At 45.1% G+C, this 72,089-nt stretch overlaps 1 protein-coding gene across 2 annotated transcripts; it reads left to right on the top strand.

The window, feature by feature from the left end:
* Positions 1-4,540: 4,540 nt before the first annotated feature.
* Positions 4,541-32,772, top strand: LOC141106090 (uncharacterized). Of its 2 annotated transcripts, XM_073596555.1 has the most exons (9): positions 4,541-4,677; positions 6,376-6,414; positions 19,231-19,275; positions 27,763-27,849; positions 28,265-28,481; positions 28,556-28,704; positions 29,919-30,032; positions 31,641-31,719; positions 32,676-32,772. In XM_073596555.1, the coding sequence occupies exons 1-9, from the start codon at positions 4,633-4,635 to the stop codon at positions 32,678-32,680; spliced, it is 780 nt and encodes a 259-aa protein (XP_073452656.1). In that variant the 5' UTR covers positions 4,541-4,632; the 3' UTR covers positions 32,681-32,772. The 2 variants fall into 2 exon arrangements, with proteins under 2 accessions (XP_073452656.1, XP_073452746.1); XM_073596645.1 differs by lacking the exon at positions 19,231-19,275.
* Positions 32,773-72,089: the final 39,317 nt, after the last annotated feature.

The raw sequence follows: 72,089 nt of genomic DNA on the forward strand, positions 1-72,089 counted from the left end.
CCAGCAGGCCAAGGGACCCAAGAAAATCCCTGCCCATTGACTGAGACACCTCATTCATTCCTAATCTGTCCTTGCAATGCCTTTGTCTTATCTAATGCCACCAGATACCCGGCCACCTAGTGACAGAAGATTATACACAGAGTTGGTTTACATTCTCAATGACAGTCATTCTGAGGTAACACGTGCCCACACGCACAGGGGCGGACTGACAACTCATGGAGCCCCCGAGCAATAGGGGATCATGGGGCCCCCTTTATCCCCACCCACCCACACACAAGCCACACCCTCACAAAGCCCCACATATATATTGCACTGCTACATTACATGCATTGGTCACAGAATTTCTCTACTGTATTTTCAAAATAAATGTTTAAAGAGTTAAGAAAATAAAGAAAAATAAACTCACATTAACCATGTACATTTACTGCGGGGCTGCGTGTCCTGTGAGCAGAATCACGTACAGGTACTTGATTCTGCACTTGCAGGTCTGCGTGCTGTTTGACCCACTGCCGCTGTGATTGGAGACACCGAGAGCTAATCAGCAGGTCTGGCGGACCCGATGTCTGCCGGGCCACGACGATCGTTTCCAACAGAGGCAGAACGGTGGTCTGCCGATGTAAATAAGTCCACAGAGAGCCTCCCCCCCTTACATCAGGGTCCCCAGAGAGCCTCCCCTTACATCAGGGTCCCTAGAGAACCTCCTTTTACATCAGGGCCCCAGAGAGCCCCCTCCTTACATCAGGGTCCCCAGAGAGCCCCCGACCCCCCTTACATCAGGGTCCCCAGAGAGCCCCCCCTTACATCAGGGTCCCCAGAGAGCCTCCCCTTACATCAGGGTCCCCAGAGAGCCCCCCTTACATCAAGGTCTCCAGAGAGCACCCCCATACATCAGGGTCTCCAGAGAGCCCCCCATACATCAGGGTCCCAAGAGATCCCCCATACATCAGGGTCCCACAGAGCTCCCCCATAGATCTGGGTCCCCAGAGAGCACTACATACATCAGGGTCCCCAGAGAGCCCCCCCATACATCAAGGTCCCCAGAGAGCCCCCCCATACATCAAGGTCCCCAGAGAGCCCCCCATACATCAGGGTCCCCAGAGAACCCCCCATACATCAGGGTCCCCAGAGAGCCCCCCCATACATCAGGGTCTCAGAGAGCCCCCCATACATCAGGGTCCCCAGAGAGCCCCCCCATACATCAGGGTCCCTAGAGAGCCCCCCATACATCAGGGTCCCCAGAGAGCCCCCCATACATCAGGGTCCCCAGAGAGCCCCCTCATACATCAGGGTCCCCAGAGAGCCCCGCCTTACATCAAGGTCTCCAGAGAGCCCCCATACATCAGGGTCCACTCCCCAGAGAGCCCCCCCATACATCAGGGTCCCCAGAGAGCCCCCCCATACATCAGAGTCCCCAGAGAGCCCCCCCATACAACAGGGTCCCCAGAGAGCCTCCCATACATAAGGGTCTCAGAAAGCCCCCCATAGATCAGGGTCCCCAGAGAACACCCCCATACATCAAGGTCCCCAGAGAGCCCCCCCATACATCAGGGTCTCCAGAGAACCCCCCATACATCAGGGTCCCCAGAGAGCCCCCCATACATCAGGGTCCCCAGAGAGCTCCCCCCATACATCAGGGTCCCCAGAGAGCCCCCCCATACATCAGGGTCCTCAGAGAGCCCCCCATACATCAGGGTCCCCAGAGAGCCCCCCATACATCAGGGTCCCTAGAGAGCCCCCCCATACATCAGGGTCCCCATAGAGCCCCCCATACATCAGGGTCCCCAGAGAGCCCCCCATACATCAGGGTCCCAAGAGAGCCCCCCCCATACATCAGGGTCCCCAGAGAGCCCCCCCATACATCAGGGTCCCCAGAGAGCCCCCCACACATCAGGGTCCCCAGAGAGCCCCCCCATACATCAGGGTTCCCAGACTTAAACCCCCCCGCAGAGGTTCCCCTGTACCTGGCTGTGCACCTCCAACCCCCAGCACAGGAGGTGGGAGGTGGCAATCGGCAGCTCTATGGTGCCTGTGGATCGCGGGATCTCCCTGGGGCTTGTAGTTCTCTTCCTGATTCTGTGCAGTAGAGAGGGGAGGGGCCTCTGACTCGGGCAGCAGTCGGCAGCAGTGTACAAGCAGAGCAAGTCACTTGTACACTGAAGAGTGAAACTTGTAGCTGTCTGGGTCAGAGGCCCCTCCCCTCTCCACTGTATACACTCTGAAGGAGAAATACAAGCCACAGGGAGATGCAGCGAGCACCATAGATCTGCCGATCGCCGCCTCCCACTCCCTCCCACTGCATCCCAAACTGAAAGCCAGAGGTGCAGGGGGGAGATGCTGTGTCTTGGGCTCCCCCACAGCGGCAGAACAGCTCCACCGCAGCACTGCCAGCAGCATACCCCTAGATCCGACGAGCATCTCTTAGGAGCTTCTCACGGGCCCCCTACTGCCCGCAGGCCCTCGGTCGGCGTCCGAATGCCCGAATGGTCAGTGCACCCCTGCACACGCACACAATCATAGTGCTCTGTGTGTGGTTTGCTTGAGCCGCCAAAGTTAACTTTTGAAAAATAATACAATATCTACAATATCTAAAATATATTATATTTTTTATATTGTTTTATATAATTTTTGTGTAGAGGGGGGCCCCTTCTGTCAGGGGGAGCCTGGGCTGATTTCCCCTTTTGGCCCTTATAAAGCCGGCCTTGGGTGATGCACAGATTGCACACCCCAAAGGCTGGCCCTGGTTCTAGATCTGAACTCAGGAAATGTTGAAGCCCCTTCACAAGAAAAAAGTAATGAACCCTGGGTGTCAGCCAAAGATTGCACAACCTAAAGCAGTGATGGCGAACCTTGGCACTACAGATGTTTTGGAACTACATTTCCCATGATGCTCATGCACTCTGCAGTGTAGTGTAGCATCATGGGAAATGTAGTTCCAAAACATCTGGCGTGCCAAGGTTTGCCATCACTGACCTAAAGGATGTCCTTGGTTCCTGGTCAGTAGCTCAGGAAATATTGAAGGCCCTTCACAAGACAGGGGTTATGAACCCCTGTGCGTCAGCCACAAGTCGCACACCTCAAACGCTGACCTTGGTTCTTGATCAGTAGCTCAGGAAATCCTGAAGCCAATGTATTACAGATAGATGAAATTCTGATCTGTGCATCAGAGCCACAGAGATGTACACTGTGGGATTCTGGAATGCACATGGGGGTCTATGCAGGTCAATGTAGTCACCTGTCTGTCTCGCCTGTCTGCATGCCTCTGCATGGATCATCCTGGGTGTCTGAAGATGTCCCTCAACATGGGTATACAGATCAGTACACAGGTGTGAATAAGGCCTAACATGACAACTGGAATAACTAGCATTTTTAGAAGGCCAAGCTAGCAATGGTAGACTACTTTTTTGACTTCAGAAACTCCCTTTAAAAATTTCTCCTTGTACCCAAAAAATGTATTTTTTTGGTCAATTCTCATATAAATAGGTGCCATCATTGCCTTTTTTCCGGGGACAGCCCTTGGTTCTGAGGATTTGTGTTTGGAGTTATTTTTTTCATGAAAATTTTACTTTTTTAAAATTCTAACCAATGAAACCATATCATTACTTATTTCTGACTTTTAAATTCATATTATATCATCATCAGTGGTAAAGCTGAGTATATCCTGAGCTGTCTTTCTGCTGGGCAGTATTTTTCAACAAAGTGGCCGTTGAAATTAATGTTGGTATTGAAAAATATTATAGACAACTACAGACAATTTTCCAAACATACAACAGTTCGGTCTTCAGAAATCTTTTTTTGTATTTACAAGATACATTTGCTTAAATATAGAGTGCAATGGCAGAAATAAATTAGAATTGTAGTAAAAGATAGAGGAACATTTTTACATACTTACCAACAGGTTCTTTTTATAAATCAGGAGTTTACTCAAGCCTACAAATTGGGACTTAGGGCCAGTTCACAATTTCTGCGTTCCGGATGCTTTTTGAAGCATTGCGTTTTGAAGCATCTGGATGCGTTTTTGAAGAGCATTGGTGCATTTTTTCCCCCCTCTTTTTTTTATTCATCATAATTCAGGACATGTGCATTCCAGTGCTTTTTTAATTTGTATTTTTTATGTGTTCCATGCAGAAAAAATGCAGAGTGTTCCAATTTTGCTGACTGTACTAGAATGCACTGCACTGGTGTGAACTTGGGCCATTGGAATACTTGTAAATATTGTGCATGCTTTTGCTTCAGATTTAAAATGCACTGGACTGCATCTGGTAGTAAGCCCTTAAGCTGTGTTTTCCAACCCTAGCTAAAGTCCCACCAATGATGCCTGTTTTGCAGGTAATCTGCTGTATGCACTGGTAATGTGATATTTATTTATCTATTTTTTAACTATGGGTGGATTTCCACAAAACAAGAACTAGGACTTCTATGTATAGGAGGCCTATAACTGATTCCACAAGCCATCATTTTTGAATTGATACCTCCAAAGAGTTAATGGGTGTAACATATAACGAGTATGAATTAACCACACATGTGGTGTCTCTCTCTAGTAGATATTTAGCTTATATTAAGTCTGCTTAGAGAAGGAAGAGGTATAAGACTTATAAGCAAGCCGTGGTTGGCTTTTGTGGAAGAGCAGAAACAATGGCTCAGAATGGTACCAGTCCCCAAAAGGATGTTGATGCCAAGGTAAGATACTGAGCCCAAACAGTCACAATGCCAGGGTTATGGCTTTATGTTTGATTAGACATAGAAAAGTGCAGTTTCCTCTTGTATATACTCTATAGTCTGACATAGAAGGTTGTGTTATGCACTTCTTGGTGTGTGGAGTTTCTGTGTATGGCTTAACTGCTATAGCTTTTACTAATAACCTATTTATGCTTTTATACAAACCTCAACCAACTTTTTGTGGGTAGTGTTCTAATATAGGAAGATTAAAAAAAAGCTTTGCTATTTAAATCAGTGTTTAAACTCAAAAGCAAGCCTTTTAATATATTGCAGCTTAACCATTCTTGTGATGGATGCATTTAGCTTTCTTTTTTCACCTGGGGATCCAGTAAGTCTGTTGTCTTTCAACAGCGCAAGTTGTACAGCAGATGTAGAAGTTTGAGACAAACCATTTGCTGACAAAGGTCAAACCATTTTATCCTTGGTAGTTTGAGCCAATCTAACTGGATTGAATAAAGTAAAACTAAGGGCCTCTTGTTTGGTTCATTTGTAATAACCCTTCTATTAGCTTATGTGTCCATGCACGTATGAGCATTTACAGTCTGAGAAAAAAAAAAATCAAAATCAGCTTCAGAAGAGGTTTTTGAACTGGGGGGTGGAGTGCCTAAGGCTTGCCATACATTATCCAACCTTGTGCAATTTACCTCTAGATTTACCAAAACCATATGAGTTCAAACCTAAACACTTTCAACACGTATGTGATCGGGCAGGCCCTTGTACTATATAGTTGAAGGTAAATCTAAAGGAAATTGAATAATTTTGGCATGTATTGCTTTAAATGCATTCCAATAGTCAGAATAAATTGATATTTTGGCCAATGGAATCTATTAATGCTAAACACATGTGTATGCAATACCTGGCTTTAGCTACTTTATTTTTCAGCCTTTCTCCTACCATGTGTTCTGGCATTCAGCGAAAAAATGCCATGTATGTTTCTCCTATAACAATAAAAAGGCCAGAAATGTTGGCTATGAGGTTTTAAAAAATTTGGTGGCATGATATACACAACAGGGCAAGGCCCTTCTGCATCCAGAGCAGAAACCCACCTTCTGCTTCTCAGCCTAGCCCTTTTACATAATGCTACAGTTGTGGTGGCCATTGGTTTGTGCTTAACTTTTTTGGGTTTGCAATAAGTTGAGGTCCCATTTACATTTTTGCTGTGTTGCTAATTGACCTCAATGGGCTGCTAATGTTTAATCCCTAGCGTCTAACAGTGTTTTGGTTGAGGTCCAAAATGACTGGAAACGCATGTAGCATGCACAGATGTAAATGGGACCTAATCCTGTAACCAATGTTGGTTACAGGATTAGGAGTGCAGTGCAATATTTAAACCTTGCAAAAATGATTCACTGACAATTGTAATTGCAGGCATGTGTGACCCCTCCCCCAGTGGCTGTTCTGCAATATACATTTTGTTCTTCTACAGTGCATATACATAGGAAATGCTTTAAAAGGATTGTAATGAGAAACCAGCTACAATTCCTCACACATTTAATTTTTTTTTTATTGGGTGGGGGAGGAGGCACAGAATCTGGCTGACATTTTTGGGTTACTTTGCCTAACTTTGTTTTTGTTTTAAATTGCTTAGTAGAATGGGAATATGTGCAGTGACTATTTTGCATTTAAAAACTTTTTTTTTTTTCTCTTGTAATTTAAAAGCCAGAAGAAACCACAGAGAAGGGTGTTGAAGACTCAAAGGTAAATATGGGAAAATCCTGTTTAGTACAACAGAAGCTTGCAAAAATACTTGGCACTGTATTTTAGAGAGATCCTCCTGTGTCTCTTCACAGTAAGATGTGCAATAGACTCCCTCAGTAGCTTGTTTATAAAGGCCTGGATTCTCTCCTAGATGCTCCTAAAATAGATACTTAGGCCTCTTTCACACGGATGATCCGTATGTCCGTTTTTCATCCATCCGTTTTCGGATGAAAAACGGACATACAGTCATCCCTATGGAGCGTCGGATGTCAGCGGTGACATGTCCGCTGACATCCGACCCGCTCCGATCCGAAAAGTGTAACGGAGGAAAAACCTACTTTTTCCTCCGTTTTCGGATCGGATCGGATGACGACGGACACTACGGACCGTCATCATCCGATCCCCCCATAGGGGAGAGCGGCGCTCTGACAGGTCCGTCGCTGCACAGTGTGCAGCGATGCACCTGTCATCTTCCTGCTCAGCGGGGATCGGCGGAGCTATCCCCGCTGAGCAAGCGGATGTTCACGGGGCGGATCATGACTGATCTGCCCCGTGTGAAAGAGGCCTAACATGGGTAAAGTTGATCCAGGGAATACCCGATTGCCTGTTGGATCAGGAACTTTATTTTTTTTATTTTCTCCCTTCGCCTTTCAGGACAGCACCTTGGAGAGAGCGCAGCTCCACCTCTTAGACAGGAAACACTGCGTGACAATGCCCCTTTAAAAAGCAGCTGCTTCCACCATGCTGTCAGTTTTAGTGTTTCCTCTTCCATGGTGGAAGCACTGTTTGGGGAACCAGAGGGGCTGCGCTCTCTCCAAGGAGAGGGTTTTGGCAGGACCTCCACGTTTGGGTACTCAGACCAGCCCAGCTCCTTCCCGCACGTGAGGGGGGTGCTCCGGTGTCCCTTCCTTCTCCGGCTCACAGGAGTAATGGTCTGCCGGAAGTTTTTCCACCCGGGGTGTTTGGGGGGCCGCGGTTGTGCTCAGTAAGAGCGTCCATGCCAGGCCTCTGCATGGCGGCGCCGAATCCCGGACAGCGGATGATGCCAGTTCCGGTGGGAGGAGACTTCCGGCGGGGCGTAGCAGCGATTGGTTCCTGCTGCTGGAACGCAGGAGGAAGGGGTGGGTCCTCTGGCCAGGACTTCCTTTTGTTTGGCACATGGAGCCTAGTACACAGTGCAGCAGCTGCGGATTGCACTATGGAGACAGCGGAATCGTCAGCAGCAATGGCGGATGAAGGTGCCCAGGTGCCAGGCCCAGGTAGGAGAGGTGCAGTGGCACCTCCTTTCCTTTTATATCACTGGGTGTTTTATCTTTTATGTGGTTATTCAAAACCTGCTGCTGTCTGCTATGGGGTAACAGTTTCCATTAGCAGTTCAGCAAAGGAGTGAGACTCTGGGCACTTGGGGTGTTGGCTGGAGGTACTACTTTTCTCTGAAGCCTTAGTTCTAAGGACCTGGCTTTTTCTTGTTTCTCTGTTTCAGAAAGCTACTGCCAAATCGGAGAGAACAGGGAGAAAGTGCCCCTCATGCAAAAATCCTTTAAGGGACTCTTGGCCCAAACCACTGTGCAAATCCTGCATTGTGGATTTAGTAAAAGAAGAATCCTCACAAGAGTGCAAAGAGCGCTTATCTTCTGTGAGGAAGGAATTAGCAGAGGCCCTAGGGACAGTGCGTTCCCTTGTGAAACGCGGCCAGAGTTCCAGCCAAGAACAGAGTTTTCACTCCAGTTTCCCTCAGTCCACTTCCAGACAGGTGGAAAGGGAAAGCATTCCACCCTCAGGCGGTGGATGAATTACTCAATGCAATTTTTACTACCCTGGAGATCCAGGAAGAAAAAGCTTAGCTGTCCGTGCATGACAAGATGTACCTGGGGCTGGAGGAAATTAAACACAGGGTGTTCCCTGTGCATAAAGTGTTAACGCACTATTAAAAAGGAATGGAAGGATCCAGAGAAAGGACTTTTTTTTTTTTTTTTTTTTTTTTTTTTTCTCTCTAAAGCCCTCAAAAGGTTTCTTTTTGAGGAGAATGAGGAACTGTTGTGGAATAAAAAAAACAGACGCTGCTTTTTCTCAAGTATCTAGGAAAACTGATTTAGCTTTTGAGGACATGGCAATGGCGGCTACAGTTGTGGCTAGGAATCTGGAGTGTTGGTTAGATCAACTTAAAAATCATGTTGTTGCAGGTACCTCCAGAAAAGACTTATTGGAGTCCTTCCCTACCCTGCTTAAGGCAGTAAAATAGATGGCAGATGCCTCTGCAGAATCTATCAGGATGTCAGCCAGGTCCTCTGCGCTTGTTAACTCAGCAAGAAGAGCACTCTGGTTAAAGACCTGGTCAGGGGATTCAGCTTCTAAAGTAAAACTGTGCGGAATTCCCTTTCCAGGAGACCTGATGTTTGGGACAGCAGATACGAAAGATGCAGTTGACCCTAAACACTTCAATCCAACGCAGAGATCTCTGTAAGACAAGCCATGTCCGCTCTGGGACTGTTGACAGCAGCAATTCCTTCGGTACAGTGGGCCAGGTTGCATGCCCGTCCTCTACAATCGGATATTCTGATGAATTGGTCATACCAGGAACCTCTGGAGAAGAAATTCAACATGGGGGCAAGAGCAAAAAGATCGCTCTGGTGGAGGAACCTAGGAAACATTTCAAAAGGGCTTCCTTGGGTCTTTCCGGTAACCAGAAGGCTGACTACAGATGCCAGAGCATGGGGGTGGGGAGCTCATCTGGAAGAAAAAATGATTCAGGGAGTTTGAACCAAACCAGAAGTGAGAAGATCTTCAAATTGGAGAGAGTTAAAGGCTGTTCACCTAAGCCTCCTCTCCCTCCGGGAATTTCTAGTGAATCATCATGTCCAAATATTGTCAGACAATATGACGACAGTATTATATTTAACAAAGCAAGGGGGCACAAAAAGCAAAACCCTAATGGGTCTAGTGCATCAGATCCTAAGATGGGCAGAGAACAATGTGGCCTCTCTATCAGCAGTCCATCTGAAGGGGACGGCAAACACCTTGGCAGATCTCCTCAGCAGGAAAGAAATAAGGGAAGCAGAGTGGTCTCTCAATCAGGAATTATTCGAAACAATTTCCAAGAGTTGGGGTTATCCCCAAGTGGACCTCTTTGCAAAACAGGAAAATGCAAAAATACCAGCCTTCTTCTCTCTTCAGAGACAGGATCAAGCTCTCGGAGTAGATGCGTTAGCTCACAAGTGGGATTTCCATCTGTCCTACACTTTTCCCCCGTTTCAACTGATACCAAAGGTGTTAGCCAAATTCAGATCGGAGTCCACGGAGCTAATATTAATAGCTCCTTATTGGCCAAAAAGACCCTGGTTTTCAACCTTGATGAACCTCTCAGTGAAACCTGCTTGGAGATTACCAATCAGGACAGACCTGTTGAGTCAGGGCCAAATTCTCCATCCAGATCCAGCTTACCTCAAACAGCTTGGTTTCTGAAGAACAAATCTTAAGACAGAAGGGTTTATCAGAGAAGCTTATTTCTACCCTTGCAAGTAGAAAAAAAGTGACGAGAGACATTTACTTTAAAGTCTGGAAGATCTATAATTCTTGGTGTTCCAGTAAAAACTTTGATTTTCGTACCACTTTTTCAGTTTTGGAATTTCTTCAAGAGGGATTGGAGAAGGGGTTAGCAGCAAGTACGCTCAAGACGCAGGTAGCTGCTTTATCAGTGTGGGGGGTTTTTTTTTTTTTTTTTTTTTTTTTTTTTTTTTTTTGGGCAATGGCAAAAGTAAAGCCTAGACCTGTTAGTTTTACCAAATGGGATTTATCTTTAGTTCTTCAGGGACTAACTAAGGCACCGTTTGAACCCATAGAAGAAGCATCATTAAACCGGGGTTCAACCCAAATTTTGAACAATATCTGTATGTATTCCCTTCTGTGCTGACATGCCGTTTAAAAAAAATTTAAATCGCTGTAATTAACTTTATTTTTCTATTCTTCTTTGCACTTCCTGGTTCTCCTCCCGTGGGAGTAGGTGTGTTTCTAGCCTCTCTCAGACTCCGCATAGTCTCCTGGGAGCTAGTCTCAGGCTTCCCAGGATGCCACTGAGCATGTGTGGGAACGAGCGGTGAATGCTGGGAGCACAGCATTCACCGCATCCAGGAAATAAATGCGTGTGGGCTTCAAATGCCCACAATGAAGATGGAAACCGCCTGCAGTGAATAATATAAGTTATTCTTTCCGACGAAATCTGACACAGGCGGACATATTACACACACAATATGTGAGTATGTAATGCTGAGAAGAAAAGTTTGTGAATGAACTCAAAAAAAAAAGTAGTGGACCACCGCTTTAAGTTTCTTGACGTTAAAGACTATTTTACTGGTAGCAGTAACTTCCGCACGTAGAATTAGTGAGTTACAAGCCCTTTCAATTAAGGAGCTATGAGATGTCTACAGGATAGGGTAGTCTTAAGGACGGATCCAGCATTTCTACCAAAGGTGGCTTCAGTTTTTCACCGTACACAGGAAATCATTCTCCCTACTTTTTGTCCTTTACCTTCGGGGGCAGGAGAAGAGGCTTTCCATACTCTTGATGTCAGGAGGTGTCTGCTTAAATATCTGGAAAGAACAAAGGGAATCAGTCATCTTCACTCTTTGTTTTAATGGAAGGTACTCACAAAGGAGGTAAAGCTTCCAAGAGCACCCTTGGAAGATGGTTAAAGCAGGCCATTAAAGAGTCATACAAATCTTTGGGTCTGGAACCTCCGGAAGTATTGCCTCATTCTACTCGAGCAGTGGCGGCATAATGGGCAGAAAGGGCCAGGGCATCTCCTGAGCAAAACTGCAAGGCTGCCACATGGTCCAGTTTTTCGACCTTCATAAGGCACTACTGCTTGGATCTACTATCAGCCTCGGACCAATCATTTGGTAGGAAGGTTTTGCAGGCAGTAGTCCCACCCTGAAGTAAGTTTCTCGGTTATCCTCTCCAAGGTGCTGTCCTGAAAGGCGAAGGGAGAAAACCTTAGTTAAACTTACCGGTGACGGTATTTCTACAAGCCTTTCAGGACAGCAGCCTACTTCCCTCCCTTGGTTATCATATGTAAAGTATAATTATAGGACCTGGTAATTGTCTGATTATATTTTCCAGCATGTCGGAGGATTTCTCGGTAACAACTGACAGCATGGTTGAAGCGGCTGCTTTTTAAAGGGGCGTTGTCACGCAGTGTTTCCTGTCTAAGAGGTGGAGCTGTGCTGTCCTGAAAGGCTCGTAGAAATACCGTCACCGGTAAGTCTAACTAAGGGTGTCTTTTTTTTTTTTTTTTTTTTTTTTTTTTTTTTTCCCAACCAGATTAACTGACTGTTTGTATCTGACCACTGTACCTAGTGGTTCCTTTCAGCACTGTTGGGTGACCCAAGGGGCTCAGCAGATGTTACTGGAAGATATCTCGAACAGATCAGCAATTGGGCAGTAGCACCCATGCTCATTTTTAGGGTGTGTCAATAACTTTGTAGACACAGTGCAGGTTTCATCAACCATACCAGGCTCTGAAAGGATCCACCCAGGTACCTGATGTGATGGCCGGCTCCACCTCTCAGCACATGGCTTAAAGCTGAAGCCCGCTGCCTATCCAGCCTGGTGCTCCAGTGAGTGCTTGGAGGATGGTAGCAGTAACTAACTGCCACTGTTCTCTGCTCAGCACTGAGCAATTGGCAGTTGTGTAATCATTCAGTTGTCAAGCTTGGAGCCAACAAGGGACAGCTTCCACATCACACTGATGGTGCATGTGTTTACACCCCCCCCCCCCCCCCCCCATCTTCCAGGGCAGTATTGAGACGACTTTCCCCACCTAGAAACAGGTAATGCATCATCCATCACTATAAGGGCAACATAATCCCCTGAGCCTGGTTTTTTTTTTTTTTTTTTTTTGTTCCCCAAGGGTTCCTTTTCCACTGGAGGAAAATCGACTATCCCTGTGGTCGCAGAAGAGACTCTAGTGGGGCCCTCCCTTGCTCGCATGTAGTGAGGCTCCAAGTCCCCCCTGTTCTTCAGGTGGAATGCAGCCGGTTTTGCTGCAGGCCCCCCTGAACCGACAGCAATATGGTGGTTCTGTGTATATCCTGGTGCTGATGTCCAGATACCAGGGTGGGAGCACGAGTGGGGGGGATAGAGCAGTTGGTTAACCTGCATTCTCCAGAAGTTACAGCTGCTTTTATCCTGTCGGCAATTCTACACCATGCAGTCTGACTATTTTACAGTGTGTGTTCTCAAACCTCTCCTTTTTTTAGGGCATTATGCTGTATGTAGTGTCTCTGTGCTTGCACGTCTTGTAAAGCTGAATGATACAAATGTTACAGGTTGCTTGCTTACACTGTAATCCTTGTACATATGTTATACTGCAACAATTTTGTACAGACCTCACAATAGGATTTCTTGTCTTAACAAAAAGTTGACGCTTCTACAGATTGCTACTAGTACAGACAGTGACCTTGACAACTTGTGCAGATCAGTACCGCTTTGTTTGCCCTTTTCTACAGGTACTAGAATAAAATCGCATTCCTTCTAGTATTAAAACTGTTCAATTCCGCCCCCCCCCCCCACATTCAGATCAAGTACTGTTCATAAACCTTTTCCCAGGATACTTTTAACAAACCTATTCCAAGCTCTAACAAGCAGGGCCCACTGATTCTTCCTGTAGCATACTATCTGCCCTCACGTATAGCGCCAATGTGCAAACTGTTGGCGCTATATACAGCATATCCAGTTGTGCCGACAATTAAAATTTGGTAGTAATTAGGCCTCTAATGCACAAAACCTGTGATGTCATCACCTGGCAATTTCAGTCTCCCCAGGCTACGTGGGTGGGCATATAGCAGTGTTGCAAGCTATTTCTGCTTGGCCTGCAGGAAACTACACCCATCATAGTTGCATAGTAGGTGAGGTTGAAAGACACGTCCAACCTATGTGTGGTTATATGTCAGTATTACATTGTATGTTGTTCAGGTGCTTATCTAATAGTTTCTGACAACTATTGATGCTCCCTGCTGAAACCACCACCTGTGGAAGGGAATTCCACATCCTTGCTGCTCTTGCAGTAAAGAACCCTCTACGTAGTTTAAGGTTAAACATCCTTTTCTTATTTTAATGAGTGGCAGCGTGTCTTAAACTCCCTTCCGTAGAAAAGTTTTATCCCTGTTGTGTAGTCACCAGTATGGTATTTGTAAATTGAAATCATATCCCCTCTCAAGCGTCTCTTCTCCAGACTGAATAAGTTCAGTGCTTGTAACCTTTCCTCATAACTAAGGTCCTCCAGACCCTTTATTAGCTTTGTTGTCCTTCTTTGTACTCGCTCCATTTCCAGCACATCCTTCCTGAGGACTGGTGCCCAGGACTGGACAGCATACTCCAGGTGAGGCCGGACCAGAGTCTTGTAGAGTGGGAGAATTGGTGCTTCATTTCTTGAGTTAATCCCTTTTTAATGCATGCCAATATTCCGTTTGCTTTGCTTGCAGCAGCTTGGCATTGCATGCCATTGCTGAGCCTATCTACTAGGACACTCAGGTCCTTTTCCATCCTAGATTCCCCCAGTGGTTCTCGAGTAGATTGCATTCATATTTTTGCCACCCAAATGCATTATTTTACATTTTTCCACATTAAATCTCATTTGCCTTGTAGTTGCCCACCCCATTCATTTGTTCAGATCTACTTGAAAGGTTTCCACATCCTGCAGAGAAGTGATTACCCTGCTTAGCTTAGTATTGTCCACAAATCCAGAGATTGAGCTGTTCACCCCATCCTCCAGAACCCTGGGGCACCTCTGACCATTCCAAGCACTCGCCATTTATCACTACCCTCTGAACTCTCCCTTTTATCCAACTTTCAAGCCATGTACTCGCCTTGCTTTGTACAGTAAACATTTATGGGGACATGTATCAAATGCTTCTGCAAAATCCAGATACACCACCTACAGGCCTTTATCTAGATAGCAGTTCACCTCCATAGAAGGTTAATAGATTGGTTTGGCAAGAATAATTCTTCATGAATCCATGCTGATTACTGCTAATGATACTGATAATTTTTTTTTTTTTTTAAATATTTTTGCTAAATTGGCTTTTCTCCAAACAGCTGGTACCATTCCAGTCAGACTGTCAGTAAAAATTAGGAACAATGGTCTGGCAATTACTTGACTGAGTTTCCGAAGGATCCTCGGATCAGCCATCTAGTGATTCCTGGCTGAATCTTACGCGCTTTCCCACACCGCTACTTTGTAAACCCAGGCTGAAATCGGTGACAAGCCTGGGTTCACACAGGAGCAGTGTGGGGGGAAACTGCATGTGATTTGGACAGGAATTGCACTGCATTCCTGTTTAATTCTCATGCAATTATTTGTAGTGTGACTTGAGCCCTTTCATTTTGTATGAACTTAAATTGCACCACAAATGTGTCAGCATTTTCACAAGTACTCATGAAAATATTCCAACACCACCCTAGAAATATACTAGTTAAAAATTGGTTGCACAATGATTGCTTTTAAGTGATTCCTTGTATTGTAACCTTAATCTGGTCAACCAGTGAACTGCTATTTCCATTGCTTTTCTTTCAAAATAACTCTAATGCCACGTACACACGAACAGACTTGCCTACACACAATCAACCAAAGTCTGATGGATTCGTACGTGATGATGTACGACTGGACTAAAACAAGGAAGTTCATAGCCAGTAACCAATAGCTGCACACAACAAAATTCTGAAAAAAATCAAACGCAGCCCCTGTGACCCATCTGCCTGGTACTTACCCTATCTCAGTGGAGAGCTGTGTCCTCCATGCATCTCTTCTCCTGATAGGCCTCCAATCGCAGTGCCTGTCCTTTCAGCCAATCGGATGACGGGTAACAGACCCTTGCTTCTTAATTGGTGGAGAGACGGGTAAGTGTTAGAAAAGAAAATGAATATTTGCTTTTCTAACACTTGAGTGGACTCGGAGCACAAAGCATTGCGCTCAGAGTCCACCTTTTGAAGCCTATTGGAGCCTATGGCTCTAATCAGGTGCTTCAAAAATATACCTTCGTTGCTGTAATTCAGGTGCCCAATGTCCGAAAAGGGGCCGGACACCTGAATAGGGGGTGGCGGCAGCCATGGATAGATTCATTCAATGCATGAAGCTATCCATTAGTCATAGAGGGGGGGGGCTGTGCCCTTAATGGACACACCACCACTGACAAACACAATTCTAACTTCCTGTCTTGAACACGCCCATTAAACTGTCTCAGTTCTAGAGGCAAAAGTGACATTATTCAGGAGGAATGTATGACCATTCCCCTTTACGAAACTACTTCAGCTCAGACACTGACTAGTGTGGCTCTTGAGGTCACTCCACAGCATTTCTATGGGTTAAGGTCTGGGCTCTTGCTGGGCCATTTCAAAATCTCTTTTCTTAAGCCAGTCTTTGATGCTTGGGGTCATTGTCCTGCTGCATCCAACTTCTACTCTATCATTTAGGATACCTTGGTAAATATGGCAACTGGTCCAGGCCCTGAGGCAGCCAAGCGAGCCCAAATCGCAATATAACCTCCACATTTCTTCACTGCTGGGACGTTGGTGAGCAGTGCCATACATGGTGCTGATTATTCTTCTCAAACTTATTTAATCAGTTCAGAAAAACCTATTACTGGTAGCATTGTCTGCCAAGGTGTTCCTTGGCAAACTTCAGGCATGCAGCAATGGTGTGGTGGTTCTTTTGACTTTTTGTCGATACCTAATCACTTGTTTTGTATCCCTTTTCCAGTCCTTTGCAGATCAACTGCTTTTTGATTGTAGGTCTTTAGCGCTCCTTGTCAAAGTAGCTCTAAACTATACCTGCGATAGAATTTCAGCCATTGCACTATGGGACTTTATAGGCAACAACAAATTTGTAAAACTTTTAAACTGGGGGGGGGGGGGGTGAGACACCTGCCAACAACGGCAGCATGTGCTAGTATGCAGTGCATACTAGCACATTAAGAAATGCTCACCTTAGATGGAAGCCCTTCTAGCGGTGCCCACTTACCTCTGAGGGCTGACATGCGTTGAGTGGCTGGAGCCGCAATAACGTCACTACTGCGCATGCCCTCAGTTCTGGCAAGAAGCTCTGGTGTGGTATGCCAGACCTTCAGAGCGCATGTCAGCAGCTGCATGTGGGTTTAAACTAGCAAATTTGGGAAACTGGAGGTATTAAGCAATCCACATGGATGGGATAAATGTGGTACTTTATTTTAAGACCATATGGGATGCTGTCTAAATATTACTACAAGAAAGGGGGGGGGGTACCCACAGCAACCATGCACACCAGAGCCAACCAAATCAGCACTAGTTGGCAGTAGCTAATGGGTAAAGTTCACAGGGCAAAAACAAATCCGATGTATGCCACAAAGGTAAGAAAAATCTATCTGAAAGTGTCATGTTCTTGCCTATGGGGAGCACATCATCCTTCTCTAAGGACCATATTGGGTGACAGGCAGGAGAACTTTCAGTGTATTTGTAAGTGAACCTCTTATAATTGTAGCCAACCACCATGCGATTCCTGCCAAACGGAGGGGTAGGGATCACCTGTGCATGCCAGCCTACATATCCTGTCATGGCCTGACAAACTTCTGGCATGTGGCCAAGCCTCACCCACTACCAAACTCATTTAAAGTGGAGTTCCACCCACTTTTACAACTCTTCAGCATCCCTCACTAAGCTGTGCACTGTAAACTAATTGGATATTTTTAAAAAAAATTTTCTCAGCACCTACTGTATATCTGCTGTATTCATTTTTCACTTCCTCCTCCCTGGCCCATCGCATCATTTCCTGTTTGCAATGCCTTCTGGGAAGGGGCGGCAACTTCCTCTGACACTGCTGTTGCTATAGAAATCTGACCTGAAACCTATTACACTGCTTGTGCGAGATCTGCAAGGTTGAGATCCAGGAAGAAATACAGTCTGGCTTCAGATGCCCACACTTAAGATGGCCACAGCCTGCTGTAAGTTTATAAAATAACAAACTACTGCTATAAACTAAACAGACCTTAGTTTACAGACTAACTTTACTAGAATACATTAGGCTTGTGTATTATAGGGGTATTTTTATTCAAAAAGTGTCATTTCGGCCGGAACACCACTTTAAGTAACTGCACTCTAGGTGTGCAAACTGATTCAAATTGGCTTTCATTAAAGGAATTGGTCTATGGGTTCATTTTCCTCCAGCGTTGTGAATTTGTAATGGATGTCTTCATTAAACATACAAATTTTATTGGCTTGGGGACATTGTCTGTCCACTGGCTCCTAGATGAGGATCAGATCACATTTTAAGACTAATTACTGCAGAAAACTTCAGAGGACTTCACAATTGTTTGTAGCTTGTAGTTGGCAACATACAACTGAACTTGTGATGGGGACTCCAAGCCACTATGTTCATGAGTGTTGAAGATACCCCAGCTTTGTAGTAGGCCAGATGGCACATACACCTTGACCTAACTACTGAAATGTGTAGATCATTCCAGAACAGGTTGGGAGATGTGAGGTTGTGTAAAATCTTTGTCAGGAAATCTGCATAGCTGTTTTGTTTCTAGATTTACATTACTAAATGTGTGAATTGTTATATTGCCCACATAGTGATGTTAAAGCGTTTGTTACCCCCAACATTTTATATTCCTGATATGTGCCTACTGTATGAAAGTATCCTGTTTTTTTGTATTGCTTCATTTATGTGGAATCTCTGGTGTTCCTGCCAGTATCTCTGCTTTCCTAAACTGACCACACTATGCAGAAGAGTACACCGTGGTCCACTCCAGCTATGCTGGGAACTGTGTACTTTGCTCCCAATGATCAGACTTGACCAAACACACCCCTGCTGCACAGCCATTCACTGGCAAGCTCAGTGTGCTGCTGCTACTTCCCTTCCCGTTTATATGCAGAGAACACAAGTAATGTGGTCATTTATAAAAGGTATTTAATGTGTGGGGGTGGGGTGTTTGTGTTTTTTTTTTTTTTTTTTTTTTTTCTGGGTTTTACAAGGTGATCATTTACAATCGCTTTAAAATGTAATTTGTTAGTAATGAGATGCAGTTGATGTAGATGTAAATTCACTCTTTGCAGCTTGCAATGGGGGCACCCAAGCAGGCTTGTTCCTGAGCCTCAGTTCTGCATGTTCATTTGCAGAACTACAGCTCAGCCCCTCTTATTGGCTCACTAGCTGTAATTTACAGCAGTGGAGGTAATGGCTCCGGCTGCTGTCTCAGCCAATGAGGGAGAGTCCCTGGAGAACTGAGGCTCTCGTGTACATTGCTGGATTGAGATGGGCCTCAAGTAAGTAATGGAGTTGGCGGCTGCAGAGAATGTCTTTTACCTAAACACTGCATGTTACATAGTAGGTGAGGTTGAAAAGACACAAGTCCAACCTATGTGTGATTGTGTCAGTATTACATTGTATATCCCTGTATGTTGTGGTCATTCAGGTGCTTATCTAATGGATTCTTGAAGCTATCGCTGAGACCACCACCTGTGGAAATGCTGCATGTGAGATACTTGTGCAGAAATAAGAGTTTGGGCATCCACAGTTCCACACTCATTGGAAGGAAGTGGCTTGCAGGAGCTATAAAACCAACATTACAAAATAAGTCCAGCTGAAGGTGACTAAATGCTACTCCCTATACTATTGCATAGGTTGAGTCTTCCAACCTGCATATTGGTTCCAGCTGAAAATTTAAAGTGACTAGGCACTTCATGCTCATTTTAACAACCAGGAATAAAAACTGCAGGCTCTTGTCAATGCATATTGTGTGCCATGAACTAGCATATCTTCTGATATTTTGGCTTTCTCTCTTTAACAAGGAGACAAATGCAAGCCCACGTAATTTCAAAGGTGTGCACACAAAGGTAAGAGTTCTGGCTTATTCAGTCATACATGTGGTGGGATGGAATCCAGTGGGACTGCTTTATGAAAATGTACAAAGAATGTAATTTGAAAGGCCAAGTAAAGTGTGTGTGTGTGTGTGTGTGTAGATTAATGCTGGCAGAACTGCACCAAGTCAGGAGACATGCACACAATTCCATTCCAGCATTTGTAAAACCTTTTGGAGTTTTAGCACTTGACTTTTTTTTTTTTTTTCTGCCACTTAAAGCGTATCTAAATGTAAAACCTTTCTTTTTCAGTCTACACCCTTAATAGAATGGGGGGAAGTCTGAACCCCTGTCTAGTTTGTCTTGCTATCTGGGGCTCTGATGGATTCCTACTTTTTCTGTTCTGGTAAAAAAAAAAAAAAATCTTGCAGCTGAGGTTCCCATACTGAGCTGCCCAATCACTTCTACACTGCTAGGAATATGTAGAGGCGGCTCTCTAATGCTTATATGGAAATCCTAAACGGTCAGGTCTGCTTAGACCTCTGCCAGTGTTCTGTGTCCCTGCCTGTGATTGACAGCCCTGATCCCCCACCCTCATCCCTGGCCACCCAGGGCTCTGCTGCAGTGGTTGGGAGGTCCCAGCTCAGTCATGGTGGGCAACACTGTCTTCATTCTGCAATGGTACTGCTCATGATTGGCTTCTCAAGGCTATCTCCCACCAGGAGTGCTTATAAGTGCACTTTTTTGAATAAAAAAATAGGACCACAATAAAGATTATCTATATATCTATATCTATCTATCTCCAAGTAAATTGATACCCAACATGTCACGCTTCAAAATTGCACCCGCTCGTAGAATGGTGTCAAACTTTTACCCTTAAATCTCCATAGGCAACGTTTAAAAAAAAAATTCTACAGGTTGCATGTTTTGTGCTACAGAGGAGGTCTAGGGCTAGAATTATTGCTCTTGCTCTACCCATCGCTGCGATACCGTACATGCGTGGTTTGACCACCGTTTTCATAAGCGGGTGCTACTCACGTATGTGTTCGCTTCTTCGTGTGAGCTCGTCGGGACAGGACGCTTTAAAAAATTTTATTTTTTTCTTATTTTTGCACTATTTAAAAAATTTGGATCACTTTTATTCCTATTACAAGGAATGTAAACCCTTGTAATAGAGAAAAGCATGACAGGTCCTCTTAAATATGAGATCTGGGGTCAAAGTCCTCAGGTCTCATATTTGGACTAAAATGCGCAAAAAGTCGTTTGATAAAATAACATAAAAAAAAAAAAAAAATGCCTTTAAGACAAGTGGGGTCGGAGCTGATGTAATGACGTTGCTTCAGCCATCCAATGGTATGGAGATGGGTGGCGGCCATCTTAGCCTCACTAGTCTCCATACCAAGGCTCCAGAGAGGGGGGGGGGGGGGGTGGCACCTCTCCTGCTGCCGATAACGGTGAACCTGCCACAGAGACCACCATTATCGTACACAGAACTGGCTCCTGTAAAGATGGATACCTTGGTTGTGGCAGCAGCTGCTGCTGTTACCGAGAGATCCCTCTTCAAAGTGCCGATGTATTTGTACAGGAGCCGACCTAAATTTTCATTTTAAAAGCCCCCTGCATGTACACATTCATGATTGCTAACCTGATCCTCTGTGCATGAACTGCACAATGGAGTTAGAGCAATAATTCTAGGGTCATCCTTAATGGTTGCTATGAAAAGCAAAGCACATCAACACAGGATGGTACTGTGGGTGTATGATAGAGTAACAAAGTGCCACATCCTAATTGATGAAGCAATGAAAATAGAGTAGCTGGAAAAAATGGACTTTATAGGCACTACTAATGGACAATTTTATTGAAACGCTACATAAAGTTTAAAATTTAACAATACTTGTAATAGTTCAGTTTCCAAATATAATGTCTCCAGAACAGCCGCCTGGATCAGAATGGGTAGCCCTGACAACTGCATCACGGCTTTGCAGAAGTTTAGACTTTAAATATTTAAAGGAAGCTTGACATGTTTTGCAGGGAGCCACTTCTTCAGGAGCTTGTATACAATTTCTGACACTGTCGGTAGGACCAAACCAGATCAGTTTGGTTCTCCCTCAAGGTTGAAAATATAGGAAACTTGCCTATAGGCAACCAGTAAAGGTAAAAATTGCACCTCCCGGCAGTATCTAAGATGAACATAAATGCAGCCTCAGGATAGCATGAGTATGATCACAGGTAAGCTGACCATTCATAGTGGATCGCTCTTCAGTGATGTATGAAAGTTTCCAGAGTAATGCCTACTGCTGATGTTGATCTTGTACAGTTATATGAAGACAGTCTAAGATGTGTGGTATTTCCCAACAAGCAAGACCCCAGGGGTACATGGAGATGCTGAATCTGTACATGGGTGTGCGTACTTTAAAAGTTATCATTGGAGTTTGTTGTAGACCAGTGTTAGTGAGGAGGTGAAGACTCGGTTCCTTGCACAGATGGCAAGGGCTCAGACAGTAATGATGATTTTAACTTCCCAGAATCTGACCAGAGTAGTGTCACTGCTGGGACAGTTAAAGGGCAAAAATGTATAAACCTATTAGACAATTTTATGGTCCAGTTTATTAAGACCCCCAACTAGGAATGAAGCTCTGTGGGACCTGGTAATCTCAAACCATACAGAGCTTTTTCCCAATATTCATGTAAAACTTCTGGGTTGGAGTGACCATAACATGATTTCATTTAATGTTCGCTGTATGCAACAAACATACGGGGAAGAAACCTTTAACTTTAAGAGCAAATTTTCCAAGGATGAGGGCTGCTCTCCAGGATTTATACTAGGAGGCAATATTTGCATCGATGGACACAACAGAAATGGGAATTCAAAGTGACTGTATGTAAATTCACTGCAAAGTATATTCCCATGGGAAAGTAGTTTAACTGGTTCCTGACTGGCTCATGCCAATATAATGTGGCAGAATGGCTCTCCTGGGAGAAACACCATATGGGTATGTCCTGCCCCCTTTTCCGCCACCAGAGGGCACCCGCTGCACGGCAGGTGACCCAATGCGTGTGACCGGCGGTCGCCAGCACGAGTTTGTGTAAACACACAAATCCCTGTGCTGTCAGTGCCGGTTCACACAGGGGCGGCACGACTTGCAGGTCGACTCGCCAAGGCGACCTGCACGTGACTTCAGCAGCAACTTGCAAAACGACTTCTGTATAGAAGTCAATGGAAGTCGCCCCAGAAATACTACAGGAACCTTTTTCTAAGTCGGAGCGACTTGCGTCGCTCTTATTAGAACAGTTCCGTAGTACAGAACGGGAGGAGACTTGTCAGGCAGCTAGGTCGCCTGACAAGTCGCCCCTGTGTGAACTGGCACTCAGAATAGAGCAGACATGTCATTTGTTCCTAGTAAGTAGAAACAGCGATATGTCTCCTCTTACTCAGTCCTATCCCCATACAGTTAGAACAGAGGGAACACTTAACCCCTTGCTTGCCTCTTAGTGTTAACCCCTTCCCTACCAGTGATTACACAGTAATCAGGGCTGTCATTAATATTGATTGGACCCTGGGCAAAGAACTATTGCGTGCTCCCATGCAGTTTCAATCAATGGCAATACTGATTTTAATTTTTTACCCAATATCAATATAAAGAGGAGTTTCAACACTGGCCACCAGTGTAATGGGGGTTTTTACTGACCACCAATGTAAGGGGCATTCACACTGACCACTAGTGTGAATGAAAGGATTCTACACCAATGTAATGAGAAGATTTACACTGACCACCAATGTAACCGAGACATTTAGCATGCGTTCACATTTGTGTCAAACGCATGCAAAATTGCTTTCCTGACACCACAGAAACATGCTGCCCTTTAGCAGATACACAGCAGTGCCATTAATTGTTAGACACCCTCACGCATCTGACATGTACCTTAGCACTGTGTGATTTTGAAAAAGGGGTTTGAGACTTCCGCAAGTGTAGCGCATAGAGCAGCCCATTGAAATTAATGGGCTGCCCTACACACAACCTGCATCTTTATCCACCCTGTCAGTACACATTTGCAATCCTGAAACCCATGCTAACCTCTGCACTCCAAACATCCCCCATCCTCTCCACTCCAATCCCCCTCCCTTTTTAACTCTACCTGCCTCCTCATCTTTGCACCCACCTTCCTTGCCTCCATACATCCCCTCCTTGCTCACCTGTGCATCCCAAACTGTAATTCCTTCTCTGCCTACCTCTGCACACTACCCTCCCCCACCAATTTGCTTACCTTTGCAGAACAGACTGATGTTAGGCTTAATGACCACAGTTGTAGGCAGGACCTTCAAGCATATCCCTTTATCTCCCCAGTGGGCAGCATTCAGAACAGGTGATGGTGGATATGACCTCAGGGAGGCATGGTATACATATGAATGCTGACGGTCTGCCCTTATTTACATATAAATGCTGCTGCTATTAACATATCAATGCCAGTATTGACGTGTAAACGCAGGGTCTGCAGGTGAGTAACCTGTACATACTAATGCTGCCCAGCTCTGCCCTATTAACAGAACTTCATACTGAGATATCAGGACACAGCCGGGACTAAAACCTCAAGGAATGAAGAAATTTATACTGGGATAGTTGGCAAGTATGAGGCAGCTGCTTTGGGCCCCACAACAGGGCCCAGGGCAGCTGCCCCTTTTGCCCTACCTTAAAGACGGCCCTGATAGTAATCGGTGCATTTTTATAGCACTGACTACTGTGTAATTGTCAATGGTCCCAAAAAAAGTCAGTCTCCAATACCGCTAAAAATCGCCACTCACCGCCATTACTGGTAAAATAAAAATGCCATAAACCTTTCCCATAACTTGTAGATGCTATAACTTGAAACCTGATGAAGAAATTTGTTTAAAAAAAATTTGGAATTTTTTTTTTTTTTTTTTAACCAAATGCCACAAAAGAGAGCACTAGCTGTGGGGGGAAACGTAAATTTTGTTTGGGTACAGCATTGTATGACTGCAATTGTCAGTTAAAGCAATGTCAAATTGTAAAGTGCTCTGGTCAGGAAGGGGTAAAATCTTCCAGAGCAGAAGTGGTTAAAAGGCTAAGAATAATAAAACCTATATGGCTCAAGGCCAAAGTTAAGATGGCTATAAAGTATGTGTATGTGGCTTAAATGTTACAAAGAATATGACAAGTCAATGGGGGGTGGTAGTGACACAGCCCCAAATGATCCACAATAGCTCAAAAGGGATATGGTCCAGAAATATTTAGACAGAATCAATGGTGTCCCTAGGGGGAGGGGGGCAGAGGGAGCCCTGACCCCCCCCCACATTATGCTGTGCCCCCAATAAAAAAAAAATTTGCTTTTTCTTTAAAAAAAAAAGTCCTAAGAGGGAGAGAGTCCCCAGTCAGCTCCTGCGGGTGATTGCTCCCCCTCCCTCTGCTCGCTGACACTGCATAATGCGAGCGCTCACACAGCCACGGCCGCCCGATCTGCTCCTTCCCCTGCATCCTCATTGGCAGAGAGAAGAGCAAGTTGCAGGAAGGACTCCACCAGGACTCAGTTACTGAAAAAACAGACTGATTTTTCCTGTCCTTAGGACAGAAGAACCAGTAGTAAATTCCTGAGATGCCAGACCAGTGTGTCATTAGCAGGGGCAGGACAGCAAGAGGAGGCTGGGAAACCCCACAGTGGCAGAACACCAGGGCCTGGAGGCAAGACAACCTTTGCAACCCTGATAGTTCTCCCACTGCTTTGGATACTTATATTTTATTGGTATGCTGGTGACATATATCTCGTTTTCTGCCACCCTGGGGGACCCCTATACAGTAGGAATGGAGCTCACTGCAGAACATATAAGAGGGCCATTGTGGGTTCGTAGTAAAGGGGCCCCAGTATAGATGCCCCCCTAAATATGAAAGCTGGAGACGCCACTGGACAGAATAAAGTTGGATAAAGCACCTGGATCAGATGGCATCCACCGATACTAAAAATTGCGCTGTCATTTCGAGGCCATTCCTAATATTTAGGGACTCATTAATGACTGGAATGGTACCACTGGCTTGGCGCAGGGCCATGTGGTGCTCATATTTAAAAGGGATCTATGTAACTATAGTCAGATACTGGAGGGTTGAACCACATGCCGGCTGTCTGACGGCGGCAGAATGGCTCCCATGTGCAAATCGCTGTACGGCTGCTTTAAATGGTATAGGGGGCATGTGTCACTGAGGAGCCAATGTGAGTGGCCAGTGGCCACAATGTCTACCAGGCACCCACAATCGCTCGTGACAGAGCAGGAACGTGGATCTGTGTGTAAGCACACAAATCCATGTCCTGTCAGAGGAGACAGATCACATTCCTAGTATATAGGAACACCGATTGGTCTCCTCCCCAGTCAGCCGACCTCAAAGCACTGTCTAATTGGGCAAATGCATTTGGGGGGTAAGAATATGCATGCATCATAAATACTAGGGGGAGTAAAACTGGAAATGGTGAAGAATCTGGGGGTTTTGTAGATCATAAGCTCAATGGCCTGCAATGCCAAGCTGGTTTACAAACCAAGCAGAGTCCTTGTATTAAGACAGGTGTGGACTCCAGAGATATCATTTTTGCCCCATACAAATCATTAGTAATGATTCACCTGGGATATGCAGTTCAGTTTTGGGCACCAGTTCTCAAGGATATTGGAAATGGAGAAGATTAACCAAACTGAGGCATGGAGCTCAGCTATGAGGAAAAATTGGAGGAACCGAATCTCCTCCCTCTTGAGAAGAGATTAAGGGGGGGATATGATCAACATGTACAAATACATAAGTGGTCCATATAGTGAACTTGATGTTGCGTTATTCACTATAAGGTCATCAGAGGACAAGGGGGCACTCTTTACGTCTAGAGGAAAAAAAAATCCCCTCCAAATACAAAAATGTTTCCACACCGATGTGGAATAGACTCCCTCCAGAAGCTGTTCTGGCAAGCTCAGTAGACTGCTTGAAAGGTCTAGTTTATTTCCTGAATGTACATAGTGTAACTGGATACTAATGTTTTTATAGGTAAAGTTGATCCAGGGAAAATCCAATTGCCTCTTGGGATCAAGTTTTTTTCCACCTACTGTAGCAACTAACTAGATGCCCCCCCCCACCCTATCACTGAAGAGTGGTAAACTTGACTGATCATGCTATCCTGAGGCTGCAATTTATGTACATCTTAGATGCTGCCTGGAGGTGCAGTTTATGCCTTTACTGGTTGTCTACATACAAGTTTTTTTTTTTTTTTATATATATTTTCAACAGTGTAAGATGTGTGGTGTATATAAACTCCCAAAGAAGCAGTCCCCTTTAAATATTACTGTCTAAACTTCTGCAAAGCTGTGATGTAGTTGCCAGGGCTGCCTGTTTTGCATCCCTGATCCAGGCAGCTGTTCTGGAGACATTATTTCCGACAACTGAACTACAATGCCCCGTACACACGATCTGACATTCCGACAAAATCAATTTTTTTTTTTTTTTTTTTTTTTTTTTTTTTTTTTTTTTCCTCCCCGACTGATGTTGGCTCAAACTTGTCTTGTATACACACGGTCACTCAAATTTCAGAAATTCCGAACGTCAAGAACGCAGTGATGTATGATGAGCTGAGAAATTACGCTCAGTAGCCAGTGCGGCTCTTCTACTTGATTCCAAGCATGCGTGGTTCTTTGTGCGTCAGAATTGTGTACACACGATTGGAATTTACAACAATGGATTTTGTTGCCAGAAAATTTTAGATCGGGGGGGGGGGGGGAGGCAATGTAGGTTTCTCAGTAAATGGAGACCAAAAAAAGCATCTGATGCCATTTTATTGTAGGGGGGGAAATGTAGTCTCTAATACCCCCAAAACATTCTTAAGCAGTCTTCAGGGCTAAAGTGAATTTAACATGCGCAAAAAACTTCAGGCAGTGAAGGGTTGAACATATTACAGCTTAAGTCTTATTTCAAGCTGTTTTTGAAAAAGATGCACTCTGTTCCTGGGTGGCTATAATCGACTCCCTCTATGAAGGAAGCCATGGTAGCCATTTAGTCCTTTCAAAAAATGCCTGGTCTGCATGCACTTTTGTGCTAACGGGAAGTTACAAGGATATTGAATTTCTGCCAAAAAACAGGTATTTTCTGTAGTAGCTGAAAATGAATGCAGCTGCCACATTTTTAAGTGCTACAACGTTTTGGTTTATCTAATACTTCTGATAGTTTCCAAAAGCACTGAAATGCAGCACCGACTTTTACAACAAATGTGATTTGTCTTTCAATTAAAAACCCCAATAATGCAAAGTCAGTGGGAATTTTATTGATTAATGAACAAGCACCATGTTTCACTGCCTATACTTGAGCATAAAAATCCCTGCAACTTTCATCAGGGAAACAGGCCAGGTGAACTTGCCAGTGTGTCTATCTCCACATAGACCCCCGCCTCTTCTCGGGGAAAATTTGAGCTTGTATCTGATGCCTCACTACCTAAAATCATTCATATTGCTTTCTGAATTTGATTTTTGGCCACCCATGTTTCTTTCAGGCAAAGTCTTCTGTGCCAGCTAAGAACCAAGGCTTTATTAAGTCGCTCCTCTTAAGGATCTCTCGCATCTGGCCTCTGAAATATGTGGTAAGGACAAATGAATACTTAATTTTTACTTGACTTAAAGCCCAGTTCTGGTGTGTAGGTTTGTTTTTTGTGATCAGACAGGGTTTCAGAATTTTAAATACAGGCTTCCTTTTTTACTTCCTGTCCAAGTTATGGGTCATCGCACCTAGCAAGTGTTGTGGTTATGTTTGAAAATCTAACCTTTCTTTCTGAACTGACATGTGAATTTATTGCAAACAGTTGGTGATTTGACAACTATTACTCAAACAAAACCAGTCTGGAATTTGTGTGTTTTTTCAAACCTATATCTGAAAATCTTTGCAGCTCAGTAATTATATTAAAACATTCTGCTTTTAAATGTTGACACATCTAGGTTTGCCATGTGTTTAATGTATGACTGCTATGACTTTTTTTTTTTTTTTTTTTTTTTCCTCAGTTTGTAATCCTGAAAAAGATTGCATCCTTTGCTGGCTTCACTGAAGTGGAAAACATTGGTATTGCTGATCCGATGCAGTCTACCAGAAGACGTTTGAGTGGCAAAAAGAGAATTGGGCGCTTGACTAGACTTATTCTCTTCGTCACTCCATACAGACTACAGTGTGCCTTGGGGTATCATGCTGCAGAAAAAATAGGAAATGCTAAATACTCTGACGGTAAGAGAAATGCATTACTAAGGGTTGGGAGTAATGCAATATGAAGGTGTACAAACAGAAGCTTTTACTTACAGAGATTAGGAAATCTCCTTTAAAACCACATGGGAAAGGGAGCAAGCGGAAACAAGATGACCTAGTGATTGAAGAGGAGCATCACAGTTGGGTAAAATTCATGGCTGAAGATCTACCAGATGAGGATCAAGAAGATGACCCTACATATGAGGCAAGTTATTTCTTACAAAGTTAACATGCACTGGTGTTCAAAAGGACAGTTGTGAAAGGATAAAAATATATTAAGGTGGTCTTGCGCTATTCCCTAATGCGCGTGTGTATAACATATTAAATGGGAATATTCCCAAACAATACTGTTAGTGATGCATAAACATACAAAAAAGCTGCCCAGTATAAATGTGATTCACATTTTTTCACATCTAGCATCTTTCCGCTTCCACCAACACCTCGGTGCTCAACAAACTTTCACCTCATGGGTATATAACATGAACCTTGGCTCATGATCCAAAAAGGGGTTAGGTGGCTCATCCCTCCAGAGACTCCTCAGAGATCCCGACTCTCATATGCGGATGAAGTAGACAAAAAGCCTCCAATCGTGTAGTACCCTTAAAATGATTGCTTGCTTACATCTCACTAAAGCAAGCTGCACACAGATGGATAACGGTGTTTTCCACCACTTCTGGTCTGCTGTGTACTCTGGCCACATCCTATGCACCATGTAACTTCTTCAGGGGACTGAAGTCATGTAACGTGTGGCCAGAGTACACAGCAGACCAGAAGTGACATGAGGCAGAAAAAATCGTTATCTATTTGTGCGCAGCTTGCTGTAGTGAGATGTAAGCAGTTTTAATTTTAATGGCACTATACTATTGGAGGATTTTGTCTACTTCATCCCCGTATGAGTCGGGATCTGAGGATTAACTGAGAAGTCTGGAAGGATGGGCTACCTAAACCCATATTGGGTGTTGAGCCAAGGCTCATGTTGTATACCTAATGAGGTGAGCACTGACTTTCACGTTTTATATTGGCAGCTTATTTGCACTTTACGAATCGCTAATAGAAATAGTCTGAATATTCCCAATACTATTTTATATACACCTACGCATTAGGGAATGGCGCAAGACCACTTTAATAGAATTTTTATTTTTTTATGCTTGTGAAGTTGTGAATTCATTAGGTATCGCAATGCTTTACAAGGTTATTTGGCTTGCACATGTCTGGTAGCACGAAGGACCACTTTTTTACTAGTTATGAAAGGATGCCGTTTGCTATTGATAGTATTTATGCTGTTTAATGTCGGTTTTGACCTCATTTGAGTCAGATTAGTAAGCCAAAGGCCTCTAGAAGGCAGACCACATTTCTCTCATGACAGGTGTACTTGGAACACTTATACACCAGAGATCAGTGTTTAAATTGTGTCTCTAGCCCAGTATGTCGTCTGAGTCTGACAGTGAAGAAAACCGATCCAAAAATGACACTGAAAGTGATGTGGAAGTAGAAGAGAAGGATGGCATCTTTATGCTGAAGGAATCTACACAAGTGAGTAGCAAAATATAATAAAACTGCCATGTTCTGTACGCATGGCACAAATGGAAGTGACTTCCAAGAAACCAGGTTTTACCTTAACGACAGCTGGAAATGCCAGTCAAAGATGGTGCCAGCTTAACTAGTGATGGTTGTGAATACCATGAGAGGTAAGGTCTATTGTGAGCATACATGGGTGCTGCTTTAACAAAATAAACATTTCGCATGTGGATCTACATTCATGGAATATCAGATATCCAATTCTTCTAATTAGCTTACGCTTTTATAAGGAGTATTCAATTGTTTTCTCATGTCTCTTGGCTCGGTTCACACTTGTGCGATGTAGGAACCCTGCAAATCCACTGCGGGTTCCCACACAGCAGTTCACACTGCCATATGCATAGCTCCCAGCTGTCCCTGATTTGGAGCAATGTCCCTCTTTTCTCCATTTGTCCCTCATTTTGGTCTGATCCATATAGTTGTATATAAAATGAGCTTTTTAACTTTCAAAGTTTCCCAATGCTAAAACTTTCATCCAAATTCTAGCTGGCTGCATCTGTAAATTTTAAAAGCCAATATAAAGGAATGGTAGTGGTAAAAAAAAACCCTTGTAGATTTAGTAAGCCCTGTTTTATTTGCCTTTAATGGCAGGGGGCATGTCCTATGCCTACATATGTTTGCTTGTAGGTGTCCATTCTAATCTCAATGTTGGGAGGTATGTCATATGTAAACTGCTCGGGGTGTCATTAACATTGTATTGACACTCACATTTCAGCTTGCATATTGCACTACGAACTGACAGTTCGGACATGAATCAAATCGCATGGGTGTGAACCAAGAGGGTCCTGTGCGAGTTCGGTCTGAATGCGCTATCAGCCATATTTTCTGTATCAAATCACATGCAATATCACACCTCACACACGTGTAAGCCAGGGCTCAGGTTATTAGCACCTGTGTGGGAGTTGCAGCATCCCACCATTGGCAGTGAAGATGGGAACACCAAGGAAGCTCACAGGACATCTGTGCTGGGATAAAGGAGAGCAGTATTTTGGCTCCACTTAAGGTGACAGTTTGTAGTGAGGTGGGGGGTGTGGTAAAACTGTCGCATATGAGGATGCAAACAAAAAGGTGAGGTCTTGAATGACTGGCTAAAAATTTTCAATTCAGTTGTACTTCCAATTTAAAATCGTACTGAATTCAGCACTTTACAGTACATGACTTCTGAGTGGTTGACATTGCTTAAGTTGTAGCTTAAAAACTAGGTAACCCCCTAAAAGCAGAACTTCACTCTCAATCAACTTTGACTTTTTTTTTTTTTTTAAATTCTTTATATATTTTACTTTTTACTCTTCAATTACTTGGTTTCCAGGCCTAGGCAAGTGTCATTCAGCCCAGGCAGGAGTCTTCAGGAGGGAGGAGGAAACCCTTTTACATGAGCATGCCTGAGCTAAGGGCAGATGGATTCCAGGAAATGCTACATGAATCATTTGCCCTTACTCAAGATGGCCACAGCCAGGAATGCTAGAGGGGCATTTTTGAAAGTGATTTCTCAGCAAAATAAAGCAGTTGGATGGATGGGAGTTTGCTTTGAATCTTCAACTTTTTTTTTTTTTCATTTTTTAGGACACACCAGCCAATGAGGAACACGTGCAAAATGGAGAAATTGAGCCTAACAATGAAGAGCAGAAAACATCTTCTGCAGGTCAGAAATCCAGTATCTTGTAGTTTTTGCTTTAGCACTGTTGGGCCTCTTGCACACTGCAGCTTAAAAAAGCTCAGGTGTGTGTAATGACACCACATGCACACGAATGTACACAAATGGCCACTGCATATTGTGAACTAAAACGCAAGAATAAGTTGTTGCGCGCATATACGTGAAAATGTATGCAGATGCATACAAAAAAAAAGTCTGCAGGAGTATTGTGCAAGGGGGGGGGGGGGGGCGCGCGCGCGCGCATCTAGTTTTGGTTAGAGTAGAGGGAAAGTGTTGCCTTTTGCTTCTACTTTTAAGCAACTGAATGTAGTGGTGTATGTGGGGAAATATATTTTCACCTCTTGATAAAATATGGAAGTTGTTGGTAAATGAGGTGTAGCTGTGTCCTTCACTTGGCACAGCATGCATTCTCTAGTTCAGCAAATGACCCCACTCTGGATTGGTAACTCAAATCGTTATGCCAAACTGCCTTACAAAAAAGCTTCCAATTAGTAAATGGCAGCTAGTGTCTCTTGGCAGGAAATGTGCTTAAAAGCCTCCTTATGTTAGAAGTATTGTGAACTCATACTGGCCTTCGTCACCCAGATTAGAGCCCTGACTAGCTTGTAATGCTCTGCTTACAGGAAGCTGTTTCACTATGGTGTGTAGTCTGTATGTGTGGGGGTCCCCCCATCTTGCCTTACAAGGTGGATCCAGATACATTGTAGTATGCACTGAGGACCTGGCTGTAGCTGGTATTGTGTTCTAGCCACCCCAACAAACCTTACAAAGGATGATATAAACCTTTGATCCATTCTCAAAACGGATGAAAGATGTGAACAAATAGTTTTGCTAATCTTGACTTGCAATTGTTAAAGCTCTGTGCTGTCACATGCAAATTGTGTAGATTTAATTCAACCTACTGTGGCAATATTTTAAAGACCTTTTTTGTTTCTTTTCTATAGAATGATCTACTAAATCCAGATGTAGTGTCCTAAACCTAATCAGCCATGACTTGCTACCTGTAACTTTGCTACTATGTTAATAAATATTTTTCAATTAGCATGGCTTCTAGAGTGGTGTGTTTATAATAAACAGCAAGATGTGTACTTTCTGTTAGTGACCTAAAGCAAATCTATTGAAGGGTGGTGCTGGAAATTTACACCTGTAGTATGATCAGCATAGTTCTGCACAAGATAGCAGGACAACAGTAGGCCTTAAGTCTATGGAAATTTTTTTTTTTTTTTCTGATTCAAGCGTCCCACTTGCCCTTACCACCTAAGGGGGTGGCTCCCCAGCTCATAAAGGCCTATAAATTGTTTGCTTTTTTTGCAAGACAAAAAAAAAAAATAGTCCAAGCTCTGAAAATTAAGCTGAGAATGCAGCCTGTGCTGCAGAGACCTACTTATCAGTTAGCAGGTGTCATTTCAGGAGGCTGCAAGCAGTTAAGGCTTTTCATTCTTATCACTTAGTGGTGTACTTGCAAGAGCAAAAATGTGCCACTAAGCAGAACACAGTAGGGTGCATTGGTTTAGTGAGTGCTGAGGCATGGGTTGGTTTAAGTGCTGCTGAAGTGGGGGACATTGGGAGAGGTTAGAGGATGAGACCAACATTATACAGACTCCATGGATGCTGTCTGCCTCGCATCACCACCCCTTTATGGGCACATTTATCTTGTCTATCCCGAACCCACATAGCTGACTTCTCCCTGTCATGGCATGTATTGAAGTGCTGTGCTACATTAGTTAACTAGTTCTCCACACTATAAACATGGTTAAAAAAAAAAAAAAAAAACCCCCAAGGTGCCTTGTAGTCCTGCTCACATACTGGATGTGGCATAGGCTACGACTGATCATAGACCACACAAAGCGGGTTTTACAATCATAGGAGTCAATTGCAAATTCATTGAGGAATGAAATTATTTCAACCCAAAATATGGTTACAGCACGGACACACTGATGTGCCACACTTATAGTTGCCCTTAAAGTGCAATTGAGGATCTTGCAACTTTCAGGTTGAAAAACTCACACAAATCCCTTCCCAAAGTGGGTTCCCTTCTAGCAACTATATTACCGTCCTGTAAAATATTTGCACATCACCATACAAGATGGACAGACTTTTTTTTTTTTATTTTTTTTTTTTTTTGTTGACCTTCCTCATTTTATCAAACTTGGTTCTGTAGTCTATAGAAAGGGTTAATCTGTTTAATTTCCTGAATTCCTCTTCAACATATATTTGTGTTTTTTTTGTTTTGTGGCAATCGTGGGTGCTTTTATCATCCATATGGGATGACCCTTATTGAGGAACCATTTGTATAGAGGCCTCCTAGTCTTTGCTACATATGTGTACCTTGCCAAAACTGGCCCACCGGGGATCCCTTGCTTTTATAATATGAAAAAACAAATCGGCGCAAATATGTATGTAACAATAGCAGATAGCTGAACACCAGGGTCAATCAAAAATCCCTGAAAGACATATAAAACAGATGGTGCAGCGCTAAAAAGATATACTTTTTTTTTTTTTTTTTTTTTGTTTTATGAACCAAGTGGTCATCCGTGATGTAACATGCAGAAGACTCAGTGTGTGTGGCCTCTCACCTCAGCACAGGGACCCTTTAATTACAGAGGGTCAAATGCACCTTCCCTTATGGGTCAATATGGATGATTGGCAGCAGATCCCGATTGGTCTGGATACAGCAAAAAGCAAGGACTATGCAGTGTAGGAAACTCCCAAGGCATATGACTCATGTAAGCAAAAAGGGGTACAACAGTGCGCGCCGCAAGGTAAACTAATTTTATTAATGAACAATTAAAATCAAACTTACAAACAAGGCACTATTCCAGTGCCACATGCATAAGCGTGTGGGTAAACAAGGATGCGAGATTGCTGCGGATGAAGTCACAACGCTTCCTTCCGACAGAAGGAAGCGTTGTGACATCAAACATGACCCATGAATGCCCCTCATTCCATGCAAAGCCATCTAAAATGTTTAACATGGTTTGCATATTTTTAAGTAGCTGGGAAGCCATTCCACTAAGGCTTGTAACCTTGTCCCTCTAACATTGTCCCAACCTTACATTGAGTGAACTGATACTTTATATCATGGGCCTGCCTTTGTAGGGGGGCCTAGACCTTTTGGGTCTTTGGTAAGTGGTGGAACATGGAAGAGTGGGGTGCTCAGTTTTTAACTTATTGCCCCCCTTTCTGATTTAAAATCACCTAGCTGGATACCTCTAGTAACCAAGAGCAGTTTTACGTTTTTGTGGGGTCCCCTTTAATCTAATAGGTCTGCTGTAGATCCTCCTTGTGCTGCCTGTATTCAGCAGTGCGGTGTGAGATGGCTCTACATCAGTGGACATAGACATATTAAATTTTTTTTTTTTTAAAAACATGTTTACGGTCTTATTCACTTTACCCATTCACCAAAAATGTGTGAAGAGGTGCCCCCAATCACATGGGGGGGGGGGGGGGCCAGACCCCCCACAGCCTGGGGTTGTAGTAAAGAGGCCCTTGTCTCCATCGGGACAAGGTGCTTTGGGGTGGGGCAGAGCCCCAATGCATCCCGCCAAATGATGGTGTGGGGGCTGCTTGCCCCCACCTTTCCTGGGTGCTGGATGGGGGCACCCCACACTGGGTTTTCCCAGAATTTTTCTATTGCTGTCATTGTCTTGTGCAGCATTTTGAGCTGCCAGAGGGGAAGACAGCTGATGCATAATTTGGTTAAGGTAGCGGTGGCTAGCTTCCTGGCCCACCGCTTAACAACCAGCTATTCTTCACACAGGATTTGAATAGTTTGACCGATCTGAATTCGAATCGTTCTGAATTTGGAGTTCATTTAGAAAATGAAATTTAGCATAAACTAATTCCAAAACAACACTAAATGAAAACTAACGAATATATCCAAAACAAATCTTTTCATTCTGCACATGTCTAGTATTTAGCCTGTGTATGTCCTTTGGCCTCCTTCTGCTACTTTTCATGTTGGTAGAAGTTTGAGGGTTGATTTGTGCTTTTTCTTTTACGTTTTTCACTTGGCGCTTTTCAGTTTGTTTCTGAATGGCCTTTCGTCAACCTGACATGTTGCGGAATCGAGGGAGATAACGTGTTATTTTAAAATTGGCCTTGGAGTTATTGGTTTGACTTTTTTTTTTTTTTTTTTTTATGCACAATAAAAAAAAGTGGAGAATAATACTTATGTGTTTTTACATCAAATGACAGTTTGGGAGTAGGCAGTTTAATTTAAAAAAAAAAAAAAAATAAAAAAAGTTGACAAGGGGAAACCAACATCTTTATCTTTGATCTTATAAACTAGGGGATAATGGTGTTGTAACTTTCCCAAACCCCCCCCCTAATATTCTTGATGGAACTAGGGGGGAAGCCTTTGAAAATTTTGTTTGCAATAACTCGATCAGTGTCAACAGCAAAGCAGCTTCATTCTTATCCCATTAAAGAAAATTGTGTGCTGCATTTGAAGATTTCATAGTTTGCCACGTCTCAAATGTTCTCCATTACAACCGCTAGTTTATAAGACCGACCGCTTCTGCTTACGATCATGCGTTTTTGTACTTTTAGACTTTTGTCTGGTCTTGTGTACACACGATTGGACAATCCGACACACATTTTGTTGGCGGAAAACTTTAAGTCGGACTTTCTGCCAACAAATGTTGGCTAGTATGTCAACAAATGTCTAAAGGAGCATACACATGGTTGGATTCTCTGCTGACAGCCAACATTTCTCGTCGGAAAATTTGATCGTGTGTATGGACGGGGCTTTAGACACTTGCATACAGGTGGACATTTCACTAATCCTATGACTTCTGAAGGTAATTGGTTGCGCCAGATCTTTTATGGGCTTCATAACAAAGGGGTGAATACATACACATGCCAATTATCAGTTTTTGATTTCTGAAAAATTGTTTTATGTATACACCTTACTTCACCAACTTAGACTATTGTGTTCTGATCATCACCTATAATTCAGATTAAAAAAAAAATTGCACTAAAACTAAAGGCTGTAATGTAACAAAATAGGGGGATTGAATACTTTTTGCAAGGCCCTGTTTATTCCATTAAGTACTCCATAGTTACCCATAACATACAGGGCTTTAACTCCCCAGTCAAAAGGATTAAAGCCCTCCAATGTTATCACTCCCAGTGAGCTGATGTCGTGTGTGTGTGGGGGTTTTTTTTTTTTTTTTTTTACAGGAAATTCACTTTTCTAAGACCTCGCCTCCTAGATATCTTAGTGCTAAATACCCACAATATTTGTCCTTGGGCCCAGGAAAAAAGGGGGGTGGCAGTTTGTTTCTCTAAACAAACCCTTTTCACACCCATCACTATAGCCAAGGACAAGAATGGTTGATATATTATGATGGTGGGATGCCTTCGTAACCAATTGGTTTAATTTTATTTACTTTTTATGCACCGAATTCTAGACAGGTGGAGCAAGATGTTTGAGGTGTTAGATCAGGATTGTTGGATAAACCTGACTCTACTAAGACTATTCTCAAGCAAATGCCCAACAGCAGCAGTAAAGTGGCGTGCCTATTTCACTTATACAATTTAATTGATGCCTGGTGGGAGACAAACCCCTCTGCTAGAGATTACACACACTTTTCGCAGGTACATAATACATACTCTTGTATAGACCACTTTTTCATACACACTTCCTTGCTTTCATACATAACGTCGGTGAACATTTTGTCTGACCATTCCCTGATTAAACTATCATTGACTGGCCTTTGGCCTAAACCACACCTTCTCCATGGCGCTTTAATTAGGCCTTATTAAATGACCCCACACTATATGCTGAAATGGAATTACAGGCCTATTTTTGAGAACTTGTCATTGGATACATCCCCTGCCATAAATTGGGCAACTCATAAGGCTATATGGGGTAAACTTAAGCAGCTAGGGATCAGGGCCAAACAAGTCTAGAAGCTGACCTAGACAGTCTCATGAAGGAGCAGCATATGGCCCCTCAGGTTGATATTAGACATTGGCACCAAACCTATCTAGCCGCAGCAATCCTAAGTCTAACTACCCTAGCAGAAAAATGTATTCGCTGGTCGAAACATAAATATTATACAATGGGTGACAAACCTACTGCAATGCTGGCTAGAAAATTGTTACCCTGGGTACATATGCTCACATTGTGACTATCCAGGATATTGTGTTGGGTGTCCCATGAACTAATTATACAGGAATTCCATAAATTCTACACTAAACAGCATAGCATGCCAGATCAGTTTTTGCAAATAAAAGCAGATGCGTTTTTCTAAGATATTCCACTGCCCCAGCTTTCAAACTCATGTCGAACTTGTGGATAAAGAATTCACAGAATCGGAGATCAGAATGGCTTTAAAAACTATACATCCCTCTAAAGCAGGGATATGCAATTAGCGGACCTCCAGCTGTTGCAAAACTACAAGTCCCATCATGCCTCTGACAGCCACAAGCATGACACAGAGGCAGAGTCTTGCTATGCCTCATGGGACTTGTAGTTCTGCAACAGCTGGAGGTCTGCTAATTGCATATCCCTGCTCTAAAGCACCAGGCCCAGATGGCTTCTTGGGCTATTATTATAGGAAATATCAAGAAATCCTGATTTTCCCCATCTGTGCTCCTACTTTAATGACCTGAGAGAGTAATAACACCCCATGAAAACGCAGCATACATCCATGTTATACCGAAACTGGGAAGAGATCATGGAGAGAGCTCTTATTACCATCCAATTTCTTTAATAAACGTGGATTTAAAAATGACAAAAGTGCTAGCCCTTAGATTAAATTCTTTCCTTCCACAATATATTCATCTAGATCAGGCGAGCTTTGTCCCTAATCGCCAGGCATCAGATCTGCAGAATTATAGGTATACTCTCAACCACAAGCAGGGGCGTAACTACCACCATAGCGACCCATGCGGGCGCTATGGGGCCCGCAGCCGAGTGGGGCCCAGTGAGGATAAGAGCACCGCTGGCACAGTGGAAGAGAGAGGAAAGGAAGAGGTGAGCTGTCCGTATCAGCAGAGAGCTGAATTGCCCGATGTAATAGCTTTCATTAGAACTTCCAGTGTTCCCGGGGCTCACGTCACATAGCTCCACCTTTTGGCCCGGTGCCTTTGATAGACAGAACGCCGATCCAATGCGGGAAATGTGACATCATCAAAGGTGTCGGGCCAAGAGGTGGGGCTATGTGACGATGAGCCCCGGGAAGACAGGAAATTTAAATGAAAGCTATTACAGCGGGCAATCCCACTCTCTCCTAATCCGGGTGGCTTGCTTCTTCCTCTGCATAGGTGGGGCTGTATGGGGCACAGGCAGGTCACGCTGAATTGGGCACAGGTCAGGCTGCATTGACACTAGGGCAGCTGTGGGGGGGGGCTGTTTGTAGGGGGGGCCCATACCACATTTTGCTATGGGGCCCTGCTATTTCTAGTTACGCCCCTGACCACAAGGGACCTAGACAGGGCATGCTGCTTTCGTTGGATATCTATGAAGTGTTAGATTCCCTATCCTGGGATTATCTGTTAAATGTTTTATCCCACTTTGGGTTTTGCAAACACTTTCTGGCTTTCCTTTGAACACTGTACGACACACCAACAGTGTCTTTGATGCCTAGAGGATATTCCTCCCGATCCCTCGATATTCATAGGGGGAACTCTGCAGGGGTGCCCTTTTTATCCCCACTGCTGTTCATTCTAGCAATGGAACCGCTTGCAATAAAGATACATAATTGTCCAGATGTTAGGGGTATAGAATGCGGAGACGGAACATAAATGTATACTTTTGGCTGATGACATCTTGATGGTTATGTCATCACCTATCGCCTCACTCCCCAACCTATATGCAATACTACAACCCTTTTCAGGAATCTCGGGTCTTAAAATTAACCATGATAAAGCTAGGGCATTGATAATCTCTGTGCAGAGTACCACCCAGAAAGCCCTCGAACAATCCTACCAATTTCAGTGGGAGCCGGAAGCTCTTCCTTACCTAGGAATTAATTTGACCCCTTCCTTACATACACTTCTTTTTTTTTTTTTTTTTTTTTTTTTTTTATATACTCGCACAATTACCCTTCCCTATATAGATGTTTGACAGCAGACCTAGCCAGATGGCAAATTCACCCTCCATCGTGGTTTGGCAGATTACACTCAATAAAAATATTCTTCAGAGAATCTTGTATTTTGTTTCGCACTATAGCAGTGGCGCTTATTAGATCTGACCTGACGACATTCCAGAAAAATCTTCTCCCGTTTATTTGGGGAGACAAGAGGCCCAGGGTAGACAGGCATACACTGTTTACACCAAAACAGAAGGGGGGTCTTGGACGCTCAACGTATGTGGTTGCCGATGAAGGAGAGGCCAACGATTTTTTGCCCCTCCCTCTCCTTGTTAGGCATTTGGGACAGACTGTCGACTCAGAAATTCAAATCACCCCACAACCCATTAGCTCCCCTTTTGGGGATTTCACCCTGGGCCTCGCCCAACCCCCACCCCCCGCTTTTGATTGGTGGTCCAACAAGGCTTCATATGGATTTCAGACCTTTATGGCCAAAAAGGAATAGTATCCAAAGGATTGCTAATAGAAAAACACCACTTACTAGACTCTGAACTCTGTAGATACGCAAATGTGACCTCGCAAATATGTCACCTATGGAGAACATGTGCCGTCATTATGACAAAATTTGAGGTCACGTATCCGCAATATATACTACTTTAACGTATGTCTCAGTAAAACAGAATTGTATGGTCCAGGGCCGTCTTTAATATTGGTTGGGCACTGGGCAAAAATGTTCTTGGGGCCCCCAACCCCCCCCATTGCAATTTCGCTCACTACCTGCTCTGAGACATACAATAAATAGCAGCTAGACTCAAAATCAGTTTACTGTATCAGATCAGGCAGCTATTGCGATTGGTTGCCAGAAGTTACAGCATATCATTAACACTGACTGACTGGTTGCTGGAGGTTACAGCACACATTACAGCTCACTGATTAGTTGCTAGAGATTACAGCACATGATTTCTGCTTGTTTGGTTGCTAGAGATTACTGTACAGTAATACTGCTCACTGGTTGCTAGAGGTTACAGCACATCATCTCCTCACTACCTGCACACCATGGACTGGGGAGGCGAGGGGACCCATTAATAGACAGAAAACTCCTAGGGATCTTAGAACTCCTGGGATCAGTGGCAGTGATGGGTGGAGGGGAGGGTGTGATCAATGGCAATGCTGATAAATTTTTTTTTTTTTTTTTTTTTTTTACCAACTACCAATGTAAAGAGGAGTTTCAACACTGGCCACCAATGTAATAGGGGTTTACACTGACCACTAATGTAATAGAAGCATTCACAGTAACCACCAATGTAAGAAGGGACTTACACTGACCACCAATGGCCACTAGTGTGAATGAAAGGATTCTACACCAAGCACCAATGTAATGAGAAGATTTACACTGACCACCAATGTAACTGAGACATTTAGCCTGCGTTCACATTTGTGTGTGTCAGGAACGTATGCAAAATCTGCACGCTGCCCTTTAGCAGAAACACAGCAATGCCATCAATTGTTAATGACACCCTCACACATCTGCTGACATGTGCCTTGGCACCGTGTGATTTTAAAAAAGGGTTAGGGACCTTCTCCCGCATTTCTAGCACATAGAGCAGCCTATTGAAATGAATGGACTGTCCTACACGCTACCTACATCTTTTATCCACCCTGTCAGTACAGCTTCGCATCCTAAAACCCCTGCTTACCTCTGCACCCCAAACCTCCCCCATCCTCTCCACTCCAACTCTCCATCCCTTTAACTCTACCTGCCTCCTCTGCTCATCTTTGTACCCACCTTCCTTACCTCCATACATCCCCTCCTTGCTCACCTGTGCACCCCAAACTGTAATTCCTTCTCTGCCTACCTCTGCACACCCCACACTACCCTCCCCCCACCAATTTGCTTGCCTTTGCAGAACAGGCAGATGTTAGGCTTAATGACCACAGTTGTAGGCATGACTTTCAAGCATGCTCCTTTACCTCCCCAGTGGGCAGAATTCAGTATAGGTGATGGTGGATTTGACCTCAGGGGGGCATGATATACATATGAATGCTGCCACTATTTAAATATTAATGCCAGTTATTTACATGTAAACACAGGGTCCGCAGGTGAGACATCCGTACACAATAGGGCAGAGCTGGGCAGCATTAGTAGCAGCAATTCACACTGAGATATTGGGACACAGCACAGGACTAAAACTTCACGGAACAAGGGAATTTAAACCAGGATAGTTGGCAAGTATGAGGCAGCTGCTTTGGGCCCCACAACAATGACAGGGCCCAGGGCAGCTGCCCCTTTTGCCCTGCCTTAAAAACGGCATTGGTATGGCCCAATGGGAACAGGACATCCAGGAGACCCTGGAACTTGAGGAATGGCACTCAATAGCATTAACCGCTTCTAGATTACTTGTCAACACTTCAATTGTAGAAGCAAATTATAAGGTTTTATTGAGGTGATATTTGGTACTGGCTAGACTCATAGTTGCCAACATTGCAAAAAAAATATGTGGGACACTTTTTTGGCTGTAGGCGAAGCCGTATAATAATTAGGGGGCGGGGCATGTGTTTGTAGGCGTGACATAGCAATAAAAAATAAAACTGCGGCGTGTGAAAAATGGGTGTGGTTTATGTGAAATAGTGGGTGTGGCTCAAAGGGGGTGTGGTTAGAGTCTGAGGTGAATGAGGAAGGGAGAGAGGGGAATGAAGGGACAGCAGCCCCAGATCCTGCACAACAATAGAAATATGTGTATTCTAGAAAGAAAATCATTCAACTCGCCATAATGCAGAATCAGTAGGATCCCTGAGCGTGTCACTAGCTATGTCGCCTGCCCCCAGCAGAGTCCGCCCTTGCATCAGGTGCCCCCAGCAGAGTCAGTATAGACCCCCTCAGTGCAGACCCCCTCAGCAGACCACCCTCAGTGCAGACCCTCCCCTCCCATAATGCCCCCCAGGCAGCACATATCCATTACAGCATGAGCGGCCGCTGGCGCCATGTGTTCAGTGGAGAGAGAGGAGGGGCCGATCCGTGCGAGAGGAGAAGCCGATTCATTGGCTGCACGGATTGAGCCCCCTTTCTCTCTTCATTGAACACAAGGGGGAACGATCTAGCGGCGGCTCCGGCGGCCATTTTGCTGAAGCCAGCTGCAAAAAAAGGTAAAATGGAAACATTCCCAATTTCCCTGGGCAAATCCTGATTTGGGACAGCCTCCGATCGGGACGAGGGTCCCAAAATTGGGATTGTCGGGATTGTCCCGGGAAAATCGGGACTGTTGGCAACTATGTAGACTGGCCACTTTTGTTCCTGGGGGTTCTTCTAAATGCTTTCGGGGCTGTGGTCAGGAAGGGACGGCATATCGTATATGCTGGCAATGCTCCAATGTACGGAGGTTTTGGATCAGGGTCTATAACTTCATTTATACTCTCACCCAAATCAACCTGACCAAGTCCTCAAGGCACGCACTCCTGGCTTGTAAAGTAGAGGATGCCTACTTTACAATTCATATTACATTCATACATTTGTATTCATATTTGTATAGGCTAAATCACAATAGCTAAGAACTGGAAGTCAGCAGCCATACCATTTGACCAACTTAACCACTTGCCGACCGGGCCATAGCCGAAAGACGGCTACAGCGGGTCGGCTTATTCTGGGTGCACATCCGTGGGACGTCATTCCAGAATGTTGCTCCCGCGCGCCCTCTGGGGTGCGCACCGGGGAACATCTGTGACCGCCGGGTCCGGAGGATCCGGCGCATCACGGATCACGGTAAATAGCCACTGATCGCGGCTGCTTACCATGTGATCGTTCTGTCAAATGACGGAGCGATCACTTGTAAACAAACCGGCGTCACGTCATGACGCCGGTTCCTCCCTCCCCTCTCTGTACCGATGGGTACAGTGCGAGGGGAGAGGGGGAGAGATTGCAGCACTGCTGTGGGCTGGATGTTTAGTGCCCACAGCGCTACTCAGTGTCAATAATCTGCAACACTGTGCAATACTCTGCCAATACTCACCAATACTCTGCCAACTCTACTCTTAATGTGTTTACATATTAGATGTTCACTTACCACACTTATTACCCAACAGGTATAGATTATTTCTTCAGCACTTTTTCACAGATATATGTTGCAAATGTAAATGCACATCTTTAGCGCTGCATGTTTTTTATTTTTATTTATCTGTGCTAGTGCTAGACAATGCACTTCAATACATAAAATGTGATCACAAAGAATAAAATAAAATCGCGTGATAACAGGGCATCTGTAGGCATTAGCAACCCGACATGTTTCGGACCATCGTCCTTCTACTGAGGCAAGGATGGTCCGAAACATGTCGGGTTGCTAATGCCTACAGATGCCCTGTTATCACGCGATTTTATTTTATTCTTTGTGATCGCGTTTTATGTATTGAAGTGCATTGTCTAGCACTTTTTCAGCTTTTAAATAAAGCTTCCTTTTTTAACCGATTCATGCCCTATGTGGAGAATTTTTTGCTGTTATCTCCCCTCATAAATGGGACCCTGCTGAGCCCCAGCCATTTGTCTTTGGATACTCCTTCTGTCTGAGAGAGAGACTCCAATTGACTGGGAACTTCCATACCACCGAACGGTGACTGTCGCTCTGGATGTGACTCCCCATCAGGACTTCTCCAGCCGGATACCCTTGGGATCGTTGAATCCCTCAAGCCTGTATGACACTCCACCGTACGGTGACTGTGTCCACGTCTTCTGGTAAGGATATTAATTTCTACCATTTGCAGTCTCCATTTGGAACTTAGAAGATTCATGTGCAGAGTGTCTCCTCATACAGAGTCTTTTTCAGCCCCCACTCCACATGGAGTCGCGACACCATCCATGCCCATGAATCCCCATGTGCTTTTGGATTAACAGATGATCCACCATACATTTATGGACCTTTTTCTTAACCACTTGCCGACCGCCGCACGACTATATACGTCGGCAGAATGGCACGGGCAGGCAAAAGGACTTACAGGTACGTCCTTGCCTGCCCGCGGGTGGGGGGTCCGATCGGACCCCCCCCCCGGTGCCTGCGGCGGTCGGCAAATCTCCCACGGCGATCGGTGGTGAGGGGGAGGCCATCCATTCGTGGCCCCCCCCTCGCGATCGCTCCCAGCCAATGGGATCATTTCCCTGCCTCTGTATTGTACACAGAGGCAGAGGAAATTATGTCATCTCTCCTCGGCTCGGTATTTTCCGTTCCGGGCCGAGGAGAGAAGACTGCAATGTGAGTGCACCAACACACTACACACAGTAGAACATGCCAGGCACACAAAACACCCCGATTTCCCCCCCCCCCGATCGCCCCCCGATTCCCCCCCCCCCAATCACCCCCCCCGTCACAAACTGACACCAAGCAGGTGGTTTTTTTTTTTTCTGATTACTGTATTGGTGTCAGTTTGTGACAGTTACAGTGTTAGGGCAGTGAGTGTTAGGCCCCCTTTAGGTCTAGGATACCCCCCTAACCCCCCCTAATAAAGTTTTAACCCCTTGATCACCCCCCCGTCACCAGTGTCGCTAAGCGATCATTTTTCTGATCGCTGTATTAGTGTCGCTGGTGACGCTAGTTAGTGAGGTAAATATTTAGGTTCGCCGTCAGCGTTTTATAGCGACAGGGACCCCCATATACTACCGAATAAATGTTTTAACCCCTTGATTGCCCCCTAGTTAACCCTTTCATCACTGTATAACCGTTACGGGTGACGCTGGTTAGTTTGTTTATTTTTTATAGTGTCAGGGCACCCGCCGTTTATTACCGAAATAAAGGTTTAGCCCCCTGATCGCCCGGCGGTGATATGCGTCGCCCCAGGCAGCGTCAGATTAGCGCCAGTACCGCTAACACCCACGCACGCAGCATACGCCTCCCTTAGTGGTATAGTATCTGTACAGATCAATATCTGATCCGATCAGATCTATACTAGCGTCCCCAGCAGTTTAGGGTTCCCAAAAACACAGTGTTAGCGGGATCAGCCCAGATACCTGCTAGCACCTGCATTTTGCCCCTCCGCCCGGCTCAGCCCAGCCCACCCAAGTGCAGTATCGATCGATCACTGTCACTTACAAAACACTAAACGCATAACTGCAGCGTTCGCAGAGTCAGGCCTGATCCCTGCGATCGCTAACAGTTTTTTTGGTAGCGTTTTGGAGAACTGGCAAGCACCAGCCCCAGGCAGCGTCAGGTTAGTGCCAGTAGCGCTAACACCCACGCACGCACCGTACACCTCCCTTAGTGGTATAGTATCTGAACTGATCAATATCTGATCTGATCCGATCAGATCTATACTGGCGTCCCCAGCAGTTTAGGGTTCCCAAAAACGCAGTGTTAGTGGGATCAGCCCAGATACCTGCTAGCACCTGCGTTTTGCCCCTCCGCCCGGCCCAGCCCAGCCCACCCAAGTGCAGTATCGATCGATCACTGTCACTTACAAAACACTAAACGCATAACTGCAGCGTTCGCAGAGTCAGGCCTGATCCCTGCGATCGTTAACAGTTTTTTTGGTAGCATTTTGGTTAACTGGCAAGCGCCAGTGGCCTAGTACACCCTGGTCGTAGTCAAACCAGCACTGCAGTAACACTTGGTGACGTGGCGAGTCCCATAAGTGCAGTTCAAGCTGGTGAGGTGGCAAGCACAAATAGTGTCCCGCTGCCACCAAGAAGACAAACACAGGCCCGTCGTGCCCATAATGCCCTTCCTGCTGCATTCGCCAATCCTAATTGGGAACCCACCACTTCTGCAGCGCCCGTACTTCCCCCATTCACATCCCCAACCAAATGCAGTCGGCTGCATGAGAGGCATTTTTATGTCCTCCTGAGTACCCCTACCCAACGAACCCCCCCAAAAAAGATGTTGTGGCGTGACACCCGCTATTATTGTCCCTCCTGTCCTGACAATCCTGGTCTTTGCATTGGTGAATGTTTTGAACGCTACCATTCACTAGTTGAGTATTAGCGTAGGGTACAGCATTGCACAGACTAGGCACACTTTCACAGGGTCTCCCAAGATGCCATCGCATTTTGAGAGACCCGAACCTGGAACCGGTTACAGTTATAAAAGTTACAGTTACAAAAAAAGTGTAAAAAAAAAAAAAAAAAAAAAACACAAACAAAAATATAAAATAAAAAATAATAGTTGTCGTTTTATTGTTCTCTCTCTATTCTCTCTCTCTCTATTCTCTCTATTGTTCTGCTCTTTTTTACTGTATTCTATTCTGCAATGTTTTATTGTTATTATGTTTTATCATGTTTGCTTTTCAGGTATGCAATTTTTTATACTTTACCGTTTACTGTGCTTTATTGTTAACCATTTTTTTGTCTTCAGGTACAGCATTCACGACTTTGAGTGGTTATACCAGAATGATGCTTGCAGGTTTAGGTATCATCTTGGTATCATTCTTTTCAGCCAGCGGTCGGCTTTCATGTAAAAGCAATCTTAGCGGCTAATTAGCCTCTAGACTGCTTTTACAAGCAGTGGGAGAGAATGCCCCCCCCCCCCCCCCCACACCGTCTTCCGTGTTTTTCTCTGGCTCTCCTGTCTCAACAGGGAACCTGAGAATGCAGCCGGTGATTCAGCCAGCTGACCATAGAGCTGATCAGAGACCAGAGTGGCTCCAAACATCTCTATGGCCTAAGAAACCGGAAGCTACGAGCATTTTATGACTTAGATTTCGCCGGATGTAAATAGCGCCATTGGGAAATTGGGGAAGCATTTTATCACACCGATCTTGGTGTGGTCAGATGCTTTGAGGGCAGAGGAGAAATCTAGGGTCTAATAGACCCCAATTTTTTCAAAAAAGAGTACCTGTCACTACCTATTGCTATCATAGGGGATATTTACATTCCCTGAGATAACAATAAAAATGATTAAAAAAAAAAAAAATGAAAGGAACAGTTTTAAAATAAGATAAAAAAGCAAAAAAATAATAAAGAAAAAAAAAAAAAAAAAAAAGCACCCCTGTCCCCCCTGCTCTCGCGCTAAGGCGAACGCAAGCGTCGGTCTGGCGTCAAATGTAAACAGCAATTGCACCATGCATGTGAGGTATCACCGCGACGGTCAGATCGAGGGCAGTCATTTTAGCAGTAGACCTCCTCTGTAAATCTAAAGTGGTAACCTGTAAAGGCTTTTAAAGGCTTTTAAAAATGTATTTATTTTGTTGCCACTGCACGTTTGTGCGCAGTTGTAAAGCATGTCATGTTTGGTATCCATGTACTCGGCCTAAGATCATCTTTTTTATTTCATCAAACATTTGGGCAATATAGTGTGTTTTAGTGCATTAAAATGTAAAAAAGTGTGTTTTTTTTTTTTTTCCCCAAAAAATGCGTTTGAAAAATCGCTGCGCAAATACTGTGTGAAAAAAAAAAAATGAAACACCCACCATTTTAATCTGTAGGGCATTTGCTTTAAAAAAAATATATAATGTGTGGGGGTTCAAAGTAATTTTCTTGCAAAAAAAAATAATTTTTTTCATGTAATCAAAAAGTGTCAGAAAGGGCTTTGTCTTCAAGTGGTTAGAAGAGTGGGTGATGTGTGACATAAGCTTCTAAATGTTGTGCATAAAATGCCAGGACAGTTCAAACCCCCCCCAAATGACCCCATTTTGGAAAGTAGACACCCCAAGCTATTTGCTGAGAGGCATGTCGAGTCCATGGAATATTTTATATTGTGACACAAGTTGCGGGAAAGAGACAAATTTTTTTTTTTTTTTTTTTTTTGCACAAAGTTGTCACTAAATGATATATTACTCAAACATGCCATGGGAATATGTGAAATTACACCCCAAAATACATTCTGTTGCTTCTCCTGAGTACGGGGATACCACATGTGTGAGACTTTTTGGGAGCCTAGCCGCGTATGGGACCCCGAAAACCAAGTACCGCCTTCAGGCTTTCTAAGGGCGTAAATTTTTGATTTCACTCTTCACTGCCTATCAGTCTCGGAGGCCATGGAATGCCCAGGTGGCACAAAACCCCCCCAAATGACCCCATTTTGGAAAGTAGACACCCAAAGCTATTTGCTGAGCGGTATAGTGAGTATTTTGCAGACCTCACTTTTTGTCACAAAGTTTTGAAAATTAAAAAAAGAAAAAAAAAATTTTTTTTTTTTGTCTTTCTATATTTTCAAAAACAAATGAGAGCTGCAAAATACTCACCATGCCTCTCAGCAAATAGCTTGGGGTGTCTACTTTCCAAAATGGGGTCATTTGGGGGGGGTTTGTGCCACCTGGGCATTCCATGACCTCCGAAACTGTGATAGGCAGTGAAGAGTGAAATCAAAAATGTACACCCTTAGAAATCCTGAAGGCGGTGATTGGTTTTCGGGGTCCCGTACGCGGCTAGGCTCCTAAAAAGTCCCACACATGTGGTATCCCCGTACTCAAGAGAAGCAGCAGAATGTATTTTGGGGTGCAATTCCACATATGCCCATGACCTGTGTGAGCAATATATCATTTAGTGACAACTTTGTGCAAAAAAAAAAAAAAATAAATAAATTGTCACTTTCCTGCAACTTGTGTCAAAATATAAAATATTCCATGGACTCAACATGCCTCTCAGCAAATAGCTTGGGGTGTCTACTTTCCAAAATGGGGTCATTTGGGGGGGGGGTTTGTGCCATCTGGGAATTTTATGGCCTTCAAAACTGTGATAGGTAGTGAGGAGTAAAATCAAAAATGTACGCCCTTAGAAATCCTGAAGGCAGTGATTGGTTTTCGGGGCCCTGTATGCGGCTAGGCTCCCAAAAAGTCCCACACATGTGGTATCCCCATACTCAGGAGAAGCAGCTAAATGTATTTTGGGGTGCAATTCCACATATGCCCATGGCCTGTGTGAGCAATATATCATTTAGTGACAACTTTTTGTAATTTTTTTTGTCATTATTCAATCACTTGGGACAAAAAAAATGAATATTCAATGGGCTCAACATGCCTCTCAGCAATTTCCTTGGGGTGTCTACTTTCCAAAATGGGGTCATTTGTGGGGGTTTTGTACTGCCCTGCCATTTTAGCACCTCAAGAAACGACATAGGCAGTCATAAATTAAAGGCTGTGTAAATTCCAGAAAATGTACCCTAGTTTGTAGGCGCTATAACTTTTGCGCAAACCAATAAATATACACTTATTGACATTTTTTTTACCAAAGACGTGGCCAAATACATTTTGGCCTAAATGTATGACTAAAATTGAGTTTATTGGATTTTTTTTAGAACAAAAAGTAGAAAATTATCATTTTATTTCAAAATTTTCAGTCTTTTTCCATGTATAGCGCAAAAAATAAAAACGGCAGAGGTGATCAAATACCATCAAAAGAAAGCTCTATTTGTGGGAAGAAAAGGACGCAAATTTCGTTTGGTTACAGCATTGCATGACCGCGCAATTAGCAGTTAAAGCGACGCAGTGCCAAATTGTAAAAAGTGCTCTGGTCAGGAAGGGGGGGTAAATCCTTCCGGGGCTGAAGTGGTTAATGTGTTTACATATTAGATGTTCACTTACCACACTTATTACCCAACAGGTATAGATTATTTCTTCAGCACTTTTTCACAGATATATGTTGCAAATGTAAATGCACATCTTTAGCGCTGCATGTTTTTTATTTTTATTTATCTGTACACTGTCTACCACATTGTTACATGCCGGCAGCTATTATTCACACTTTTTTTGTAATAGCGCAATTATTGTTTGGTTTTATTGATTATCAACATATATCACTATCACAAATGCGACCCTGGTAGTTCCAAGACTGGTGTCAGTTTTTTATTTTATTTTATTTTTCCCAAATCATCTTCCAGCACAGCTACCCGAGAGGCCCCTCCCACCTAGACAGGAAACACATGATCCACATTCGATAAAAAGCTATCACATAGACATCACATCAGTTTTATGTGTTTCCTCCAGCCAGCCTGTTCCCTTTTTTTTTTTTTTTTTTTTTTTTTTTTTTTTTTTAATTTTCATCCTTTTTTAAACTCAGAGGACTTCTGCCTCACTGCGCCTGGAGAGTGGATGTCATGGCCGCTGGAGGGCTCCTGGCCGGCCTGCCAGGGACAGACTCCTCATGGCGCCGCTCCCATTATGGCCGCCAGAGCAAACCAAAATTTTTTCCGGCGTTTTTCTCTGACATCAACTCTGGTGGTCAGTGTGTGATGTCACTTCCAGGTATGGGGTGGCCATTTTCTTTTTTTTTTTTCCCCCCCTCTAGAGCAGCGTGTGTTTTCTATGGAGCAGCATTAACCGCTTATTTACTGCCGGGCAGGAATCGGGCCAGGGGGTCAGCGTGACTGTCATGTGTGGCAGATCTGGCAGAGACTGGGGAGGCATGCACCAGGGTAAGAAGGAAGGAGTGGGGTCCTCTTATCACTTCTTCCTGTTTGCCCTTCACTGGTTTAGGGGGCACTGCTTGGGGTATGTGGGCCTCATCTCAAGCAGTGATTCTCAAACTCATGCCTCAAGTACCCCCAACAGGCCATGTTTTGGGAAGTTCCCTTAGGTAAAATGGCTCTTAGCAATACCATGTCATTGATATTGTTTTAAAGCAGCTGTGCAAAGTAAAGGAAAATCTGAAAACATGGCCCGTTGGGGGTACTTGAGGACTGAGGTTGAGAACCACTCATCTAAGGCAGGGGCACAAGTGTGTAGCTTAAATTTTCCTTCTGTGCACTGGGTGCAGTAGAATTCTCTTCTCCACAGTTACTTTGCTTCTGACTGGGTGGTTTTTGCTTGTTTTAGGCAAACCCCCAGGAGGAGAAGAAAAGAATCTTCTGGTGGCAAATCGTCCAAAAAAACGCTGTACATCTTGTTAAAAGAAACTGTCAGGCTCTTGGAAAGAGCCCCTGTGTAAAGATTGCTTGGATAGACTGATTAAAAATCTAAGATTAAAAGGTCTAAAGTTATTCCTTACCTGGATGACATAATTTCTGCAAGCACAGCGGCTTCGGTGATAAAAAATTGGAAACTGTGGAAACAATTTTGAGAAATCGCAGTTATTTCCATTTTTTTTCCCCCAAATTTTCAAAAAAAATTGTACATTTCAATGTTTTCCCGAACTATTATTATTTTTTTTCTTTTCATTTTTTTTCTTTTTGATTTCTTGATATTTTTTCCCCTATCTTCTACTTTTCTATTTTTTATTTTGTATCTTCCCCCAGATTCTTTTTTTATTTTAAATTTCTTTCTCTTCCTTCTTCCTTTTTTTTTTTTTTTTTTTTTTTCCCGGTGGATTTTTCTTGCTTTCGACTTTCCCCTGATGATACTTGATGTTTGATTTTTCGGCATTTTTTTCATTTTTTCTGGATTTTCAAATTGTTCTTTAGATCTTTCGTTTTTTTTCAAAAATTTTTCCTGGTGCCTCAATGGCAGCATACCAGTGGTTGGTGGCTCCGCCCTCAACCTACCCACAGGACCACATAACTCTATAAAAAGTATTACTCCCCCTCAGGTATTCTTTTTCCTGTCCTCATCTCTGCAGGATCACAGTCCAGCCCTAACTCATCATATGGTGTGACGATTACAGGTTCATGCTCTCCTGCAGTATGAAGTCCCATTACTTGGGCTGCTAAATGTGCCATATAAGTATGGGAGCCCGTTTTTCTGTGGATCTTTTTGGGGCCTGTGGAGAGATCCAGGATTATTTCCTTCTCCTCTGTGGCTATGGCTCGCTATCCCAAAGCCTGGTACCTTCCTGGAGCCTCCAGTGGCGAAAATTCTCTGCCTTCCAGGTACGCCGGCATGCTGACTCCCCCCCTTCCGTGGATCGCTTCCGCCAGCGGCCTGACTCTGCCTCTGTATGCGCCGGCATACCACCCCCCTTCTGGGTGTGCGGGAGCTTCGTGCGCGCCTCTGAACACAGCTTCGTCACTTCGGGGGGTGGGGTCATGGCAGAACGCCACGGCACATGCGCAGTAGCCTTCTGAGGCTAAGCACCGGCCATCTTGGTACACCCTGGCCGAGATCTTCTATTTAAACAGCCTATAGGTTCATTTAAGCCAGGCTGTCAGAGAGAAGACATCTCCAGGTGTCTTCTCCACCTTTTCAACTTCTCCTCCCTTCCTATTATCATGGAGCCTGGCCAAGGTAGTGGTGTGTGTGTGTGTGTGTGTGTGTGTATATATGTGTGTGTATATATATATATATATATATATATATATATATATATATATATGTATATATATATATGTATGTGTGTGTGTGTATATATATATATATATATATATATATATATATATATATATATATATATATATATATATATATATATATATATATATATATATATATATATATATATATATATATATATATATATATATATATATATATATATACACACGTTTAAATCGTTTTATCGTGCCATTCCTTTGCCTTTTTCATCTTAAATTTTTCTATCCCTAGCTGCCTCTGATATTACAATGCCGCATCAAAAAGATCCTCAACATACCACTAGGTAAGGACTGCAACAAGCAGGTAAGTTCCTTTTATTCAAAGAGCTTTTTTTGGCATATGGTAATATCCTTTTGTTTTTTTTCCACAGCCTGCACCGAGAGTCATCCTGCAGATCTTCCCCCAGAAGTTCTCCCGATAGGGGCCAGAGAAGTTCTGGTCAATCGCATTCATCTTCTGCTTATGCTTCCCGCAGCAGTCGGAAGTCACCCCAGCATACCTCAAGCAGGCATGACTCCCAGGGCAGGTCAACACATCCAGGGAAGAAGGCCTGTTGGGTCTGTGGGAAGCAAGCCCTCCCGGGAAAATTGGCATGTAGCCAGTGTCTCCTGGAAGCCACGGCGGACAAGCAGGGATAGATAGACTCAATTAAAAATTGAATCAAGGATTCCATCCGGGAATTAGCCCTATCCCAAGATCAATCATTTCCGCCTACGGAGGAGAGAGCTGTGGAGACGCCTATTCTCCAACCCAGTTCAGAAGCTAATTCAAAAGACAAATCGATTACAGTCGAAGAGAATTCATCAACATTTGATTTTGCTTTGGTAGAACCTTTTGATATCGCAGTTAAAGATGCGATTCAGTGGGAGGAAGATCCAGAACCTCCGTCTAAAACGAAAAAAATATTTCCTCATCTGACTAAAAGTTTCAAACTTCCCTTTGATAGATGAAATTAGGGGAGTGGTTACAGATGAGTGGCGGAAAGTGGACAAGAGGCCCGTCGCCTACAATCGGTTTCTCAAACTTTACCCACTGGCGGAGGCAGATGCTCGGCTCTTTGATTCTGTTCCGACTGTGGACGCGTCGGTAATGAGATTAGCCAGGTATACAACGTTACCTTTAGAAGACAGTCTCCTTCAGGGATGTCCTGGTCCGCAGGATCGACTCAGATCTTAAGAAGCTTTATCAGGCAACAGGGGGAGCCTGCAAGCCAGTGGCTCTGTCTTCAATCTCCAGGGCCACCAGGGTGTGGTCAGATAATATCGAGACGGCTCTCAGGCGCAGCTTAGGTTCAGATGAAATCATTAAAGCACTGGATGAGTTGAAGCTAGCCTACAATTTTATGGCAGAAGCAGCCATCGATGTCCTGAGGTGCTCCTCTAGGGCCATGCTATACTCCATCACAGCCAGAAGGGCATTATGGCTTAAGCCATGGTCGGCGGACCCATCTTCAAAGCAGTCCTGGTGTCACATCCCATACGTTGGAACGGCCCTGTTTGGCAAGAAGATTGGATACAGCTATTACCAGAGTCACAGGTGGAAAGAGTGGCCTAATTCCCCAGGACAGGAATAGGAGAAGGAAATTCGCTTCACGGCGATCTACCCAGCAAAGATCAAGGGATGCCAGAACATACCATCCTGGTAAGGAGTACAGAAGAGGCTGGAAAGGCTCACAAGCCACCTTTCTCAAGTTGGGAAAGCCTAAGGCCTCGACATAGATAGTTGAGAATCTGAAGTCTTTTTGACTCCTTACCCACCCAAACCGGTCCAGGGGGGGCAAGACTCAGGTCTTTCGCCCCGGTTTGTGTGTGAAAATTGTACAGATCAATGGGCAATCTCCACGATCCTTCAAGGGCATTTTTGAAAATTCAAAAGCCGTCCTCCACCCTTTTCTTTCCAACCCACCAAAATTCCGATCGCCAAGGAGAACAAACAAGCTCTCTTTCAGTGTATTCAAATACTCCTACACCAATGGGCAGTACTGCCAGTACCAGACTCAGAGAAACACTCGGGGTTCTATTACCCAATCCTTTTTGTCCCCAAGAAAACAGGAGGCTGGAGGGCCCGTATTGGACCTAAAGAGGCTAAACAGCTACATTCACATAGAACACTTCAAAATGCAATCCCTGAATACAGTAATTCTGTCAGTACAGCCAGGGGATTGGATGGTCTCTATAGATCTCCAAGATGCGTACCGTCACATCCCCATCCACCATCAGGGTGGAAGGGGGTCAGGGTCCTTTACTACTTAGACGACATACTGATCCTATCACAGCACAGAGGGACTCTGGAAGCATATGTGCAGCTAGTTCTGAACACTTTGATCCAATTTGGGTGGCTTATTATCTACTCAAAAAGTCAATTGAGGCCTACACAAAAGATGACATATCTGGGAGCTTTATTCAACACCCCGGAGAAGGCTGTGTCACTCCCACCAGAGAAGATCCCTATATTGATACAGAAGGTGAAGCAGGCATTAGGGAGCCGTTCCATGCCAGCATCAGACTGTCTGAGCCTCCTAGGGTCCCTTTCATCATGCATAACGATGGTGAAGTGGGCCAGGTGGCATCTACGAGATTTCCAGTTGGGTTTTCTGGCTCAGTGGAGAAAGAAGCACCTGGGACAAACTATAGTCATCGCCTTTTCAATGAAATCCAGCCTCTGGTGGTGGACAAGACCACCCAACCTTCTAGTTCACCGTTTCCTGGGCCCCATCTCGTGGTCCATCCTTACATCGGATGCAAGTCAACTGGGATGGGGGGCACACTACCAAAACCAGTTAGTGCAAGGAAGATGAAGATTCAATGCGAAAGGGATGATGATTTCCAATATCCTCGAGCTAAGGGCAGCATGGATGGCAATTCTACATCTAGCCCCTCTTCTCAGAGGCAAGTCCATACTGCTCCAGATGGACAACAGAGCAGCAGTGGCCTATGTTCAAAACCAAGGGGGGACGCACAGCAGGTCCCTAGCCAGCGAGGTAGCCCCAATTATATCATGGGCCGAGAGCAATTTGATTGATCTTCGGGCTGCTTACATCCCAGCCCCTGAGAATCAACTGGCCGATCGCCTTTCAAGGTCTTTCAGCAGCAACACCGAGTGGTCACTAGATCCACAAGTTTTCCGCTGGATATGCCAACAGTGGGCTACTCCCCAGATAGATTTTTTTTTTTTGCTTCCCCGCTCAACGCGAAAACCCCTCTGTTTTTCACGAGATTCCCATCTCCAAGGTCAGCGGGAGTGGATGCCCTAGTCCAGCCTTGGAACTTCCAAAGGGGGGTACGCATTCCTTCCGATTCCTCTGATACTGAGGTTCCTCCAGTGTCTGACATCGGAAAAAGTCGCTATCCTGGCGGTCATCCCATACTGGCCGAGGAGACCGGGGTTTCCGCTCCTAGTCAAAATGGCTCTGTGCAACCCACTTCCGCTTCCCCACACAGACAACCTCCTTTCACCCTTACCCTTCTTTCACCCGCATCTGGAGATCCTGGACTTGAAGGCCTGGACGTTGAGCGGAAGAGACTGGGCGACTTAGGGTGCTCACATGATGTTAGCCAGACATTATTACAGGCAAGAAAATCGTCCACCAATGCCACCTACTAAAGGGTATGGAGAAAGTTCACCCAGCTGGCAGAATTCAACTATTTCAATCCACTGGATCCTGGAGTCCAAAATATTTTACTCTTTCTACAGACTGGTCTGGACTTAGGCTTAGGTCTTAACACACTGAAGGTTCAGGTTTCAGCCTTATCAGCTCTAACGGACACACGCTGGGCACTAAATCCCCTTGTAGACCGTTTCCTGAAAGCAGTCCTAAAATTACGTCCTCCCAGAAAGGCACTATACACCAAATGGGATCTGACAGTTGTCCTCAATGCCTTAGCCAACCCTCCCTTTGCACCCACTGAAGAATGTGCATTGGAGGATATTACCTGGAAGACGACCTTTCTGATCGCCATCACGTCAGGGCGTAGAGTGTCGGAAATTCAAGCTCTAGGAGCACAGGAACCCTATGTCACCTTTTTTCCAGACCGGGTTGTCCTGCAGCCTATTCACCAGTTTGTCCCTAAGGTACCTTCAGTCTACCATCTCAATCAGGAATGGGTTCTCCTGGCCTTCGGAGAAGATCCAACCTCCGCAAAACTACACAAATTGGATGTGGCCAGGTCCCTGAGGCGTTATTTAGAGCTGACAGTTCCAGAAGGCATCTCGGGCTAGTGGTCTCCCAGTCCCAAATGCGGTGAATGCACACTCAACGCAGGGAATGGCCTCTTCTTGGGCAGCTTTGGCTCGGGTCTCCCCTGAGATAATTTGCAGGGTGGCTAGTTGGTCGTCCTTCAACACCTTCATGTTGCACTATAGCCTAGATCCGGTGGTCCTCACCTCCCGAGACTTTGGGAAAAGGATCTTAGAGCTATTAATTCTGTAAACAAATTAAAATTTATTATTGCAGTACCCTCCCTGTAAGCGAGTTATTTACCATTTACCACTACCCTGTAAGTGAGTTATTTACCATGAAGGCACCAGGAAAATGGAAAATTGAATACTCACCTTTCTGTAATTTTCCTTTCCTGGTGCTTACCCATGGCAGCATACACCCTCCCTTCGATAATCCTTAAAGGTTCTGAAGACTAGTTACAAGAATACCTGAGGGGGGGAGTAACTTTTTTTTTTTTTATAGAGTTATGTGGTTCTGTGGGTTGGTCGAGGGCGGAGCCACCAACTATTGGTATGCTGCCATGGGTAGGCACCAGGAAAGGAAAATTACGGAAAGGTGAGTATTCAATTTTCCGTTTTTTTTTTTTTTTTTTTTTTCTTCAATTTTTCTTGATTTTAATTTTTTTCAGAATTTTTAAATAAAATTAAAATGTTTTCCCAATTTTATTTTAGTTTTTAACATTTTATAACTGATCTTTGCAGATCAATTTTTTTTTTTTAATTGTTGTCGATTTTCGTGTTTTTTTCGATTATAGATTCCCCTTCGATTTTTCTGATTATTTATATATAAACAAGTGCAAGCAATCAAGCCCTCCCAAAGTCTTACATTATAGGAAATGACAAAAAGGGATTGCTGCACAAAAAATGTTTTAACCACTTGCCTACTGGGCTTTTAAACCCCCCTCCTGCCCAGACCAATTTTCAGCTTTCAGTGCTCTCACACTTTGAATCACAATTACTCAGTCATGTAATACTGTACCCAAATTATTTTTTTGTCCTTTTTTTTTCATACAAATAGAGCTTTCTTTTGGTGGTATTTGATCACCTCTGGGATTTTTATTTTTTGCACTATAAATCAAAAAAAACAGAAAATTTTGAAGAAAAAACACATTTTTCTTTGTTTCTGTGAACGGTGTCTGTGTTTTTTTTTTTTTTTTTTTTTTTTTTTTATTTACAATTTTTTTATTTTTTACAATAATATTTTTTTTATTCTTTATTGCAATATGTGTTTTTTTTTTTTTAATCAGCCCTGTTGGGGGGCTTTGGTGAGATATCAGGGGTCTTAACAGACCTCTGATATTTCCCCCTTGAGACAGAGAAAAAGACAGAGGATAGAGATTCCCCACTCCCTTTCTCAGCAGCCTCAGCTGCACTGAAAATGAATGGAGAGAAGACAGCAGCTCCTCTCCATTCATAAACTGACACATCGTAATCACAAGAGATTACAATGTTTCAGGTATGTGAATAGACAGAGTCAGCTGACTCTGTCCATTCACAAAGGAAGGAGGAGGAGGACAGCAGAACGGAGGGGACAGAGAAGGAGAGGGGGACAGCGGAACGGAGGGGACAGCGGAGAGGCACAGCAGAACGGGGGGGACAGAGGAACGGAGGGGGCATGGAGGAGGATGAGGTGACAGTCAGCGGTGATCGCGTGTGGGGGAGTTACAAGCACCGATCACCGCTGCATGTCACTAAAGCAGCTGAAAGCCGCGTGGGGAGAAGCTTGTAACTCCCCCACGCGCCGATCACCGCTGACAGTCCAGGTATCGGGGGGAAGCATCAGGAGCATTTGCCCGAGTACAAGGACTTGGGCAAATGCTCGGTATCGGTGCCGATACCGATACTAGTTTCGGTATCGGGACAACCCTAGTTATTTCTCTCACATGGCATGTGTATACCACAAATGACACCCCAAAATACATTCTGCTGCTCCTCCTGAGTATTACGATACCACATGTGTGAGACTTTTTCACAGCCTAGCCACATAGAGAGGCCCAACATGCAGGGAGCACCATCATGTGTTCTAGGAGCATAAATTACACATCTACCTTGTTGACTACCTATTACACTTTTGAAGGCCCTAGAGCACCAGGACAATGACACGTGGCACTGATGACAGGTGGCACTGATGACAGATGGCACGAATACGTGGCACTGATGACAGATGGAACTGATACGTGGCACTGATGACACGTGACACTGATAGCAGATGGCACGTGACACTGACAGGTGGCACTGATGACAGATGGCACTGATATGTGGCACTGATGACACGTGACACTGACAGATGGCACTGACAGGTGGCACTGGGGACAGATGGCACTGACAGGTGGCACTGGGGACAGGTGGGCATGTATGTTTGTGTGTGTGGCACTGTGTTAGTGTTCAAAGCTACAGGTCGCTCTCCCTCCTCACACGCGGTCTCTGTGTGAGGAGGGAGAGCCGGCAATGAGAGATGATCTCATATGTTTACAAATGAGATCATCTCTCAGTGGACACTCCGATCAAGTGCTAAATGGCCGGTGTGATTGGCCATTTAGCACGATCTGTGATTGGCCGTGTCCAAGGGACACGGCCAACACAGATTTCCCCCGATGCGCGCCCGTGGCGGCGCGCAGGGAGAAAGTAAACAGGAGGACGTCCAGGGACGCCCTCCAGGCATTGAGCGCCGCGCTGTAGCCGTCTTTAGGCTATAGCGCGGGACGCGTAGTGGTTAATGAAAAATATGATCAAAACATCCGATGTATATAGGCCATCATTGAGATAATGATGATTACACCCCTCACGTTTTTGTAAATATTTTATTATATCTTTTCATGTGACAACACTGAAGAAATGACACTTTGCTACAATGTAAAGTACTGAGTGTACTGCTTGTATAACAGTGTAAATTTGCTGTCCCTTCAAAATAACTCAACACACAGCCGTTAATGTCTAAACCGCTGGCAACAAAAGTGAGTACATCCCTAACTGAAAATTACTATTATTTTCCAGCACTGCCTTAACCCTCTTGGGCATGGAGTTCATCAGAGCTTCACAGGTTGCTGGAGTCCTCTTCCACGCCGCCATGATGACATTACGGAGCTGGTGGATGTCAGAGACCTTGCGCTCCTCCACCTTCCACTTGTGGATGCCCCACAGATGCTCAATAGGGTTTAGGTCTGGAGATATGCTTGGCCAGTCCATCACCTTTACCCTTAGCTTCTTTAGCAAGGCAGTGGTCATCTTGGAGGTGTGTTTGGGGTTGTTATTATGTTGGAATACTGCCCTGCGGCCCAATCGCCGAAGGGAGGGGATCATGCTCTGCTTCAGTATGTCACAATACATGTTGGCATTCATGGTTCCCTCAATGAACTGTAGCTCCCCAATGCCAGCAGCACTCATGCAGCCCGGACCATGACACTCCCACCGCCATGCTTGACTGTGACAAGTGTGTCTTGCCTACAGTCAAGCATGGTGGTGGGAGTGTCATGGTCTGGGGGTTCCGGGGTGCTGCCGGCACTCCAGTGGCAACCTGTGAAGCTCTGGTGAACTCCATGCCCAAGAGGGTTAAGGTAGTGCTGGATAATAATGATGACCACACAAAATATTGACACTTTGGGCCCAATTTGGACCTTTTCACTTAGGGGTGTACTCACTTTTGTTGCCAGTGGTTTGAACATTAATGGCTGTGTGTTGAGTTATTTTGAGGAGACAGCAAATGTACACTGTTATACAAGCTGTACACTCACTACTTTACATTGTAGCAAAGTGTAATTTATTCAGTGTTGTCACATGAAAAGATATAATAAAATATTTACAAAAATGTGAGGGGTGTACTTACTTTTGTGAGATACTGTATATTGTATATTCACATCAGTTCCTGCCCTCAAGGAGCTTACAATCTAAGGTCCCTAACTCCCATTCATACATACACATACTAGGGCCAATTTAGACAGGAGCAAAACAAATGACTTATTTTTACTGGTATCCTCCTTGTCTGAATAGCCCTGAATAGGGATGAGCCGAACACCCCCCTGTTCGGTTCGCACCAGAACATGCGAACAGGAAAAAAGTTCGTTCGAACATGCGAACACCGTTAAAGTCTATGGGACACGAACATGAATAATCAAAAGTGCTAATTTTAAAGGCTTATATGCAAGTTATTGTCATAAAAAGTGTTTGGGGACCTGGGTCCTGCCCCAGGGGACATGGATCAATGCAAAAAAAAGTTTTAAAAACGGCCGTTTTTTCAGGAGCAGTGATTTTAATAATGCTTAAAGTCAAACAATAAAAGTGTAATATCCCTTTAAATTTCGTACCTGGGGGGTGTCTATAGTATGCCTGTAAAGGGGCGCATGTTTCCTGTGTTTAGAACAGTCTGACAGCAAAATGACATTTTGAAGGAAAAAACTCATTTAAAACTACCCGCGGCTATTGCATTGCCGACAATACACATAGAAGTTCATTGATAAAAACGGCATGGGAATTCCCCAAAGGGGAACCCCGAACCAAAATTTAAAAAAAAAAATGACGTGGGAGTCCTCCTAAATTCCATACCAGGCCCTTCAGGTCTGGTATGGATATTAAGGGGAACCCCGGCCAAAATTAAAAAAAAAAAAATGACGTGGGGTTCCCCCTAAATTCCATACCAGACCCTTCAGGTCTGGTATGGATTTTAAGGGGAACCCCGCGCCAAAAAAAAAAAAAAAAACGGCGTGGGGTCCCCCCAAAAATCCATACCAGACCCTTATCCGAGCACGCAACCTGGCAGGCCGCAGGAAAAGAGGGGGGGACGAGAGTGCGGCCCCCCTCCCTCCTGAACCGTACCAGGCCACATGCCCTCAACATTGGGAGGGTGCTTTGGGGTAGCCCCCCAAAACACCTTGTCCCCATGTTGATGAGGACAAGGGCCTCATCCCCACAACCCTGGCCGGTGGTTGTGGGGGTCTGCGGGCGGGGGGCTTATCGGAATCTGGAAGCCCCCTTTAACAAGGTGACCCCCAGATCCCGGCCCCCCCCCTGTGTGAAATGGTAAGGGGGTACATAAGTACCCCTACCATTTCACGAAAAAAGTGTCAAAAATGTTAAAAATGACAAGAGACAGTTTTTGACAATTCCTTTATTTAAATGCTTCTTCTTTCTTCTATCTTCCTTCATCTTCTGGCTCTTCTGGTTCTTCCTCCGGCGTTCTCGTCCAGCATCTCCTCCACGGCGTCTTCTGTCTTCTTCTCCTCGGGCCGCTCCGCACCCATGGCATGGGGGGGAGGCTCCCGCTCTTCTCTTCTTCTTTTCTTCTCTTCTTCTCTTCTTCATTTTCTTCGGGCCGCTCCGCAATCCATGCTGGCATGGAGGGAGGCTCCCGCTGTGTGACGGCGCTCCTCGTCTGACAGTTCTTAAATAACGGGGGGGCGGGGCCACCCGGTGACCCCGCCCCCCTCTGACGCACGGTGACTTGACGGGACTTCCCTGTGGCATTCCCCGTGACGTCACAGGGAAGTCCCGTCAAGTCACCGTGCGTCAGAGGGGGGCGGGGTCACCGGGTGGCCCCGCCCCCCCCGTTATTTAAGAACTGTCAGACGAGGAGCGCCGTCACACAGCGGGAGCCTCCCTCCATGCCAGCATGGATTGCGGAGCGGCCCGGAGAAGAAAATGAAGAAGAGAAGAAAAGAAGAAGAGAAGAGCGGGAGCCTCCCCCCCATGCCATGGGTGCGGAGCGGCCCGAGGAGAAGAAGATAGAAGACGCCGCGGAGGAGATGCTGGACGAGAACGCCGGAGGAAGAACCAGAAGAACCAGAAGATGAAGGAAGATAGAAGAAAGAAGAAGCATTTAAATAAAGGAATTGTCAAAAACTGTCTCTTGTCATTTTTAACATTTTTGACACTTTTTTCGTGAAATGGTAGGGGTACTTATGTACCCCCTTACCATTTCACACAGGGGGGGGGCCGGGATCTGGGGGTCACCTTGTTAAAAGGGGCTTCCAGATTCCGATAAGCCCCCCGCCCGCAGACCCCCACAACCACCGGCCAGGGTTGTGGGGATGAGGCCCTTGTCCTCATCAACATGGGGACAAGGTGTTTTGGGGGGCTACCCCAAAGCACCCTCCCAATGTTGAGGGCATGTGGCCTGGTACGGTTCAGGAGGGAGGGGGGGCCACACTCTCGTCCCCCCCTCTTTTCCTGCGGCCTGCCAGGTTGCGTGCTCGGATAAGGGTCTGGTATGGATTTTTGGGGGGACCCCACGCCGTTTTTTTTTTTTTTTTTTTTTGGCGCGGGGCTCCCCTTAAAATCCATACCAGACCTGAAGGGCCTGGTATGGAATTTGGGGGGACTCCCACGTCTTTTTTTTTTTTTTAATTTTGGTTCGGGGTTCCCCTTTGGGGAATTCCCATGCCGTTTTTATCAATGAACTTCTATGTGTATTGTCGGCAATGCAATAGCCGCGGGTAGTTTTAAATGAGTTTTTTCCTTCAAAATGTCATTTTGCTGTCAGACTGTTCTAAACACAGGAAACATGCGCCCCTTTACAGGCACACTATAGACACCCCCCAGGTACGAAATTTAAAGGGATATTACACTTTTATTGATTGACTTTAAGCATTATTAAAATCACTGCTCCTGAAAAAACGGCCGTTTTTAAAACTTTTTTTTGCATTGATCCATGTCCCCTGGGGCAGGACCCAGGTCCCCAAACACTTTTTATGACAATAACTTGCATATTAGCCTTTAAAATTAGCACTTTTGATTTCTCCCATAGACTTTTAAAGGGTGTTCCGCGGCATTCGAATTTGCCGCGAACACCCCAAATTGTTCGCTGTTCGGTGAACTTGCGAACAGCCAATGTTCGAGTCGAACATGAGTTCGACTCGAACTCGAAGCTCATCCCTAGCCCTGAATACATAGTTGCCAACAGTCCCGATTTTCCCGGGACAATCCCGATTTTGGGACCCTCGTCCCGATCGGAGGCTGTCCCGAATCGGGATTTTCGGGAAAATCGGGAATGTTTGGTTTTTATTTTATTTTCTGAGCAGCTGGTTCCAGCAAAATGGCCGCCGGCACCGCCGCTAGATCTCCCCCCCCCCCCCCAGTGTTCAGTGGAGAGAGGAAGGGGGCTTGATCCGAGAAGCCAATGAATCGGCTTCTTTAGCTGCATGGATCAGCCCCTTCCCTCTCCACTGAACACACGGCGCCGGCGGCCAGACACAGCACAAACACAATCGACCCGTCAAGAGAAAGGAAATACCAAGTGAGAGAAAATGTACTAGTTCCTCCCAGGGGCCGTAGTGCTGCCAGTCAGTCCCACTGTCTGCTCTAATGGACATGTCATGTGCTGGGGGGCGTTATGGGGGGGATCTGCACTGATGAAGGGGGATCTGCAGTGAGGGGATCTGAAGTGATGGAGGGGGTCTGCACTGAGGGGGTCTGCGCGGATGGAGGGGGGTCTGCGCGGATGGAGGGGGGTCTGCGCGGATGGAGGGGGATCTGCACTGATGGAGGGGGGTCTGCACGGATGGAGGGGGGATCTGCACTTGGGGGGTCTGCACTGATGGAGGGGGGACCGCACTGAGGGGGTCTGCACTGATGGAGGGGAGTCTGCACTGAGGGGGTCTATACTGATGGGGGAACCGCACTGAGAGGGGTCTGTACAGAGTGGGTCTATACTGAGGGGGGTCTAAACTGATGGAGGGGGTCTGTACTTAGTGGGGGGGTCTGTACTGAGGGAGGAGGATCTATACTGCTGGGAGGGGCGGTCTGTACTTAGTGGGGGGTCTTTACTGAGGGAGGGGCATCTGTACTGAAGGGGGACCATAGATGGTGGAGGGGGGGTGACACCAATTTTTTTTTCGCACCGGGTGACACGAGCTGTAGTGATGCCACTGGCTCTTGTCTCTGCAGCAATTTAACTTTAATGTACAGGGGGGGGTAACTATTTACAGGAGGGGGGGATAACTATGTACAGGAGGGGTTACTATGTACAGGGGGGGTAACTATACACAGGAGGGTAATTATGTACAGGGGGGTAACTAGGGGGAGAGGGGAAACTATGTACAGGAGGAGGGGGTAACTATGTACAGGGGGCGTAACTATGGCTCTGCCTGGGACACTGATTTAAGGACTGAGGCTGGGAACACCTGGTGTAAAGACTGACTCTGCTGGGGGCACCTGATGCAAGGAGGGACTCTGCCGGGGGCACCTGATATGAGGACAGACTCTGCTGGGGACCCCTGATGCAAGGAGGGACTCTGCCGGGGACACCTGATGCAAGGAGGGACTCTGCCGGGGGCACCTGATGCAAGGAGGGACTCTGCCGGGGGCACCTGATGCAAGGAGGGACTCTGCCGGGGGCACCTGATGCAAGGAGGGACTCTGCCGGGGACCCCTGATGCAAGGAGGGACTCTGCCGGGGACCCCTGATGCAAGGAGGGACTCTGCCGGGGACCCCTGATGCAAGGAGGGACTCTGCCGGGGACCCCTGATGCAAGGAGGGACTCTGCCGGGGACCCCTGATGCAAGGAGGGACTCTGCCGGGGACCCCTGATGCAAGGAGGGACTCTGCCGGGGACCCCTGATGCAAGGACGGACTCTGCCGGGGACCCCTGATGCAAGGACGGACTCTGCCGGGGACCCCTGATGCAAGGACGGACTCTGCCGGGGACCCCTGATGCAAGGACGGACTCTGCCGGGGACCCCTGATGCAAGGACGGACTCTGCCGGGGACCCCTGATGCAAGGACGGACTCTGCCGGGGACCCCTGATGCAAGGACGGACTCTGCCGGGGACCCCTGATGCAAGGACGGACTCTGCCGGGGACCCCTGATGCAAGGACGGACTCTGCCGGGGACCCCTGATGCAAGGACGGACTCTGCCGGGGACCCCTGATGCAAGGACGGACTCTGCCGGGGACCCCTGATGCAAGGACGGACTCTGCTGGTGGCAGGCGACGTGGCTAGTGACACGCTCAGGGATCCCACTGATTTGGCATTATGGTGAGTTGAATGATTTCATTTTATATTACAATAGTAATAGTAGAAATAATGCGCTTCAATCATCCTGACACCATAACAATCATGGTGTCGGGATGATTGAAGAGCTAACACCAGGTGTTGGAGTATCTTTATCTGCTGATTGTTAAACTTTCTAGAATACACATATTTCTATTGTTGTGTAGGATCTGGGGCTGCTGTCCCTTCATTCCTCTCTCCCCCTTTCCCTCTCCATCCATTATTCATCTCAGACTCTAACCACACCCCCTTTGAGCCACGCCCATTTAAGCCACACCCACTATTTCATGTAAACCACGCCCATTTTTTGCCGCTGCGCGCAAAGTTTTATTTTTTTTGCTAAGCCATGCCTACAAACGCATGCCCCATTCCCTAATTATTATATGGCTCAGCCTACAACCAAAAAAGTGTCCCACAATTTTTTTTTTTTTTGCAATGTTGGCAACTATGTGAATATAGTAGGGGTCATTTAATATAGCGCCAATAAATGATCCTGCAGTCCTGGAGAATAGCGCCCAATTAAAGCCAATTAAGGCTTCAACTCTCTGGGCGCACATGCAAATGGAAAGCAGCGCTATTGCCGGCGAACATGCCTGTCCGATCACATATGCAGGATGCATACTGTTAGACAGGTACATTTGGTTGGTCGCAGGCTGGTTGGTAAGTTGAGCTTGAGTTCTTTGGTTTTATTTGACATGTATCAATTGGAAAAAATGTTTTTAGAAACTTCAATTTTTTCAGAAGCAGTGATTTTAATAATGCTTAAAATTAAACAATAAAAATAAAAAAATTCCTTTTAAATATCGTGCCTGGGGGTGTCCTTAGTATGCCTGTAAAGTAGCGCATCTTTCCCGTGTTCATTACTGTACCGCAGCAAAATGACATTTCCAAAGGAAAAAAGTCATTTAAAATTGCTTGCGCCTATAATGTATTGCCAGTTGCCGGCAATATAGAGTAAAAATCTGAGAAAAAAAACGATGTAGGTTCCCCTCACCAGTCCATATCAGTTCCTTTGAGTCTGTTATGGATATTAAGGGGAACTCCACACCAAAATTGCGTTTTTCCGACGCATCTTCCCTCATCTTTCTCTGGTCTTCCTTCGGTTTTCCCCTTCATCCTCCAGCTTCTTCTTCTTCCCCCACTTATTCCTCTTTCTTCCTCCGGTCTTCTCCATCTTCCTGTGGCTTCTTCCTTCCATGCTTCGTCCTCCGGTCTTTCTCCACCACCGCTCCCACTGAACATTCAAAAAAAGAACCTCCTCCGATGCTGCAGATGATGTAACTCTGAGACCCCGCCCCTTGCGACTTCACTGCCCGGGCATGATGGGTCAGTGACGTCACAAGGGGGCAGGGTCTCCGGCTGACATCATCCGGTGGCCACGCCCCATAGTTATATATGAAATGTGCGCTATGCAAGCGGACAGATCGGTGGCGGAGAAAGACCGCAGGACGAAGCGGGGGAAGAAAAAGCCGGAGGAAAGAAGAAGCTGGAGGAAGAAGAAGACCGGATGAAGAGAAGCAGGGGAAAGAAAAAGCCGTTTTTAATATAGAAATTGTCAAAAACCGGTTATTTTCTTTTGCCACATTTCACTGCTTTTTTTGGTGAATAGGTAGGGGTACAATATACCCGATACCCATTCACATGGAGGGGCCCCTTTGTTAAACACTTCAGCCCCGAAAGAATTTACCCCCTTCCAGACCAGAGCACTTTTTGCGATTTGGCAGTGCGTCACTTTAACTCACAATTGCCCAGTCCTGCACCGTTGCACCCAAACAAAATTGATGTCCTTTTTTACCCTCAAATAGTGATTTCTCTTGGTGGTATTTGATCGCCTCTGCGGTTTTTATTTTTTGCACTATAAACAAAAAAAGAGCGACAATTTTGAAACAAACACATTATTTTTTCCCTCAAAAAATATATAAAAAAACAATTTTTTTTCCTCAGTTTAGGCCAATATGTATTCTTCTACATATTTTTGGTAAAAAAAATTCGTAATAAGCGTATATTGATTGGTTTGTGCAAAAGTTATAGCGTCTACAAAATAGGGGATAGATTTATAGCATTTTTATTATAATTTTTTTTTTTTACTAGTAATGGCGGCGATCTGCGATTTTTATCATGACTGCGACATTATAGCGGACACATCGGACAATTTTGACACATTTTTGGAACCATTGGCATGAATACAGCGATCAGTGTGATTAAAAATGCATTGATTACTGTAAAAATGTCACTGGCAGTGAAGGGGTTAACACTAGGGGGCGGTGAAGGGGTTAACTGTTGCCTGGGAGGTGATTCTAACTGAAGGGGGAGGGACTAACTACAGGAAGTGACAGATCGTGGTTCCTAGCTAATAGGAACACACGATCTGTCACTCCTGTCAGAACAGAACAGGGAAGTGTGTGTTTACACACACTTGTCCCTGTTCCGTGTCTCCGGGTCACGATCCCTCGTGGCCGGTTGTCATCACGCCTGTCGGCCACGAGCATCAACACACCCACTATGCAGCGGGCGCGCGGGTGCCTGCTATCCGGACCCAGCGAGATCACGTACAGTAACATGATTTTGCGCAGGGGAGTTAGCCTGCCGCAGTGAAACTGTGGCGGTTGGTCTGGAAGTGGTTAAAAGGAGTTTCCAGGTTCTGGTAAGCCCCCCGTCTGCAGACCCCCACAACCACTGGGCAAGGGTTGTGGGGATGAGGGTAAGCAACCTGGTATGGTTCAGGAGGGGGGCTCCCCCCCTTTCCTTGCCTGCCATGGTTGCTTGCTCACATAAGAGCCTGGTATGGATTTGGGGGTGGGACCCCACGCCATTTTTTTTTTTTATTTTGGCGCAGGGTTCCCCTTAAAATCCATACTAGACCTGAAGAGCCTGGTATGGATTTTGGAGGGGACCCCATGTAAATTTTTTTTTTTTTTCAAATTTTGGTCCATACCAGATCAGCTGTTTTTTTTCTTGATTTTTGAATAGCTTGATTTTTGGAATTCCACACCATAATATTATTGAATAATTACATACCATCGCATGCATTTGAAGAGTTAAAATTATGTAATAAACCAAACTGATGTGCATTCGCTAATTATGCTGCTGAGTACAATGTACGTTTTCAGGAGGTGGTACCATTGGTGGGATTCAAACCCATGGCTTGAACCTTTGAAGGTAGCAGGGCATACCACTACGCTATGGAGCTGAGCACGATTGTACATAGAAAATACTATTAGTAATGTTTGATTCTTCTCATTCTATACAAAAAAGTTTTGCATTTGAGGCATTAATATTATGGTACCAACCATGCTCATGTGCCATTGGCTATTGGGTAGGGATGAGCTGAACACCCCCGATTCGGTTCGCACCAGAACTTGTGAACAGGCAAAAAAATTTCTGTGAACACCGTTAACCGCTTGCCGACCGTCCACCGCAGTTGTACTGCGGCAGAATGGCACAGGCAGGCGAATTGCCGTTATGCTCTGTCGGGCACGTGGCCGCGACGATCGGATTCAATCAGGAACCGATCAATCCCCAGGCCAGTGAAATCTGGCCTGGACCTGGTGATCGCTCCTGACGAATGATATCCTTCCCCTGTCTGTGTAACTGTAAACACTGACAGGGGAAGTGATGTCTTCTCTCCTCGTGTCGGTCTTTTCGTTCCAGACCGAGAAGAGAGAGCATCAAACAGTGAGTTGCACAACACTACACTGACACCAGATTACGTAGGCACACATTCACCCCCCGATCACCCCCCCCCCCCCGTTAACCCCTTCACCACCTGTCACTGTGTCACCCAGTACAGCAATCAGATTTTTTTTTTGATCGCTGTACTAGTGTAATTAGTGACAAAAATCTGTGTTAGGGTAATTAGTCTTAGGCTCAGATAGGTCTAGGAACCCCCCTAACCCCCCCAATAAAGGTTTAACCCCTTGATTACCCACTATCACCTGTGATCACAATACAAGTGTCACAGGTGACGCAGTTTAGCTCGATTTTTTTTTTTTTTTTTTTTATAGCATCAGGGCATCCGTCGTATTTTACCTAATAAAGGTTTAACCCCCCTGATCACCGGGTGATCAAAGTTAGGTTTTAGCATAAGATAGGGTCTGCGTCGCCCCAGGCAGCGTCAGATCAGTGCCAGTACTTCTAACACCCACGCACGCACCATACACCTCCCTTAGTAGTATAGTGTCTGAACGGATCGATAACTGATCTGATCAGATCTATATTAGCGCCCCCAACAGTTTAGGGTTCCCAAAAACGCAGTGTTAGCGGGATCAGCCCAGATACCTGCTAGCACCTGCGTTTAGCCCCTCAGCCCAGCCCAGCCTACCCAAGTGCAGTATCAATTGATCACTGTCACTTACAAAACACAACACACATAACTGCAGCGTTCGCAGAGTCGGGCCTGATCCCTGCGAACGCTAACAGTTTTTTTTGGTAGCTTTTGAATCAGTTGCTAACAGTCAGGAGCTTTTTTTACCTGTGAGTCTCACTACTGTACCAGTAAATTTAGTGACCAAAATGTCAAATAGAAGGTACAGTAGTGAAGAGGCCTACATGTTTCTGAGCATGACAGATAGTGAAGAGGAAGTCACTCATCTGTCAGATTCAGGCTCAGAATACGAACCTGTAGACAGCAGTGGCACCCTGACAGAAAGCTCTGACGACAGAGTTGTTGTCCCTACCAAGGTCAGGTGTACCAGACCCCGATCTTCTGCTGTCGTTGAGGTGCAAGAACTGCAGGTCCCTCATATGGAGCAGAGAGCCAGTACTAGCGCCGCTATTCCTTCTGGTGAACTGGCAAGCACCAGCGGCCTAGTACATCCTGGTCATACATCCAGCACTGCAGTAACACTTGGTGACGTGGCGAGTCCATAAGTGCAGTTCAAGCTGGCGAGGTGGCAAGCATGAGTAGTGTCCCGCTGCCACCAAGAAGAAGACAAAGACAGGCCCGTTGAGCCCATAGTGCCCTTCCTGCTGCATTTGCCAATCCTAATTGGGAACCCACCACTTCTGCAGCACCTGTACTTCCCCCATTCACTGGTCCAGAATTCAGGTGGAAACAGTTGATTTTACGTCACTTGATTTTTATTCGCTGTTTTTCACCGAAGATCTCTATAGATCTATTGTGCCCAAAGCAATTTATATGCTGGTCAATTAATCGCCGCTAATCCCCAGCTGACCCTTGCCAGAGATTGGAGACCAATTACGGTCTCCGAATTTAAGACCTTCCTGGGCCTATCCTTCCTCATGGGCATACATAAAAAGAGTGAGTTGCAGTCATATTGGTCCACTGACCCAATTCACCATATGCCCGTGTTCTCTGCCTCCATGACCAGGACACGATACGAGCAGATCTTGCGGTTCATGCATTTCAACGATAATGAACTTTGTCGTCCTTGGGGTGACCCTGAATTTGATCGCTGTACAAAATTCGGCCCCTCCTAAACCACTTCAACCAATGTTTTGCAGCCTTGTTTACTCCCCATCAAGTTTTCTGCTTTGATGAGTCCCTAATTAAGTTTTCTGGCCCCTTGTCATTCAAACAGTATCTTCCCAGCAAGCGTGCCAGATACAGGGTCAAGATGTATAAGCTCTGTGACAGGTATACATATAGTTTTATGGTTTACGAGGGAAGAGATAGTTACGTAGAGCCGGAAAGCTGCCCTGACTACATAGGGAGCGCTGGTAAGATTGTGGGACTTGGTGTCACCCTTATTAGGAAAGGAGTACTACTTGTACGTGGACAATTATTACACAAGCGTGCCACTTTTTAGTCACTTGTTTGATCATCAAATTGGCATATGTGGCACCATGTGATCTAATCGCCGGGGCTTACCCGTCTTAGCCTGGGGGAGAGAGCCTGGTTGAGATGTAATAATTTGCTTGCTGTGAAGTGGAGGGATAATAAGAATGTTTTCGTTCTTTCCTCCCTTCACGCAGACACGATGGTCCAAATTCCTAAAGCGACTAG

The sequence above is a fragment of the Aquarana catesbeiana genome, linkage group LG01 (assembly GCF_042186555.1).
Source record: "Aquarana catesbeiana isolate 2022-GZ linkage group LG01, ASM4218655v1, whole genome shotgun sequence".
Lineage (NCBI taxonomy): Eukaryota > Metazoa > Chordata > Amphibia > Anura > Ranidae > Aquarana > Aquarana catesbeiana.

Coding starts and splice junctions, on each gene's coding strand:
- LOC141106090 (XM_073596555.1), top strand. CDS start 4,633: ATGGCTCAGAATGGTACCAGTCCCCAAAAGGATGTTGATGCCAAG. Junction 28,482..28,555: donor AAATGCTAAATACTCTGACG/GTAAGAGAAATG, acceptor TTTTACTTACAG/AGATTAGGAAATCTCCTTTA. Junction 30,033..31,640: donor TGCTGAAGGAATCTACACAA/GTGAGTAGCAAA, acceptor TTCATTTTTTAG/GACACACCAGCCAATGAGGA.